The sequence below is a fragment of the Glycine soja genome, chromosome 20, assembly GCF_004193775.1.
Source record: "Glycine soja cultivar W05 chromosome 20, ASM419377v2, whole genome shotgun sequence".
Taxonomy (NCBI): domain Eukaryota; kingdom Viridiplantae; phylum Streptophyta; class Magnoliopsida; order Fabales; family Fabaceae; genus Glycine; species Glycine soja.
In genome coordinates this window covers 44207214-44279302 of record NC_041021.1, presented here as the reverse complement: position 1 = coordinate 44279302, position 72089 = coordinate 44207214, and the positions used below count along the sequence as shown (strand labels likewise).

Sequence of the window (72089 nt, the reverse complement as noted above, 5' to 3'; positions counted from 1 at the left end):
TTAAGATGTACCAAAGTAAATATTGTGATGTGTTAAATAATTACCCTAGTGTACTCGTAAGCTTTAGGAGTCTTTGTTTCTATGTTTGGGCCTCTTTCAGGCCTGTGTCCCTTTTGTACTGTTAGACAAAAAAAAGAGTGAACAAAGCAAAATCTGTATCCGCTTATAATAGCCCTGCCTGCCCGGTCTTGTTTGTCTTTTGTCTTTCATTGAGGTAGGTGATCAAGTCAACAAATATTTAACGATAAATAGTCATCTTCATTCTTAAATGTATAGAGCGTTAATAAATTCATCCTTAAAAGATAAAAATTCAAATTTTAGTCATCGAGAATAAAAAAAGTATAACAAATTCATTCATCTATTAACTTTCATCTATTAGTGTTAATGAAAGAGTCTACATAATACAAAAGAACGAAAATATTATAAAAATGATTGGCAATATGATTGTTGGATAGATTGAACTAAAATATCAATAAATTTTTATTTGACTAATTTGTTAGACCCCAAATTTTATTTTATTTATGGTTAAAATATAATTAATCTTCATTTTTTTTCTTTTTTTATCATTACAAGTATGATATTGCAATAAACACGGGGAAGTAAGTATAAGTTAGAACAAGCATAATAATAAACATAATATTGATTAATAAGCATAATGTTGGATCTCATTTTTTATAAGGATTAACTTAGTTTCTCATTTTTTATGAGTTAGACCAAAATTATAAGTGTTTATTAATCAATATTACTTATTATTATATTTTTTCTAACTTATATTTGCTTTTTTAGTTTTTTAAGTGTTTATTATAATGTTATATTTACAATGATAAAAAAGGAAGAAAAAGATGAAGATTAAATTATATTTTACTCTTAAATGAAATGAAATTTGGAGTCTAACGAATTAATTCAATGAAAACTTAGTAACATTTTGGTTCAATGAAAAATTACCAACATTTTGGTTTAATCTATTTAATAATTATGTCAATAATTATTTTTATAATATTTTTGTCTCTATATACCACGTAAACTATTTCATTAACCATACGGGACAAAAGTTAAAGAATAGATAAATTTATTGTACTTTTTTTCATTTTCAAAAATAAAAATTTGAATTTTATATTCCAAGTTTACAAATTGATTCATAGATAAAAATAATTATTTATTCAATATTTAATTAACGGAAACCACGAGAACATAAATTTTACTATTTGGATTGTCTACGGTTTTCTAAAACCGTATACGATCTTCACCATTAAAACTTTCATTCTATAATAAAAAATATATATATAAACATAAGTTACAGTTTTCTATAATGTGTACAATCTCCATCATAATTTTTATTCTATAATAAGTAAATATTATAAACTAAAATCGTTAGTACGAACAACTGGATGAAAAATGGTACTACCTCATGCAATTGGAAGACAATCCTGAACTCCTGATCCGAAAAAAATGCATTTTACCAAAAAAAAAAAAGTATTTATTTCAAAAGAATGTTTAAAAGTCCAAAACTATAGACTCTAACATGGGGACAAGCAGAAGTTTTACGGAAGTAAATAAATAGAGGTTTGATTTGACATGTGCTGTGTGCATTTAGATGAAATGAATTACCTCTTGTTTCAAATGGACCTGTGCATCTTCAATTCCTCATTCCTAACCAATCTTTATGGTAACCTCCCTTTTTAAAACATGGTTTTATCGGCCCCATAATTATTGATTTTCCAATTTTATCCCCCTCATCAATGCTATGGGGTCGTTTTTGTCGGTAAATAATATCTTTTATCTTCTTATTCCACATAATCGATGTTCTAAAAAAATCAAAGCATAAATTAATAAAAATAAATAAATAATCTATCCATTAATAAGATAAAAAAAGTTCCATATTATCTTCCTATGACAACTTTATATATAAATATATATATATATATATATGAGATAAACTAGTTGATTTTTATAATAAGAAAACATAGACACTGCAGTGTAAGTGATTTTACATAAACATTCAATAAAAATAATTATATGTTAAATTTTTCAATTTTTATAATAATTAACTTAAAAGTCAAACTAATGATAATTTTTGTATTAATTAACGGTATAATTTTTTTCTTAAATTATTAGCTTCGAGTAGAGTTCACAGTTTATATAGATAATGCAAATTACTGTATTTTTTCTTAAATTTGTTAACTTTTACATTAAATTTATGTTTGATAAAACTAATTAAAAAATTATCTAAAAGTTGGAAAGTTACCTGATAATTTAAAGATAAAAGTTGAAAAATTAGTTTATTAAATTTTAAGTATTCGATAAAATTAGTGGTTGAAATATATAAAAAATGTAAAATGACAAAAAAATAATAAAATCATGATTGATTTTTAAAAAAGTAATTAAAAAATTGAATAAATATATTGAAAATAAAAATATAAAAAATTAAAAGTTATAAACTAACATTTTTAAAAATATTATTTTAAGTAATATTTCAAAAAACACGAAAAATTACTAAAAAAAGTTATTTATCAAATTATGAAACAAGTTTTTCAACCAATAAAAAATTATAAATTAATTAAAATATGTTATCCAACATAAATAACCTAAAAAGTCATAATAATTTCTATTAGCTGACATGTAAAATATTTTACCCTAAAATACATAGAAATTAAAACTCTTATTAAAATAGTACTCTGTAGTCTTTGTCTTTGTGCCTATAAAATAAAATGTGCAATGAGGCCTAGAGGAAGTTTTGAGTGACATATTTTCTCCTCACACAGCAGGAACACAATGGATTCTTCTTCATCAGCAAGTGTTTGTCAGCATGCCAAGGTTGTTCCAAAACAATATGACATCTTCCATGCAGGAAGGTACCCTTCATCTCGCAGGACTCATTCCTCTTCCTCCTCTTGTTCATCACTTTCACCCTCCTCTTCCTCCTTTGAATCATTCTTTTTCCCTGAGGATCCACTTCTTAGTCCTGCATCCCCTCTTAGATTCTCAGGTGTTCCATTTTCTTGGGAATACTTGCCTGGAATTCCCAAGAAGCAGAATTCCAAAAAGAAGCTGCAGGAGTCCTCCTTGAAACTACTACCATTGCCTCCTCCAACTACCACACACTCTTCTAGAAAGCACACTCATGAAGAAACAAGGATTAGAAAGAAGAATTCAATACAAAGTGTTTTCCAAAGGGATCCTTTCTTTGCTGCACTGGTTGAATGCTCAAAGGATGATAGTGAAGAAACAAGTAGAAATTTGTGGAATGGAGCTAAGGTGCCAACGAGTGTTAGTGATCGTTTTGGGTTTATTAGCCTCTATGCTTCTTGCAAGAGAACTTGTGCTGTTTCTGAATCTTTAGTCTACCTTCCAAGCTCAAGAAGAAGCACCTGCGAACATGTTAGTCCCAGGTCCCTCTAAGCTTGTGATGATGATGCATGCCTAGCTGTCAATGTACTTGTGTTCATGTTGTTATAAGAAAAACCCAGAAAGAGGTATTTCTTTCCCTCTTTTCTTAAAATTTTTAAACCTTGATCTGTTTTTAGTTTCTAAAATATGGTATGTGAGGACAAAGTATGTCTTTGGAAACCCAAGTTATTGTAATATGTTAATACAAGTATAGGAAGTAGTGCTTGTCTCCTTTTGTTCAGAGATCACTGATGACTGATATTTTTCTAATATTTTTTTTATCATTTTGGTTTTTTGTTTTTTTGGCATCAAACACCTAAATCTCTAAATACAATATACGCTCTTTGCTGTATTTCATGTGACAACAACACATTATGAGTGAAACTTACATGATCCCATGCGGAAACAATGTACCGGGCCACAGTGTGGAAAGAGACTGCCAAATTATTGATTTGACTTTTTTTTTTTTTAATTTTCCAAGTCCTATATTGTATTTGCAAGTGTATGAATTGATTCCCTAATATTTTCAGTGATGTCTATAGTGGCTACTGATGTTGATAACAATTATCAAAGTTGTTGAGCTACCTTGGCTTTCTTTTAAACTATACCACGCTACACAAGTACGTAAACTCTGTAGTCTATCTGTGCAGATTAGAAATTTAGCATACCACAAACAAACATGTAAGGCTTGGGTTAGACCCAAGCTAAATCATATTATATTAAGGTGGCTGTAGAATTAGTTGACCTTTTCAAATAATTCTTTAAGGTTAATTAGTGTTAAACGAAATCATGACCACCCTCAGATGATATTTCTCCCCCAGAATATAAAATTTTTGGATATCTTAAGTTCGCAAATTGAGTGTACCCTTCTTTTGTCCTGCGGTGTAAGCTATAAACAAGAGTTATCTTTCATCTTCCTAAATATTTTCCTTTTTCTAGTAAGGTGAGATCTCATTTCAGGTCCTTAAAAGTTGGCATCATCTTAGGTGATTTGACTTCGAATTTCTAAGACATGGATCCTGAATTATGTGCCTTTCGATCATCACCACTATTCTGCAGAAACAAAACTGAAAAAAAAAATTTAAAAACTCCACAGATTTGTTTTAATTTGTACATATCAGAGTACAATCAATTAAAGTCCACATGCTCCGTTTGGTTGGTTCTGCATTTAGTGACATTTCCGTGTAGAACCAAAAGTGAGAAAATGTTCATCTATTTAGATCGTTAGAGTGGTACTTGTAACTTTTAACGTGCATTTAATACCCAAAATTACACGTGCGGGTCACATATAAGTACGTGGAGTAAAATGCATTTTTTTTTTCCAATAAACCAATCTACACCTAGCTAAGTGAAAGTCATTATTATTCATTAAGTGGAGTTCAACTATTGGTAGAAACATATTCATCTGATACATTACTCTACGTCACCTCCCTTTAGGGGGAAAAAATAAACACCGTATTTTAGAAAAATAAAATAAAATGAAAAAGAGACAAGTGAGGAAGCACCCAACTATCATGATTCAACTATCACCATAATTGTTTTAGACAATCTTAGAGCTCAAGTTATGCAAATGGGTCCATCCGGTTTTCCCCCACATGGTTTCTCAATATATTCAATGCATTTCTTATGACAGATCTACTAGCTAGTAACTACTATAAAATCCATGGATATTGGAAGAAAATAACCATTATCTTGATATTTGAAGTCTCTATATATGTTGGTGTAAATTAAAGGTGAAAGCCAAAAATCCCTTCCCTATATCTTTGTTCACTTTGGCTGTGCAGCATATGATGAAAGCTACGTGAGCATATATCTTTATGTCATGTTTTACGGTAGTGGATGTGCTCAAAGCAGAGACTATATAATGAGTAAGAGGCCCATCTGCCTTGTGATATAGCATTATTCTACTTAGTGGTATCTCTTGGTTATGATAACCGATGCCAAAAGAGCATTAAAAAAAGGGACCAAATTCAAGTCAATCGAGACTGCTATGGTAGGTTGATTTTTATTATTGGAAAAAGTGAGGTAAGCTATGGTGTCACTAATGTACTTAAACCAAAATAAAAACAAATCCTCCGTAATCATCAAGTACATATACACAACTGGAAATTGGGATAACTTAGTAGACAAAAGGTGACTAACAGATGATAATACTCATACAAGTACATGAGAGGGGGTTGGTGCTTTTTTACCGGCCAGAAATGTGACTAGTTCTTCAATCTGGATTACCCCTAGCTACCTTAATGTTCAATATGCATACCACATATATATATATTGAGAATAAAGTTTCAAGGTGTATACAGTTATATCCTCACGAATCACGACAACTAATGTGCCTCTGAGAAATCTCTAACGTGTCTCTTCCACATGAGTCATGATATATTACTATTAAAAAATGGCTTTTCGTTGTAACTATATAGTATTGTGCATTAAACGCTGCAGCCAATCCAACAGTTACAAATTTAAGTGGTGGAGTGGGCTGGCTGGAAAACAGGTAAATGGATAACTCAGTAATTCAGATAGTTAGTCATACCAACCACCATATTTGTTTCACACTGAGGTTACAGTAACACAAGTCTCTTATATAAAATATATAATTGAAATGAATTTATATATACATTTTAATCATATTCAATAAAAGTAATATTTCTTCTTTTTTCCATGAATATAGTTGGTTTTCATTCGCTAAGTTTACATGGGGAGAATATAATCTATTTAGAAAAAGAATCATATTTAATTTTTTTCTTAAATTTTCTTGAATTAATGACAGTCATATACAGGCTGCAAGTTTCTGATTTAATGGATTAGAAACATTGGTGATCTTTAATAGGAAAAAAAACCGAAAAATACATACTTAATTACCATATAGTAGATTTTTATTTTTTTTATGAAATCTGGAATATCGGAAAGGTAGAGATTAGTTTCTTGAGGCATTAAGACATATTCAAAGTATTGACCTCTTTGTTCTTTTAGTAAACACTATACTATTGTATAAGAGCTTTTGTTTTTGTAGATTGTTACATTTTTAATTTTTAGGGATTGCATTCTCCTAATTTTTGGAAATTCTCTAGTAATTGTAAGCAAGCTGTTTTGTTTGTGATTTTTAATCTTTCTTTAATAAGCTAGAGAGGATTAGTTGACATGTACCAAGTATAAATTTAGTAAATTAACTTTTATAATAGTTCAATTTAATTTATCAATCCAATTAACTGTTTAGTCATGCCTTTCAAAAAAACTGTTTAGTCATGTAACATTATCTTAATGATATATGACATGTATTAAATTTTAAACATTTTTAGATAAATAATTTACTATTATTAATTTATTTATATTTTGTATCAGATGTTAAATTAATGTAGTGGGATAAAGTATTAATTAGTTTTTAAATGAAATAAAATTTTATAAATGTAATTTATGTCGTAAGTAATTTTAATTTAATAGTTAAATTGATATAATTTAAAAATATTTTTTAAAAAAGACATAATAAAGGTGTAGCCTTGTCATATGTCATCTTAGATATATGAATACTAGACTGATAAAAAAAAAATACAAATACTAGACTGATAAAAAAAAAATACAAATACTAGACTGATAAAATAATTTACTAGATAATAAGTAGTGAGGGGTGAAGGGGGCTGACCTCCCAACCATGGTCAACTTGTTATACATCTAAGTTTTTATTGAAAATTCATTATCAACTTCCTTTAGTAGCACTCCACTCCCGAATTTCTCCGGTATAATTAAGTTTGGTTTTTTTAACTAAGACATGAAAGTCAAGTTTTATGAATATATATATAAACCTTATATTATTAATCATACAAGGTGTTAGTCCCAATGATTCTAACTCAAGATACTTTAAATAAATCAAAATTCGCGACCCAAAATTGAGTGTTGATTTCATGCTACTAAATATTAGAAAATAACAGTTCGATCACCATGGCACGAATTAACTAAGAAAAACAGATGGATCGGGATTCTCTACCATTTTAATAAATTGCAGAAAAAAGCAAGTCGATATTTAGTGAGAGGAAGAAACCCCGTTTTTTATTTTATATTTTTTAAAAAAATGAATTCGGTGATATTTTATTCAGCAACAGAGTGTAAATTCTGTACATCAGATAACACTAAAGAATCTATCTGTCGAGGTTAGTACTCCATCCAATACATTTCATAAAAACAAAAGGCCAGCTTGGCTAATTTGTCCGCAGAAACACTGAACTATATAAGCTAGATTATATAATTTTAAATATGTATTATTTTATTGTTCCGTTTAATTCTTTATCTCTCCAACTAACAGTAATAAAAAGTAAAAAATTGTATCTCAGATAACGAGTTGTATTTCTTGCTTGAAAATTATATTGTCTTCAGAAAAAAGTAATCCGTATAGTTTGTTTTTCTTGTGAAAAATACCCGTAAGTAGCATTATTCACGTACGCAACATAGAAGAAAGCCACAACAAGCTTCCAATAATAATAAATAACACTTTGAAAATATTGCATTTGTGTATGTTATCTCATAATTCATGCCGGTCGGGAACGTGGAAAAGAAATCACAAACTTATTCTGTCAGAACAACAATTTCTCCACTTTTTCTTCCAAGTTTATTTTTATTGAATAAATAATTATCCTTCGCTTCATGATAATGTTTTTCTTTTCTTCTTCTCCATAACCCTCTTCATCTGCCACAACTCTATCATTGCTCAAAATTCCAACTATGACATATTCTCATTATTCTGCAGTACTATTAGATGCGCCACAAAGAAACCATCAACCACATTAATCAACTGACGTGAGATTATTAATCAAAAGTCTCGGAATCCTATATACATAATTATGTTAAATATTTAAAAGAGAATTTTATCGTCTATAATAAACTTATTTAACTCAAACAGAATTGTCTTTAATTATAAAAAATATGTAAATATGTGTTGGATAAAAAATGGAGCAGGAAGATTACTATATGCTGCCCCAGTTCGTGCGCCTGATTACCTATAAATGCACAAAAGACGGTTCAAACATAATAATTAATGCGAAAGATTTCTTTTCTTTTTAATTTGGAAAAAGGAATAATGTTGCATTTCCAATAACAACTACATGATGATTTTTTTTCCATCTTATAATATGAAGTGAAGTTGCAAAAATATATAGTTTCCCACGCCGACAGATTTTCTAGAAATAAATATGAGCAATATAGAGCGCCTTTTTGCTTGATGTTAAAGAGTCCATAGGAATTGGGTCCTCATTCAGAGAGCACCTCAAAACGTGGATCTAATGCAAACATGCGTGCTGATAGAAAAGTTATAAGAATGACAGCTAGCCTGCTACACGTTAAATCCAAACATGTATATAAGAGAGATCTAGAACTAATATTTGAGTAAATTGCTAACTTGGAAATTTTAAGCATGTGTAACACTGCTTGAAATCCATGCAGTCAACCTAGCTATCCTATTAATACCTTACTCCAAAAGTAAAATTAATGTATGTCATTTAGGCCCATTGAATAAGAGTTGTCATAAACTAAAAATTAAAATAATTTTACCTTGTTTATGAATTAAAAATTATAATTAGACTAATTTTTAAAGTAATTATTATAAAAAAATTTAATAAATTTACATATATGATGATTCGTAGCTAAATAATAATGATATAAAGAATATAGTTTAAAGTTTTGTGGTATGTATTAAAGAATATAATTAATTTATTTAATTTTAAAAAAAATTATTAATAGGTTCTTTTATCTCTTCTTTTACTTTTCTTATATATTATTCTCACTAAGTATTGATTAAGGATAGTTTTAAAAAAATATTTAATTTAACATTGATTTTATAAAATGACATATTTTGAAATAATTTTTTCTCTAAAATGTCATATGATCTGAAATGGAAGGAGTATGTAACAGTAATATTAGTTTTTTGTACTACTGTGCAATAATAATAAGAATCCAAAAGGAGGGGAAAAGAGTTATGAAGGGCTTAATTGCATGTACTCGTGGATAAGATAAACAATTGTTGACATGAACCTAAATTGATACTATAAGAGAAGCCTGATCCAAGTATCCAACAACCAATACAAAGTTTCAAACCATGACTGGGAAATTTAATTAACAAACAAATTTGGCTCTAATAGAAGGAAAAAATATAGGGATTAAGTTTTGGATGTGCTATTGCAGCTGTGGTCCTCTGCCTTCTTCCACTATCCATGATCCTTCAACATCCCTAATGCGAATTATAACATATGCGAACATGGCAAGATCCCCAAGAAAATACATACAGACTATTCAAATAAGTTTCAAACGATTGGAAAAATGGAAGGTACAGTTTGTCAAATGCCAGTCACTAGGAAATTCAAATGTAGACCGATCTTTATATTAGACCATTTAACCCTCCCAAGTTAAAATTATAATAACAACTTATCTTCCCAATGTGACACAGTTTAACAAAATGATGTAAAAAAATTGAACACCACTTATTATATAGCTAGTACTATCATTATTTTTTCCTCAGAAACAATACGTTTGACTCTAAATTAAAAAATCAGAAGAAAGAATCATACATTATCACAAACACGCAAGAGGGAATCATAAATTATTGCATGAAAGAATGGCAGATATATAATAGTAATAAATTTGACGCAACTGGTTTCATCTCATCTCATGTATAAAAAAGAAGAAAGCTAGAAAAGAAAAGTATGCAATAGGCAAACAATCACACGTATATAACCATCACAATTTTAATGATAATTTGGAAATTTTTATAGCGATGACTTAAGTGTGACGCATACGTTAGGGTTGGAAGTCTTCCCATCAATCCCAATCTGTCTTAAATTAACTATTGAAAATTGACTCTAGACCAAATTTTAAATACTTCATGTATAGGCGATTTGAGGGCAGAATTAACAAAGTTTACTGGGATTGCGCTGTCATCTTCAGAAGTAAAGACCATGAAGAGACACCTCGTGTCCTACGACATTAGGCAGCATGCTGCACAAACACAAACGTTCTTGTTAAGGAATGTTTCTATATTCAATCTCATCTTCTTTCTTAGCTTAATAGCATTTTAATTCTTTGACTATTGTATTGTGGGATTTTTAATCCATCGAGTTCCAATTGTATCAATTAGATTCTTTCATTTACAAATCAGGTCTTTTTATTCTTTTTTGGTATAAGTAAATGATACAATTGGCATTCTTAACTTACTTAAAACACAACTAACCATAAAGAGTGCGTTTTGTTTTTCCATTTTGGATCCCTCGAAATGACGTTAAATGCAAAGTTGGAAATTTTTATTTCTCATAAAGAATTTAATATTTATTAACAGGAAGTAAAATAGTTTTATGGTGTTATTTAATCTTAAATTATTGTTTGAATTATTTTAAGATAATTATTTTAAAATAATTTACAAACTAAACTTACTATACATAATAGGTTATAATCGAATGGGTGTTTAATTTTTTTTTATATTATCAATGTATAATAATTTTTTTCTATGTTGTCTTAAAACATGCGTTGTCAATTAAATGCAACACGTATACAAACATAGCCTAAGTGTTCTTTCTTTTAGTAGACTTCTAATTTCAAACGTGAAATACCCTATGTTTGGACTGAATAAGATCCGCTCCCCATCTTTTTCCTTTTTATTTTTAATTTTAATTAATAATGATAGAAACATAAAAAGAAAAACTGAAAGAAAAAGGGAACAAAAAGGGAATTTGGATTAATTTTGCTACATCTTAAGATATGCAGTACGTCTATAATTTGTGAGTTCAAATTTGAGTCGTCACTTTAAATAACTTCACATAATCCCCCTCCTCCCCCATTTCCAATTCAGGGAATCGAATCAGTCTCCAAATTATATCTGTGAATAAGAGTATTTGCATGTTGGATAAACTAATCTTAGAGAAGAAGAAAAGTTATCCAATTCAATTGATTTGTTTATTTAATTCATTATGTAATTAATTTAGTTTAAAATTTTCGATTCCAATGTAATTAAAAACAGGATTAGACTATTTTCATTTTTTTAAAAGGAAAATATTAAATAAATAGTTTTTTTTTTTTGTGTGTGCATCGTGAAAAGAAAGACCAAAAACTAACAACATACTGGGGTTCCAAAAAAGAGTCATGCCTTGAGGCAACTAAGACACCATCAAGTGGTTCATCATCCCACTGTTTCAACCTGGTACAACATCTCCAAATAGTTGTGTAAATCTACACAACTTGATAATTATATTTATAAACCTTTTTCTCAAATAATTATTAAAATATTATCTTTGATTAAATATATTTTTATAAATAAATATAAATTATGTAATAATTTTGCAAATAATGAGAAAAAAATATAAACAAGAATGATATCATAAATTTATAAATAAAAATATATACATGTGTATCCATTAATTTTGTTTGTGGTTAATCTTTTGTCGTGTTTAATTTAGACAAAATAGAATTACATCAATTTTTATAATTTATTTAGTAAAAAAGTATTTACCTTTTTTAGGAAATTGAAACAAAAAATTATTTCTCTCATGCTAAGTTGAGCGGAGGGGGGAGCGTTTTTTCCTCAAACAAATAGTAAGAAATTGGTAATATTTTTATTGTAACTTTTCCTGTCCTAACACGGTAACATCGACAAATGCGACTACCTTTTCTTTTTATATAAGAAATTATGCGAAATTGTTTCCTCATTAGTGCACACACAAAGGTGTATATATGATGAATTAAAATCATCATAAATAAAATATGTTGATAATTTTGTAAGAAAAACTCTTCGTAAAGATCCAGTTTATTGGGATGAAAAGAATTGACGTACTGATCCTACAAAATAAACAATGGCTTCGCATTCTATTAGGAAGAAGGGATGCAAAAGCTTCAACAAAACGTTTTAACTGGCTTTTCCAATTCAAACAAAACACCTCATTAGTTTTGTGATCTTAAAAGGAGAACAAACTTAAAATTTCACGCACTCTAGAAAAATTCAATTTACTATAAATCGAAGATGCCACAGAAGGTATTTAACATATCTAGATGATGAATTTTCCACGGATCAAATAGGATATCTAATTTGCCCCCATGGTTTAAAACTGATAACACTTACCAGCATTATCTATTAGCAATGCAAGCTACGAAAATTTTACAAGTATTATTGATACTCAGAGTTGCAATTAGATGATCAAGTATAGATAACACTAGAGTGATACATCACATGATCTCTCATGATTCAGTTGGACAAATCCACTAGACAGAGCATAAAGAACTCTTCTTACTTCAATGTGTCTAGTGTCAATACAGCCCAACATTTCTCTTGTTAGCAGTTGACTATACTTGGACATCAAGGCCATGAAAACGTCAACATTCAAAGTACAAACAATACGCACAAGTTACTGTATGCAAGCTCGCCAACCTATAAATGTAAGAACCTCAACCAGCACATGTAAACGAAAGTAACACCAGAGAGAAGCTACAATGTACACCAGGTGCCAAGACGGAAGTCAAATGACAGAGGTGGGGAATGCCCCAAGCATCACATAGGACTATTCAACTAGACCACCGGTCATCACATGGCCACCTTTTAGTTCAAGACTTGGCAATTACTTGTTCAACTGCGTGGACGTCTCAATCATATGATATAATCAATTGAACAATTTAACATTCTGGAAGGGAGTGTGTCGATGCAAATGGGGAGAAGCTTGCAGCCGACTCACTATAACGGAGAGGATGTTGTTGATGACTGGATGAACCCATATAGCTTACTGAAGCATTGCTTGGACTTGGAATGTGTGGAGACATGTACCTTGAGTTAAGAGATGACAAAGATGGGTATCCCATGGAACATGGTGAATTCAAGTGAGAAGCTAGAGATCTTTGGGATGCATTCCTAAGATCTACGGTGCTTCGGCTGATGCTTAGGGAGGGGGATTGATGGTAGGAGGACCTAAGAGATGGCTGAACATAAGGTGTACTGGCTATGGAGTGGTTACGGGAAACAGATGGGGTCTGTGAAGCTGCCCGGGAAATTTGTATTGCTGAAGATGAAGCTAGTGATGATCTCGCAGAAGGTAAGGCAGAGGATGCCATAGATGCTGTCCGGGCAATTTGTATTGCTGAAGATGAAGCTAGAGATGATCTCGCAGAAGGTAAGGCAGAGGATGCCATAGATGCTGTCCGGGCAATTTGTATTGCTGAAGATGAAGCTAGTGATGATCTTGCAGAAGATAAGACAGAGGATGCCATAGATGCTGGGGTTGATGAGAGCAAGGGTGTGGACTCTGAAGGTGGTGGATCAGTTAAGCCGGTTCTAGCATCACGCTTGCAAACTGGACAAAAGGTTCTCCATGAAGTAAGCCACGAATCCACACAGGCAGCATGAAACTCTGCCAATAACTCATCAGGAAAAATGGCATTAATGTAATCTTGTAATATAATCATAATTTAATATGCACATAATGCAAATACAAGTAATACCAATGTAGGCAGAAGAGATTAATCTTGTTAAGCAACAAAACATCAATAGCATGTGATGTATTGCAAAATAAAAAACAAAGGAAAACAAGAAACAATATATATATATATATAAAGGCCTTGTCTAAACCTTCAGAAGGCTCAGACCAACACAAGAAGTCAAGCACATTTGTCTAAAGGCAAAAATACAAAGAGCAGAAGTTGGAGATGTAATTAGCATCCTATTTTCAAGTTTGATTTATGAATGAAGATCACTCTTTCATCTGGAGCATTACACCGTCCATTTACAGTTTTAGAATTCATAGAGCCACACACGGGATTCAGACAATTCTTGGACTTTCATTTTTTCCAAAACATTAATGACAGTTTTTTATATTATATCCCAGGTCAATCAACAATCATCTGAACCTTCCAACCAATTGGGCTGACTACTTAGACATTGAGATATGGGCTGCAAATTAGAAAAAAAAAAAAATCCCCCGTCAGGTCATATGATGAGAATTTTATACATTCATCCATGATCCATCAACAATCAATTTTCATATACCACTGGTAAGTCAAAGACCAAGATTCCACATAAATTAAGCAATTAGTTTAATTTGTGGTACGTAGTGACTTGTGAGGAATACGGAGACCAGATTAAACTGGTAATGAATCATCCCATTGTTCTGCTGTAAAAAACATTGGATGCCAGTTCTTTAGTATAGCTACTTCTCAATTGGCAAAATTAAAAGTTTTCAAGATTAAGATGGAATGAAAATTTTAACCATTCTCACAAATGTCTGTGTTATAGGTTGAAGATTAAGAAGCAATAGGATTGTATAAGAGGTTTACCGGTGGCTGCTTTTTTTTTTTTTTTGAGGGATTGTTAAAACACACTTCAACCCATCAGGTTTGTCAGTATGACACTCAAGCCCAAAAAAACTGTTAACATGCCTACATTGGCAAAGGAATATGGTCATGATACATTGATACTCTGTATAAGACTCAAGCAACAATCCTCCTCTCTTAAGCTAGCTTTTGGATGTGAGTTAGGCTTGTTCAATTCTAATAAAAACAATTAACTGCTTTCCAAACAGTTAAAATAAGACAGAAATTTCCTAACAACTAAATTAATACACAGAAACTTCGAAGAAAAAAAATGTAATAATATATTGATAGAGGCTTAATTAAAAGTTTGAGGGATTTGCGGAATTCCAAATGGTATTTCAAGGTGACAACTTATCAGTTAAAAATAGGAAAAGGGGTTTGCAAGAAAACACACCAGAAGAATCCAAGTCCAAATTGCCCTACCAGGATTAGCAAAGAAGTGGGTGGAATCAACTATCAAGTAATATGAGCAAGAGGAACTGTAAATTGAAAGTAGGTAGCACCTAGAAAGTAGAACTGCTCCCAGTTTTCCATTTTTGGAAATCTCATTAGAAGATTTTTTTTATTGTGGTTTTTATAATTTATTTGTTGCAACAAGTATGTGATTGCACTTTCCGTTTCCAAGGATTAATTGTGATGATCAACGTCAATGATACAATACAGTCAAATTCAAAGTGTCTGAGATTTTAAATCTCACATTTTTAAAGGAAAGGTATAGCAAAGGAAAACACCATAGTTCAAACAACTAAATACTTAACCATAGTTTGTAGAGGAACAGAAGGGTGGGAGAAGCTGGAACATCAGTGTAAGCTTCCAAGCAAAGAGATATCCTGCTTGAGGCCTCTGAGCAATGTAAATCATTTATTTCATAACCTATTATTTCCTCAAAACTAACATTCATTGTACACTTATCTCCAACGAACCCTAAAAGGATGGCAGGGAAAATATCAAAAACCTGCCTCACAATAAAGGACATCCTTATTTGCCAGGTAATGGTAAGTGGTAATTGATATTACACCAGAAGTTTACAACATGTGACGGCTATTGTATGTCTTAACACAGATGAACATTAGATCCAACAATGAACTGCACACAGTACCAGGGAATTCAAGCTGAACAATGCCCCCAGTACACAAGCATACACTGAAAATAGATCAAACCAACAAAATAATATACTGCATTTAAAAACAAAATGGCACGGGAACACTTACTGTGACAGCAGGGCAGAATCCTGAGCTTCTCACCAACACAATAGTCTTCAAGGCATATAGCACATGTTCTTGATGTACAGTTATCTTCCAAAACAGAAGTAAATACCAAACTCGGCATTGCTTTCACTAGGCGACTACTCATACCATGAAATTCACGAACAAGAGAAGCTCGAGGCCTTTCTCTTCTTATGCGATGCTTGCGGACGAAGAAACAAGTGGCCAGGACAGCAGACATAGCTAGCAGGGAAATAAATGAAATTGCCATGATAGACCATGCTGAGTTTTCAAAAGTTGGAATGAGCCATATTTCCACATTAGTCAACCCAGCATATTTCTTTAGTATTTCACCCGAAGCTTTAGATACAAATACAGCGTGTATTCTTATACCAGCAGAATTTCCTGCCACTGAAACTCAAAAGAATTGTTAATTAGAAATTCCCAAAATATGAAGTAGGTGTGTGGAAACATATACAATTATTATATTCAAGAAAACAAGAAAAGTATTCAAGGATAAGTTATCTATCTTTAATAGCCATTCTTTTACTATATAATTCATATGCTGGACAAGTGTCTACTTTTTGCTCATACATTTTGTATAGGTTGTCATCCTTTCCAAAAGTTTTACCTTGATAATATATTCCATCAACTACACATAAACCCCTAATACATCAAAAGTTTGTCCAAAGTCTCAGACTGTTGTTCAATCATTGCTGACATCCCAATTTCAATGGTCACAAAGAAAATTGCCACTAGGGAGAACAATGGACACAATTGTTTCTCCAGCATTCCATTTAACATAAGATAGCAACCAACAATCCCTAATACATGTCTTCCAAGTGACATCATATTAATTAATTTCTTTTACAGAAATCTCAATGGAATTATAATCTCTTTTAGGGTTACAAAAATCACAATTAATGTAAAATTAATAGTCAGCTCGATCTTTAAATGATGAATCTCTAATCTATACAAAACCATTTTGCCACAACCAGTGAGTGCACATTACAACTCACATTATCTTTAGCAGTTGGAGAAAACATAAGTTTAATGGCAATTGCATGTGAGAAGAGAATGATAAACAACAAAATGTAGCTACAAATAAGAATAGGTCATTACTCGCAACCAAGATGCCACCCTCTTCATTGTCATAGACAATTACAGCTTTGAAGCCAGCCTTTTGTGCTATTCTGACTTTTTCCTCAAAGCTACATCCCCCTCTAACCACCAAAGCAAAAGGTGAACTCGCATTGGGAAGTTGTTCAACTTTATTTGTCAATTCTGCACACGCATCCAGTGGTTCTGCCAAATATAAGACCCCATATTTTCCAGAACCTTTGACTGCTGGGGCTGAAACCAAAAGACATTCATTTAAAAAAAAAAAAAAGATTGATAAAATTAACATCCACACACCAACACATGCAAAACATCGAAATCAGAACAACATAACACCACACTTACATTCTTCTTCTCCACTATTTTTTCCCACAAATTTAGTGATACAAATTACAAAAATCTTGAATTCACTTTACAATGGCAAGCATATGCTTTAAGCACATGCCTCCTTAACTCAAACTTGCATACCACACATCAGCATCTACTGTTTGATATCCCCCCGCATCATTTCAAAACCTTTTTCCACTTTTTCCCCTCCTATCTACAGTAATCTCTCTCTCTCTCTACTGATGAGATTTTTTACTTTCTAACATGACAAAAAGTTTGAGCTGAACCAAATTCCAACTTGAACAAGATTGCCTTCATGGACAATACCTATGATCCTAGATCGAAAGGCTGAACTAGTTTCCCACTGAAAAGGCTCCAACAGAGCACTACCCATCACCCAAATTGAAATTTTCAACACTCATAAGGTCCAAAGACCAAAACCACATCCTCCTTTATTCAAAACAATTTATACACAAAGCACAGAAAACTCACCAAAATTAGCTTCAATATCATCAAAGGAGAGAGTGATATTATTCCCAATAAGCACCACCTTGGAAGCCGCCATAGCACACAGGCTCATCAGAGAGAAAAACAAGAGAAGATTTGAAGTACCCATCAGAGCAAAAGATTTGAAAAGCACAATTTTTTGGTTGAAAAACATCCAAAGCAGAAAGACAGAAGGAGAAATTGGGATTTCTCCAATTTAGGGTTTTGAAAACGCAACAAAAATAATAGAAACATCAGCTTCCATATCAAAAAGAAAAAAAAAATGAATCTTCTATTCTTCGATTCCTTGATGCTCTCAGCTCTGTATCAATTTCAAATTGATCGCTAATAATGTTTTGACAGCAAAATTGGAAATATAATATCAGAAGATAAAATAAATACTACTACAATCAATATTATACCCAAAAAAAAAAAATCTATTTCAGCGTGTTTTCAGAAGTTCCAAATCGTGCGTGGATAAGCAGGGATTTTTTCATAGGTCAGATAATACGGGTCTACCTCAAAGATCATAAATTAATTTCACCTGATATGAAATTCTTTCATTAAAGATTATTTTTATGTGAAGGCGGCGAGATTTTACACCATTCTTTCATTCCTTTAAAAATTAGATAAGCAAGTTTGATGTAAAATTGGTAAATATCAAATATAATAATTATAATGTGACTGAATAATTTGAAAATCATTATAAATTGAGCCAATTGTTGTTTGTTTTCTTTCTTGCGTCAGACAGAACAAACAATAAATGATATTACATTTATGAGTGATAATTTTCCTTAAACCGAAAAGATCTACACTACAATATATTAACAGAATTTCTTTTTACTTATACAAAATTTACTTTTAAAAAAATATACATGTATTATCTAAATCAATTATATATAAATATTTGCTGCTTGTTGCTATAAAAAAAATGCTGCTTGTAATTATCGCAATCTTATTACATTATATTATCAAGTTAAAAATTATCCTATGTATAAGGCCGTTGATAGTATAAGGCAATTAAGGTCATTGTCTTGAGTCTCTTAATTTTATTTTATTTGTTATTATTTAAGCTTTTATATGAATTCGTTCCTATTGTTCAAATTGCAATAAATAAAAATGTTCTATGATTGAAAAATTATTCAAAAGTTAACTACTTGTCTTAATTAACAATTAGAGGTGAAAAAACTAAATACCTAAATCATATATATGATTGAAATTTGAATTTGTAGTTTATTATAAAAAATTATACCATTAATTAGGAACATGATTATTAATGTTAGAGATAAGTTTTTTTTACAACATTAAGGGTTAGAAATATTGAGGAATGACTTATCAGTTCTTTTAATTAAAAATAATATTTATTCAACAGTCTCATCATTTCTTTATCTTTTTTTCATATTTTTGTAATACCTTAATTGATATCAGATTTAAAAAAAAAATATTTTGTTTATATTATGTAGTAATGGGAAAAAAATCAAATAAAAGGTAGGAACTTGGTTTTCAAAACTAAAATAAAAAATAAGTTAAAAAATTAATTCAATCTCAATATATAGTACTCTTGATAAATGTCTTACTATTCATAAAAAAAAAAAGCATATAACAATGAGTTTAATTGGTAAAAAAAAGTCATAAAAAAAACTAAAACAATAGTTTGAGAAATAATTTATATAATATTAAGTTTTTTAAAAAATTTGCCTAACACCCTAAAGTTCCTAAACACGGCAGGTTATTATTAATTATTAATTAATTAAAAGAAATGGTACTTATATCTCACCGCCAGAACAGCGGTAGTCCCTGGAGTCTCGATTACTCTATAGACCTGTCGAATCTCATATATTTATTTATTTTTAAATTAATCATAATAATAGTTTTTTAAGGGTATAATAATAATAATAATAATAGTTGAATACATAATAAAATGGAATATTCTAGGATCGGAAAACAATGTACTGGATGCAAATTATATTCGCGTACATTGCTCATCAATTTAAAATTTTTAATAAATTGTAATAAAAAACTTAATACAGTACATTAAATTGAAAATAATTATATGTTTGAAAAGCTCAATTTTTTTTATATTTTATTAATAAAAATCATTTAGGTTCTTCATTTTAAAAAAAATTAATTTTTATTCTTTAATTTTTAAATTTGAGTCAATATTAACATTATTAGTGTTTTATATTAACATACTTTACCATGATCATAATCCGCCAATGAGTTAAATGATTAAAACAAATATTTTTAAAAGATAAAATAAATTTTCACAATAAGAATAATGACAAAAAATATATATTTTAGCTTATTTTTATTTAAGATTCCATAATCAATTTTATTTTTATTTTGGACACCTAACCTTAAATCGGATTGCAAGCTACTATATAGAGGAAAAGGAATGCAGTGGTGAGAACAATAACAATAATCGTCCATTGTTGTGTCGGTCAGAAAATGAAAAGGATGAAAGAAAAAAAAACAGCAATAATGAATTAACTTTTGTTATAATTAGTTTTTTCTTACTTTTCTTATGCAAAAACTCCAAAAATCTAATTTTATACTCGTGTAATCAAAGATTAAAGACCATGATTTGAAATGACAAATGTTTAAAAGTTGGAAATTGATGAAATTTAAAGATTTTGTGAATCATAAATTTAACTGTTTTAACTTCTATTTCGTTTGGATAAATTACTAAATATGATTTTTGAATGTGAAGGTTCAATCTTTTTAATGTGCTTTATCTTTATTATTCGTGTATTCTCGTTTCCCATTCTTGTTATTTTTATTACAAATCTTTCCTTAAAGAAAAATAAATAACAATTTTTTTTTAATTTTTAATTTTTTGATAAATCCAACAAACAAAATCTTATTGTTCTCTTTCTTTTTGTTATGAATCCAACAAACAACAATGAGGTGTCTTGAGTCCCAAACTTAAAGCCAAAAGTCCAATTATATGTTATGATAGAAGATGAAAAAAAAAAAGACATCATCCCATTGCTTCTTGGCTAAAAATAGAACCCAATCTCTGCAAAATTTCAAGAAAGCAATGTAGTACATGAACCTAGAAGAGAATTAGGAGCATTGATCTCAATTTCAAACTTCTCAACCTAAAGACCCTCTTAGGAGAGAAAAATTACAGTTAAGAGTGGCAAATTTCGATCTTAATCATCTCAGTGATTATAAATATCTTAACTCAAATATCTCTTAAATTAGAAGACAAATAAGTACAAAATTATTCATCTGTCATGCTTAGTCTTGATTAGTTAGTTGTCTCTAAAAAAATAATTTGTCAAAAAAAATATCTGCACTCGAATATGAATTAGGTAACTTAGATTCACCTAAGACCACATATTGCATATGTCGGATAAAAATTATTTATATATTTTTAAACTTTAAAATAACCCTAAAACAAAGGACATACCAATAAAAATGAGAAATTATTCATAAGAAGCTTTATAGATGTTGTATTGGATAAGTCAAAAGTGACTTTAAGAGATTCTTTATTGAAAATATATAATAATAATAAATAAATAAACTCTCAAAAACACTTATAGTCTTGTATATAAAGAGGTACATGCACATGTCTCAATCTTGTAATAAAGGAATAGCATGTTTAACTTCTATTGAAAAAAAAAGAGGGAGAATATTTATCAACAAAGCCGCAAGTTGGGCACTTGAACATTTTAGAATTTAGAGTTGTGTCATGTCCTTGTGATTTTTGTGTGCTTGTGCATCAATCCTGCTTGGAAACTAAGACTACAACCAAAGATAAAATAATGATAAATCTTCTTATAAAATTATTTTAATGACAATATGTTTTTTATCAAATAAAACGCTCAAGTTTTTTTAATATATTTTTTTTTAATTTTGTATTATATTAAAAAATAATACAATGATACAACATTTCTTTTAAAATTAATTATAATCAAATATTTATTTTTAGAGTAAAATATGATTTTGGTTCTCCAAATATTCACTCATTTATTTTAATCCTCCAAAAATAATTTCATTGTATTTGGTTCCTCAAATTTTCAAAATTTCTCTTTTAACGTAAAAAATTGAATTGTTTTCATACAATACAAGCAAATTAGATTAGATAAATATAACATAAGGAAAATAAAAGTAACTGACAATTTGCAAATTTTAAAATACTTAAATCAATGACGACTGTGAAGATACATGTCCTGTTAAAAATGTAATACAAAATTATCTCAATTCCAATAATAAATACTTTATTTTATTAAATAAATAAATTTTATCTAGCTTAGTGATCCCCATTTTTTTTTTCTGAATTGTGTTATTTTTTTCTTGTTGTACTATTTTTTTTTCAAAACACAGGCATTTATTTCTTTAAAAAAAAAACAGGCATTTATAGTTCGACCGGTGTTCCTATAATCCTATACTAAGAGAAATTAATGATTGGACTTGGACAGGTATTTATGTTTTTTTCTACGTGCAGATCATGGGCTCATGTCCTCTTTGTTCTCATACTAACAGTAATAATGTTTGGTTATGTTTTTTAATTTTTTTAGTTTTGGAGTATGTATAATTTTAGTTTTTTTAATCGACAGATTATTTTATTTTTAAATTTTAATGGATTTTTCCTCTTCATTAATTTTATTTTATTTAAAATCCTCAAAATCTCATTTTTCTATCTATATATTTGGGATAGTTTCGAGATATAAAATGTTTTTAAAAGTAAAAAAAATGAAGTGAAATTTTGAAGTATTTTGTGGAATGTGGTATTAGGATTTGAAGAGGATATTTTTTTATATATATTTTTTTAAAAGTTTAGTAAAATTTAATATTTTGGTTAGTGAACTTTAACCAGAATCAGTTTGTGAAAATTTAAAATAAAAGATGAGAATTTGAGAGGTTTAGATAAAAAAAAAGTTGCTAGATAAATCAAATTTGCTTTAATTTTAAAATGAGAGATTTAATTAGCTTAAAAAATTTAAAGGATAAGTTACACATAATATAAACTAAAGCAGCCAGAGCCCAGCTGTATAATTTTTCATAAGAAAAAACTTTGAGCCGAAACCATGTCCAGAACAAGGTTTCTCTTTTTAAAAATAAAAAATAACCCTCTAAATTTATTATAGAAATTCACATCATGTATTTTATTTTTACATTATCTATATTTTATAATTTAGAAATTTTATTGTTTTTATTTTTAACCTGCTGAAGTGAAAAATTAGTAGAAAAACATAATTTGAAAACATAAAAGCATAATAGTCCCCGTGAGTTAATTAGGTAAGTTGTTGGAAATAAAATATGGATATGTAAGTTTTACTTTTTTGTTTACACTACACTTGGAATCAATGGATATGTAAGTTTTACTTTTTTGTTTACACTACACTTGGAATCAATTCTATCGAGTCAGATAAAATTAATATGAGCAACAAAGTTCTTCTTCCAAGTGTTTAACATGGTTGAATATGCAAGTTTGATTTCTCGCTTTAACCCTTTCTCATTGTTTTATACTTTTATATGATTCCTTCTTGTAAAGCTTTCATTAAAATAAAAAAAAAGCATCTAGCTTGTGAAGGATGCAAATGAGTCAATCTTTTATGTTATATTGACCTTGTTCAACTCTACGATGCAGCAACAAGCTAAGCACGACCTATCCATACTAAAAAATCAAATAAATACTAATTATATCTAGGATGGATGTAAATAATAATTAAGTTAACAATTTCATCATGTCATTTATTAAAGTAATAACTAAGCCTTTTTCATGCTAAGAAATAACTAGTGGAAAAAGGTGTAAATCAAAATGCAAGAGTTTGGACAGCACTCAAAATTATGGAGATACACAAACTCAATATTTACACATGCCAATAGGTATATATGGTAATTCTAAAGCCAGCTACTTTCTAGAATACTCCTGAGTCCTGATCACGTTCATTGATTATCAATTTGTATGTTAATTTAGTCTTTCTTGTCACCTGGTTTATACTCTTTGCTTTCAGCTTCAGAAACAGAACTGCTTGCATGATCAGTTTGAACTTGATTGGGTACACTCTGGTATTCATCACCTCCTTTACTGAATGTCTGAATAAGCATCAGTACTGCCACCACAAAAACAATGATGTACACCATTCTAATGTCAAAGGTTTGATGGATGAATCGCATTAAGTTAAGGGCCACTAAATGTTTTCTTTATTGTTCTTCCTTCCCTGTATCCTTCAAGAAATTTAGTGGTTTGAGTTCCTTGATCCTCCCCCTCAATGCTTTCTGAATCAACAACCTGAAAATTATTTAAGAAAAAGGCATTATTGGCTTCTCATACTGGGAAAAATTTAATCACGAGTGTACACAACAATCGGCAGACTAAGTTTATATGACGACCTTGATATGAACATTTCATGTTACCATGATAGTGGAACTTTGATAGCAAAATCAACAGCATGGAGGTCAACAACTAACCAAATGCATTTATTATCGGGTAAAAGGATGTATCTGAAAGTTCTACATGAAACAGTGACATTGATAATATATCACGTGCATTGAAAGTAATAAAATTTTAAAAGTAAATAAGTTAATGTTAAAAGTTGTTTTATAATATTTTTTAAAAAATAAAGTTATATTGATAATAAGTATGTAAAATATATCAATTCTGTTTTGCAATAAAATCAGCAAGTTTGATCCTCAGAAATATATTAGTTCAAGTTAAGAAATTTTGTCATTTGTTATTAAAAAATTTTCTTCTAAACATCCAAAATATTCTTACATCTTCATTTAATTTACGAATTCCAGACTTGACTAAATCAACATTTGTCTCCATTGAAACTCGCTTTCACAAGACGAAATGGTAATGGCTTTTTCCTGTTTAGATAGATGTTGGATATAGGAGGTTCCATCTCTCTTTCTCTTCATCAATAAAGTCCGTCATCATCTTAACCGTAAAAAAAATAAAAATACGAATTTAATAATTATATTCATAAATTTGTATTTATATAAATCTACAAAGATTATAAGTAATATGGTGAAATTGCATTATGTTCCTGTGAGAAGATAAAATGCAGCTACGGAATTGATGTCATTTCAGTATTTTCTAAATACAAACTGTTACTTTTTTTTTATAAGCAAAAAGAACTTCATTGCCTATAGGTACAAAAATAAGTAAAATACATAGAAGCATAAACAGAAAACCAACTAGAGTATATACTCCCGTCCCAGCAACAATATACCTATTATACATCCCTGCCAAAAGATACACTGAATCAACTTTGCAATCTACTCAAGAACCAGCAGCACAAACAATTCCATGGGGTTGTGCAAGTGTAGAGAAAGAAAAAGCTTTCGTTAATGACAAACCCATCTTGATCGAAATCTACTTGTATCTATATCTGTAAGAATTGTTAAACTCACTTCCATTTTTATTAGAGTCGCGCGCGCGTATATTATTCAAATTAATATACATGAACAAAATTGATGATAAAAAATTTTAAAAAGTAAAAATTTAAGAATTAAATCATATTTTTAGCAATATATTAATTTTATCATTAAATTATTTAATTAACTACTATAATAATTAATTTATATATTTTTCTTCTAAAAAATAAGTTATTTCCATAATTGAAAGTTATAAAATTAATCCTCGAAAGTATAAAAATCACTTAAATGATTTTACCCTCATAACAAAGTCTTCTTTATCTCCATACCCACAGTTAGGAAATTAAATCCTTATTAGTATGTTTATGAAACTCAGGCATCTACCAACTTGACCGGACTTTATTGGTAGTTAATTTATATTTTCAATAATTATGAAAAATGAGAATGTTAAAATATGGTCTATGTTTATCTTGTATAATAAAAAACGAAATTTCAACTAATCAAAGGTTTTACTTACCAGTATGGTTGTGTCCGACCTCAACGAAAAGAATTCATTTTGATGGCCACCATGACATAAAGTTGGTCTTTCAAGTCATAAAGAAACTTGAAGTATGCATGCCTCCATTTTCTGATTAAGAAAATGACACAACAAAATCCCAAAAAGCCCGTGGCAAATCCAGATTCTATTCCAATGTAAAGCCACGACAAAAATGCAAACTCATCTCCATCTTCATCTATTGGCTCTGTGTTGTTAGGTTTACCACCCTGGAAACATATTTTGGTAAGTGGAGGCCCACAAAGATCACGATTGCCTACATAGCTGAGTGCACTGAACCCCTGATGGTATTTTACCTGTCAAATTGTTGTATGACAAGCTTAAGTATTCCAAAAAGGACAAACTGGACAAGCCTTGAGGAATTTCACCCCAAAGTTGGTTTGTTGAAAAATCAAGGGACTCCAAGTTTCTCATGTTGTCAATCCCATTCGGTATTTTTCCTATTAATTTATTGTGGGACAAGTTCAAGGAGAACAATCCAATAATGCTAAACATTTGGGGAGGTATTGTTCCTGATAAATTGTTACTTGACATATCAATTAAGCTCATAAAGTGCAGGTTTTTTTGCATAATTTGATACCTGACCTTTCGTAACCAGCTCAAGACTATCTACTAAGGCATAGTAAGGATTATCCACAATACCAAGGGTATCTATTGTAGGAAACTCAAAACTAAGCTTGTTGAGCGAAGCATTGTTGAGAAAACTAAGGCTGTGATATTATGTAAGCAGGTGGGTATATGTCCTGAGATTGTGTTATTTGCAATATCCAAAATAATGAGGGAAGACATCTGACACATCTGTGTTGGGATGTTACTGCTAAATTTATTAGATCTTAAATGGAGAGCCTTTGCACCGTGCGGTATCCATTTTGGTATATTACCTGAAAAGTTGTTTTCGCCAACATTAAAGATCAACAGATAGTGACAATTTTTGCAGTGAGGGAGGAATCCCTCCATAGAGCTTATTCTCATGCAAATGTAGTAAGGTAAGATTAGACAACAAACCCATTGATGGGGTATCTTGCCTATCAGATTATTGCTTCCCAAGTTAATATGAACCAATGATTTTCAATTCTTCCAGCAATTTGTAAGCCCTCCAGATAAATGATTCAGAGATATGTCCAAGTACATCAAATTGTTTTTCCCATTCAACATCTCATGATCACACAAGAGAGGAGAGATGTTTCCTGATAATGAGTTGTTTGATATATAGGCAACGACCACGTTGGATGATAATCGAGGCAGACCACCTTTCAGACCATTTGATGACAGAAAAATGAAGGAATGTCTGGGATGGATGGCTTGAACTTGATTCAGGAAATCTCTATTTATATAGTTCTAAGTTTGCCATTCATACGTCCCTTATGATCGACAATAAAATATTGTGTTCAATAAGAAAATATAAGTAGCATTGCAACGAATTGGAAAAAGAAATTTCCTCGTGCCCAATGGTACCGTTGCTTTAAAAATTAAAATGTGTACCTTAATATCATTATACTAATACGAAGAATGGACTTACAATATGAAAGCAAAGCAAAAGAGAGACTTTGAAATGCTATAAAGGAACAGTAGATAATTCGTAAACGCTCACTTTACTGGCTTGAAATTTGGACGGCTGTTTGAAATTTTGAGTTATTTATTGAAAGTTGCGGTCTTCATTCTCTTTTAAGTGTACTTTAAAGTTTAGATAAAATGATAAATTAAATTATATGTCCGGCCTTGCCACAACGACTTTTTCTTTCTTTACTTTTTCCAATCTTAAACAAATATAAGGGGAAAAAATGTCCCGCTGCCTAAAGTACTAGTAGAGAAAGCCCATGCGATGCAACACGTGTTATTGATTGTGAACCAACAGTCACAACTTAATCTAATGTATAACGATTACAGATGTTTCTGTTATGTATACAATCACCTCACAAGAACTAATTTATACACAAACATGATAATGTTGGTGATGGACCAGGGCGCGGCGCTGCATTAAATTAAATTTTTCATAAAAGTTTTAAAGGGAAAGAAATAAGACAAATTTTTAAGGACTATTTTCATCTCTTAAAAGAAAATAATGTTCATTGAATCTTGTTTCTAATACATGCAATGCTACTTACAAAACTGTCCATAAACACCGATACAACTGATGCATCTACCTCCAACCAAAGAAACTTTTATTATGTCATTCAAATGCATGCACATAAAAAGTGGGGGCTTGTACTTCGATAGATTATGTCTCTAAATGTATTATGTTCCTGGAAAGATAAAATTCTTTCAGGCTACGGAATTGATGCCATTTCAATCTCAATACAAACGGTTACTTTTTCCTGACAGAAAGCTCAATTTATTCTCATCTTTTCTTCTTTGACAACTACACAAAGATATAAATATCATTAAACAAAAACTAGGCTATGATACCTATAATCATCCTTTCTTCTTTCACAATTACGCAAAAAAAAAAAAAACAAATAAATTATACTTTCCAGGGTTCAAATTTACATCCCAAAAGTGAGAAGGAACTGCATGAGGCTTTATCAAGTTGCGAGTGGCAGGGCAACCTCAAGCAAAGAATGCTGATGTACTCCCTATATCATCTTCGTCATGCAGCCAAATGGCTAAGCTTCCTCCATCCAAGGCACATGTGCTCTCAATCCATAACAAGGTGAGGAAGGAATAGACAATCAATCAAGGAAATCAACCTCATTGGAGTCACTGCAACTTAATACGCTTAGAATTGGCTTCTCTCAACCATTCAATGCATTCCTCTGCAGTTCCAGATGGATGGGCAAGTTGCCAAGCCATTGCTTTATCCAGCTGCAAGTGAAAATGAAAACCTCAAATTTCAATGCAGTGTGTACATCTGTGTGAGTGAAAATGCAGTAAGCCAAATGACTTACCGACTCCTTAACAAGAGGTCCTCCTTTAAGTTGTAGGGCATTCATAACATCTTTGCCATTGATCAATTGTTTTATGTCCCATACTTTCTCAAGGCCTGCTTTCCATGAAAATGTGTTAATTAAAAAAGAAATTTGAGGCGTAGCAAACTACAGAAGTATGACCAGAATACAGTACAACACATCTCCTGTCAAACACTCTTTTTTGTGCAACATGATAAACTATCATTTTATCTTCTTTTCCCTGTTATCCTTGTTTTTTTTATTTCATTTATAATATTGTAGCATTATCCATAAACTATACTTTCTACCACAACATAGTTCATTGGCATTACCATTGAAACAAATGTCACTAATTCAAACAGTTGCATGCCTGCATCATCTAAGAGCATTTTCAAATTACAGAATGTGAATTCTCAATCATTCTTCACCTTAACCAACTCATTTAAGCTCTCCTATTTTAGTTGACTTTTTGACATGACTGCACTGCAAGTGCAAAGCTTTCCTATAATAGAACAAAGCATCCAAAATTCCAAATCCAAAGGAAAAAGAAAAGTATCATAAACCAAATGAAACACAAATTCACATGCTCTGCAAAAACATGGTACGAATATGGCTGACATAACAAGTATTTGACTTCTTCAGAAGATATAAAGCACGGGAGAAAGGTACTAAAACTAAAAGTTAAAGACATAAAAATTGGCAAAAGAGCCACTAAGCTCACCTAGTTTGGTTATAGAATTCTCCACAGTATTAAACAGATCTCTTCGTTTGCTCAACTGTGAGGGTTCATCCTTAATGTCAATGGGATGTAGTATAGTGGATATCAACAGTGCAACATGCCAATAATCTTTAAGCTCTCTTAAGAGAAACCCTAAATAAATAAAATATAAAAACCTCAGCCAAAACAGATACAATTCATAATGCACAATAGCGTAGCAGTAACCTCCGATACAAACAGATATGGAAGAGCAGGCAAGAATCACAGTGCAATACTCCATCAAATTCAGTCCTCATAATTTAAGGAAATCCCATATATTCTGTTTCTTTCTTTTATTGACACAATTTAGTCAAGTGGTTTAAAAACAGGCCAAGTGTTACTTGTAGCTTGACTTGACTGAAGCAATAGTTTAACATAGGAAAAATGTGACTGCAAAATGAATTTAAGGAAATATGGCTTGCAGTTACTTTCAACTAGAAATTATAAAGCTAATAGTAGTAATATTGAAACTGCAACATGGAATCATGAAAAGCTACAGTCTGCAACACAATATGTCATAATAAAAAAGGTTATAACTGAAGATTAAGGTCAAAGGCCAAGCTATTGTGTACTGAAATTAAACTTCAAAATTAGAAGAAAGGAGAAGGCAAGGATTGAAATCTAGACCATTTGGTCATCGCTGATACCATGTCATGAACCAACAATAATTCCAAAAGGCTTAAGCTGTTAGGGGGAGATTCATAAATTGTTCTATATTAGATTTCTTACACAATCCAAAAAACCAGCATACTGTCGATGCAATGCCAAGGTAGCAAAGCAAGCTAACTGTACCTGTTAGTACCCGGACTCTAGAAGTGACAGGGACATCCACTAAGTCTCTCAGCCAATCATGATCAACAACTTGGACATCCTCACTAGATGCAAGACAAGGGATCAATGACAAAAATTTATATGACGCTTGGTGTAAATTAAGCACCTAGATTTTGACAAACAATTGCAAACATGTTAACCAACACAAAGTATCAACCAGAGAAAGTAATACTGAAAATAATTTATGTTATGTAAGTTATAATACATCCTTTGGACTTTACCAAGGCTACAAGGAAAGAAGACTAACCATTTCCGCATCCTTAGCTTTCCGCTTGAGAGATTCCCTGATAATATGATTAACAACAGGAATCTATAATTCCAAAGCACATATTAGGCTATTGAACCAACATGTCATTTGAAATAATAATTACATGAATAGACACAAGGTACAATGATCACATGTCCTATTGCACACACAGCACATATATTAGTCTCCATTCTCCATGGGGGGAATTGAGCCAAGAGTCCAAACAATTGTTAAAGTAGATGAGCTCAAACACTATAACTGAATTTTGGAACAAGGTTTGTGGCTAAGTTCAATTCAGGTCATCATTTTCAAATGTTTTTTTTTAAAAAAACTAGAAGTGCCTGCAAACAGCAATGCAAGCACCAAGACAAAATATTGTTTTATTTTGTAGTTTAGAGGAAGAAAGATAATTTTGTTTCATATTCATTCAGATTTTTAGAGATTGAGATTTATAGGTAGAGTTGGTTAGCGATTTTCTAATTGATCTGATTACACTTCAAATTCAAAAATAGACAAGGCAGGAAAAATAAAACAGAAAAGATAAGGATATGATCAATAAAAAAAAAATTAATTGTATCTATCCTAAGGGCTCAAGGATTAATTTATTTTAAAATATCCATACAAATAACTCCATAAAAAATCTAGAGTTGAAAATCTAATATAGACATTGTACTAGAAGCATCAATTACACAATTCAAATCACAGAGCTCAGAGTTAATGCACTTGAAGCTTAATATTGCCAAATCACAAATAGTACTAGTATATAGAAAAAGTATGTACCTTCTTAGCTTTCTTTTCTCTGTAAGTGACATTTCTAAGAGGGAGAAACAAAGCAGCACAAAGTGTTAACCTTTTTTGTTCAGCCTAAAATATACAAATTGTGTATCAGCATATAAGATAGATAGTCAAACAAACCTAAAGTGGTATGGAATAACCATGCACTCCCTTACTACGACAAGAATATATAGCAAGCAAAGATGAAAGTTTGACTGATTACTTACAGTAAAAGTTGACTCTCCAAGTAAATGGATAAGGTTCCATGCAGTATCCAAGTAAGAAACGCAAAGCCTGGAAAAAGTTTAAAAAATACCTGATTAGCATATGACAAACAAAATATCCATTTCTCCATGCAAGAGAATAGTCAAAAACAAAATAGGGAACTAAGCATGACTAAAAGGCTCTCAATAATACCAGATTGATATGCAGTATCCATATAATAGAGTATTGTAAATTGTCATAGTTCTGTTTGTACAGCTTTCTGTTAGTTAGTTAGATGCTGAGTAAGCAGTTAGTTAGGATTCAGTAGCTTGCATGCCAAGCCTCACAATATTATAAATAGATCTCTCTATGTGCAACTTCTCAGAATATAAATAATAATAATTCTCTTTCATAAATCTCTCTCACTCTGTTCTCTCTCTGCCGAACTCTATTAATATAATACATAATAAACCTAATGCCACACATACTTCATAGAAATACTTTTGTTAACTATTAGTGTAGTACTGCTAGTACTAGCCAAGCTCAATAAGATTTCTAACCTAACAAGATTCATGGCATGGCATCATTAAATTAAAATATTTTATATTCTAACAGCACAGGTGAAAGATCTTGAATTTGCATTCGGCCAACTCAACCCCAAAAACTAACTCATAAAAGTGAGGATTGTCCAAATCTTCATAAGCTCTATTTTAGATATATCTATAGTCAATGTGAGATCTCGGCACACACCCTCACACCCAGGATTGGACATCTAGAGTGCAAGGATTGTAAGACTGAATTTATTTATTGCATTGGGAAGGTAGTGGAGCAAAGTAGTTTTTTTTTTTTTGCACAATTGAGGTCTATGATAGGCTTTGATACCATCTTGAATTTAGGCCAAGTCTAGCTCAACCACAAAAGCTAGCTCATGTAGTGAGGATTACCCAAGCCTTCATAAGGTTTACTTTATCCACACACGCAGCCAATGTGGGATCTCAACAAAAGATTTCAATCTATTATCATTGCATTTCAGACTGTTTATATAAGGAGATTGTGGCTATTGAAACTTTAAAATATAAAAGAGGTTAACATTTGGGAATGGAAGAATTCAACAACCATTCAACTCTTATATATACACTTGCATGCATCTAAAAAGGTATACTGTTTCAATTTTCAAATATGAAATTCATTACAAATATCTATCATTGTTATTTGTCTATTAGGTGCTTTTTGCTTTTCTGGCAAAGTGGCAATAATATATAGCTAATTCTTACTTTGTACAAAAGATGCAAATGAGATTGTTATTAATAAATGAATTTGCAATCACTATGCACTTTCAACTTACAAAGAAACATTTTTTTGAACCTATCTACAAACTATACCTTTCACACCCATCTGAAATGGCGGGTTCAAATTCAGGAGGAAGACTGAATACAATCCAAAATAGTGTCAGATCACAAATATAAGTCATAGCTTTGACAGGCTGATTTCCGGATATCATCAGATCAATCTACAAACACAGACATAGACATAAGAGAATGAATGGCGAGATTTCAGTACTGACATAAAAAAACATGAGCACATCTTTATAATAAGAAGTTCCAATAGCATTCCAAAATTGAAAATAACATTCTAAGGTGACTACACTGAAGTAATGGAAGAGTTAGAACGCACCTCGGTTCCAATGCGCTCTCTGCTAATTTTAGCAGCTAGAGCATCTTTCACATCATCATATGCAGCAGCTACTTTCAGATCTTCATCTAGAGTAAATTCAAATCTAGCACCTAAAAATAATGAAAATGTATCTTCAATATAGCAGGAGAACAAGTTCAAACTTCAAAAGAAAGCATAGGACAAAATATTCACAAGATAAACTAAAATAAACTGATCACCAAAATTAGAATATACCAAATCTAATGGCTCGAAGAACTCGTAACGGATCATCAAGAAATGTGGCCTTTGGAGGTAAAGGTGTCACTATCTTTCCAGACTTAAGATCTGAGATGCCTGCAAAGTGCCAAAGAGATTATTAGATGGACAATGTAGCTCATAAAATACTTGTTTAGGAAAAAAGATCCAATCTAACCTCTCTTAGTGAAATCTTCAACTGAGTCAGTGTTGATATTGTAGAACAAGCTGTCATTCACAACTAAATCAATTTAAGAAACTATCTTGTAAAATAGGTATAAAAAGAGGTGAATATTAGAGGACACTCAAACCAACATATATGCAAAAAAGAAATTACCAGCATAATTCTTAATTGTATCATTCTACAAACATAAACTCTTTGAATATTAAATGGTTTCTTTTTTTAATTTCTCCCAGTCTTGTACTTCTTTCTTTGTCTTATCTAATGATACTTTCTATCAAAAAAGAAAAGCACAGAAAGATACCTGTTAATTGTCAAATCCCTCCTATATGCATCCTCTTCTGCTGTGCCAAATCTTTGCTGTTAGACATGAAGTTATTCTTTATTCTGTTATTTGACTAGGGTATGGAATGGGGGGAGACCAAATATTCCAAATGGCAAATACATGGTCATCTAAGCACAAAATTAGCTTAAATATCAACAGAAGTGCAAAATATAGGGGAATTTTAACTTAATAACAATCATGCATCTTCTTCTTAAGCATTTAACTAATTATGAGAAATACACGCATCTGATTCCAGTTTCCAACTTAGAAGAAACTAGAAGGAAAAAAAACATCTTATATGACCAAAATAAACCAAAAAAAAAAAAAAACTAATTAAAGAAATTTAGAGGAAAACAAAAAAAAAATATCATGCAAATTTGTAAGTACAATAGAATAAGTAAAACTTGTATGCAACCAAAAGACTGAGCAATTATATACCGTAGAAGGAATGCGGCTATTCTCAGTGTATTCTTCACTCCTTAGGTTAACAAAATCAATCCATATATCAAACAAACGCATCCTGGCTGTTTCCAAATGTTTGGACTGGTCAGGATTGCTGCAAAAAGAAAGAAAAATAATAAATAATGCTTTACAAAAAAGGTAAAAAATGCAACACATTAAAAAAAGGAATGCCTGCGATTACCAGATGCAAAGTTGAATGAAAAAGAATGATAACCAGTGCACTCTTGAGCCGCTCCGCTGTCCTGTTATAGCGGGCTATTGACTACTATGCATCTATGCCTATTACTATATGAGAATTAATGCCTAGCATAACAGTAGTAAGCATGGTTGTCAAACTTGCACATTTACTAGTTCATTAACACCAGTGACACAAATGTGTCAACTCGCTTGCTAACTTGCAATGCAGTCAAACTCAGCAATACTCATCAAATTCAAAATTGGAAGATTACACTCAACTTTCTCACTTAATAGTGCTAGGACTTGCTTTCTTATGTATGTATAGTATGAAATAGTTTTGGAAAAAAGAAAAAGAAGGGAAAACCATGCTGTGGTTTGCTCGCAATAATATCTAATATTTAAACACGGCACTACTTCCTTTCAATTAATGAGTCATCCGTGGTAATCTTTTGCAACGGATATCAAAGCCTGTAATTTCTAATTAGAGTTTATTAATTAGGTGAATTTGACAATCACAACGTAGTTAAGCAACTAGACCTGCATAGAGAGAAAGAGAAACGGAAAATACCTCTCGATAACACAAACTCCCTGTGCATCTTCGCCAATGGACAACAAGTACTCCCTAACCTTATCCACAAACTCAGTTCCCATCATATTGTCGAGAGCGATATCAATGTCATAGCACTCTTTTCCCAGAAGCTGCAGAACAGAACAGAACCAATGACAAAAAGAGAGAAGAAAAAGAATTAGGGCTAGGCATTATTGTTGAAGGAGTGTGACCTTGTCGCGGACCCAGCCACCGGCGACTCGGAGCTGAGTTTGGAGGTGGAAGTGGCGAAGAGTGGCGAGAAGCCTGTCGAAGATTCTTCTCTCGATGTCGGAGAGGTCGATTTTATCGCGAATATGGAGCGTGGACATTGGTGCGCAGCCGCAACTTCGAAACGACGGCGTCGCGATTCGTAGGAGGGTTTTGGCGGGACGGTGAGTGTGGAGAAGAGGAAGAACAAAGGTTGGTGTCTGTGATGATGAAAAATCCCTCACACTATTCAAATTGGGTCTGGGATGCACCACAAGAAGCCTTGTGGCAATATTCAAAGCCACTTTCATTTCATGGGCTTTCTTATATTTAAATATTCAGACTGTGAAATCACTTCACATTTGCTTGGCAGTGTTTATATAAAGGAAATGGACTGTAGAAAAGGGAAGGGTGTATTTGTTTTGCCTTATCTAATGATACTTTCTAGTTGCATCACTTCACATTTGATTGGGTTCTTAAACGCATAAAACCAACCCGTATGTTTAGTTGGACGTTTTAATCGCAATCCAAACACATTACCTGTTTAGCTTCAAAATAACACCAGAAATCACATCAATAACATGCAATATAACACACTAGTTGCATCATAACTGAAACACTTGTTACACCATAGTTAATTCGTATCATGGAAAAAAGGTTCCGAGTTATAAAATTACATTTTCCTGCCTGTTATTGTTCTTCTGGTTCAATCCGCTGATTCAATTTTGAATGAAGAGTGATGTTTTGCATGAATTGACATATCAAGTTGACATATGCACGTGTTTTTCTCAAAAATCATACATCAACAAAAACACTTCAACTATAGTGTAACCTATGTGGAGATAGCATCAACCACTTTCTACCAGAAAAGGGGGGCAATAAAAAATAAAATATCACATGAGCTAAGCCTTTCTTGGTCAAATGTACATTAGCTCAGAGAAACGAGCAATCTCTATACAGGTTGCAAACCTAAATTCAATCCGTCAATCTCTATCATGCAGAACTACAAGTTTAGCAAAAAACTCAACCTAGCTTCCCGCATTTCTTCCACCTTTTCTGCTAACAGCCTCACATAATCGGCATGGCAACGTGTCAAGGCTCACAGCTCGAGTTTTTCCATAGTTACCAAGTACACCACACCTTCTCCATGCATGGTATTCTGCATAGGCTACTGGATCATTAGCTACAGCCTTCACGTGCGAAGCCAACTCTTCCAATGAGTTGAATTTTCTACCATCTATTATTGAATGTGGAGGGACAAAATCCATGACATTTGGTGCACCAAAATAGATAGGAACTGCACCAGAGTCTAAGGCATAGAATAACTTCTCTGTCACGTAGCTCTCAGTAAAAGTGTTCTCAATTGCAAGAACAAACTTGTAGTGAGACATGGCGCAATGTAAATGATCCCACCATTTTGGTGTAACATTGGCGTCATTGGCACATTCAGGATAAAGAGAAAGAGCCATGTCTAGACCACCAACATTATTTAGGCACTTGCCAAATGAATGATGTGGCAGTAAGCTGAGAAGTTTCTTGGCAAGTTCATTCCTTCGAGGAAGACACCGAGATGAAGACCAATAAACAAGTATATCCTACAAAAGATAAATTGGGTTAGGTTGCTATGAGTTCCTCTTCCATCATCTGCCATTTAATATTCTCTTGATAAATTACTTACTCTGTTTTTTTTATTGGAGACATGGTAGTTTCGACCATTGTGAAAGAGCGCACCAGCATAGGTTGACTGCACGTCATCCTCAGCATGATAACTAATATATATGTCCTCTCGACCTGATCTCTTTCGGCCAGCTTCAAGATCCATATATACACGAAGAGGTTCTCCCACGCGCCTCTGAAATATAAAATAAATCATAACAAAATGGACCAAATGCAATATCACAGTATATGTTATCAGACAAAAAATCCATAAAGTCTAAACATGCATTCTACAATACACAAGAAGCATTTGAGAAAGAAAGGTAGACAAGAAAAACGACTTCAGTACAAAACGAAAGAGATGGTACCATGGTGGGAGTTTGAAGTGCTTAAATAAGAAGGGCTTATTAAAACTCTTCTACAGAAATGCCCTTGATAATTGTATCAAGCTAATAAACTCAGTACTGATGGTTGATACTACAAGCAAGTTATTGACCACATTTTAAACACCTAAAGGCTCAAACCGATACAGGATTTGAGCAATAGGTAGTGCAGATATACAACCAAAAAAATTATGTCTGGTTTCATATTTATTAGGTTTTCTTTATATTTTTGTATGTTAATTGAATCCCATGAAATAAAAGTACTTTGAAAACAACTTTAGCTGCTGACTTTCTTTAATCTGATTCCTGACAACAGAAAAATAAAATTAAAACCACCAGCACACAGTTAATAAAATTGAAGAAAAATGGATGGACCCAACAACCACCCAAATGGCAATAAAGCCAATAACATCATAAAAAAGGAGGATATCATCACCAATAGAATTTTTTGTCAGCAGTTGGTGAAACTGTAAAAGAAATCAAGAAGAAAATCATGTTGCTGTGATGCCCTTAATGGTATTAGGGCAGATGTATAGAAATATAAAGGAACAAAAAAATGAAAAGTGTAGCCCTTTTTTCTTAAGAAACCTCTCAAATGAAAAGGGACTACTTTGCTATTATTTGCTGCTTTTATCTCTATCCAGCCTTCCTAATAAAATGCACTCCAACAAAAACCAAACAAATTACAGAACTTTCTATAATAGCTACACTAAATCATGATGAAGAAATGATATCTCCAGATCCTACCCCAGCAAATATTCCATGTCAATTGCCAATGAAGTCATTGTACCAAATATCTATATTATATGCTACTACTACTACTACTGGCTTATTGAAGTCCAATAAAAAGCACACAAACATAGGTTTTTATTCTTTACAAATTCTCAAATTCAAGATCCTTAACCTAATTTTCACTCAAATACATCTCATGCTTCCAGACAACACTGCCTGGAAAAACTCACAACAGAATGCTTAGGGCCTCTTTGATTTAAAGTTGGGTAGAATAGATTATGATAGAATTAATTTAAAATCACAGAGCATAATTAGGATGTGTCCAAATTAGGCTGTGCATGATTTGGCATTCAACCACGTTGCATGTCAAAGGTTGCTCTCACAGAAATCACATTGAACGTGCTTTGGAATGCGAGATTTGTGTAAACCAAACACGCACTTAATCTCGGTCATAGATTTGCTTTTGAAAGTGAGATAATTAATACTCTAATGCCAAAACAAACAGGGGCTTAGTAAAATAATCTGCTTTCAAGCTATGAAGGTGTGACTAAGATGAAATCTTCCAAATTGTAAGTTAGACCAAAGATTACAACAATGGAAGAAAAAAGTCCATGCATAGTTATTGGTATATGCTAAAAAGGATAATTATCCTTATAACTGCCAGGTGCCATCAGCTTCCCATGACTACCACTCCTAGTACACCAAAACTACCACCAATGTATTATACTTCACATCATATCTAGTTGCAGTTGAAATATAATCACTTCCTCCTATTCATAAGAATGAACCATTGTTCATCATATCTTCTCATAACTAAATAAAATATCAGATCAATTTAGTTCTTAAAGTGACACCCAATGCAAGTTTTGCAAAGCTAGCAAGTTCAGCAGTCATATCCGTGAACATATCCTTCTCAGCTAGTACGGTAACATACCAAATGTCCTAGATCTACTCCAACATCAAGTCTTCAACAGCAATCTAAGATCACTAGCGCTCAAACAAATTACAAACAGACAAACCTTAGGAAATTCTCACTATCTATTGATCCAGCCGTGAAAAACTGAAATAATAAATGAGAACCAAACTTCAAAAGAGATAACTACAAAGCAAGGATCATAAATCGAACCCTGAGTAACAGTAGAGTAACACCATTCATGTCCTTAGTACATTTAAATTTCTACGAAGACTCACCATCATTTCCAATCAAAAATGTGATTTTGCAAAGAAAACTAGCACCCCCATTTACATTCCCACCAAATCCAATGAACCATTAGAATCAGAAACGCACCTGAAGCGGAGGCGTGGAAGATTCAAAGAACAACGCATCAGGCTTGTCAGCGAGAACGGGCGATTTGGTCCACAAGCAGCTCAACCCACATGAGCAGGAGTACAAGTTATCCAAGTTATCGGGAATCCAAGTCCACCCTTTGACCAAAACGCTAACATGGTTGAGTTTCAAGCCCCCGCAATCGCTAACTTCCTGCAAAGACGCGACCTTTGAGTGGTTAAGGGGCACCCCATTTGGTTTTTGTTTGAAGCGAGCGCAGCCCACTTGGGAATCCCATTTCCTGAAGGCCGCGACCAGATCGGAGAAGGGTTCCGCCGTGGGCGGCGTGGTTGTGGGGCGGGTGATGGGAGGGAAAGAGGAGGAGGAAGCGGAGGGGAAGTGGAGGAAACCGGAGAAGAAGAGGAGGAAGAAGGTGAAGGTGAGCATGATTGTGATGGTGAAGGTGTTTATGGGTTTGGAAGGCACTGGCATCGTTGAGGGGAAGAAGATGGGGGTTCTAACCCTCTCTTCGACTCAGAGAGGACATGGACATGGAAATGGAATGGACTCGGTTGCAGTACATCATCACTTGTACGGCTCTTCAAATCCCAACCAAACCAAACCGTTTCCAGACGTCAATACCAAAAAAATTCAAAAATGATTTAATCGAAAACAAAACAAAAATTCTAAAAAATCACTTTTTTTAATTTGATTTGATTTTTATCTTACTATAAAAAAAATCGAATCAAATCATATATTATATTATATAAATTTTATCATGATAATTAATTATAAGTGTTAAATAATTTATTAATTTTTCTTTATTTTCTAATCAATGTATATATTTTACATTCATATATTAAAAATGACATATTAATATTATTATAAAAGTATTAAATATCAAATGATAGATAAATTATTATTATGTTACAAAAATAATTTATAATATCATTTTATGTTAATGTTGTCATTTAATCAAATCAAACCAAACAATAAAATATTATTAATTGAATTTAATTTGAATTCAAAATTATATTTAAATCAAACTAAACGAACAACATCTTTAATTTATGCTTAACTTAGAGGATTTTTATGTCTTAAAAGGAAATCAAACAGCACCACGCTAACAATCTAATGACTTGTTCTTCTTTTTTCTCTTTAGTCTTACGTTTCTTTGAATCGAATCGGTATAATTACTACTACTTTTCAAACGGGTGCCGGTCATTTTCACTTGCGTTAGGGTGGTTGGTTGGTTCCTTTGAATTTGACATCGAAATGGGTAAAGTGAATTAATCCAGGTTTACATCCATGGTTTGTAAATTGATACTATAATACTATAATGATGATGATATTGAAACATTATTTTTAAATTCGCAAAACTATTTTCAATTTATTTATTTATTTTATTTTCTTTGTGTTGTCAATTATTAGAGATGGTATAATAGGTCAATCTGCACACCGACTGGTTGTTGATCTATAAAAAAATGATTGCCCCGTTATATCATGCATACGAAAAGTAAGTTCAAGCATGTTTCCTTTATGCTCAAGTATTTATTATTAAGTTATAAATACTTAATCATTTTGAATAAATTAAGTGAATAATAACATGTATAAAATATGAAAATAAATATCAATTTTTTTATTTTTTGGTTAATTAAAATAGACAAGACAAAAAAGGTTGATGATTGAAAATCTCAACCCAACAAAAAAAAGGGGCTAAAACAAGTTGTCCCGATGAGTCAAACTTATTTTGTCAACCTTATCAATTATTTTTGTTGTCTCTAACACACATGTGCATCGTTTTTTACACTTATACAAAAGCTTAAACATAAAAGAATGTAGAAGCGTGAACAAACCTTCAAATAAGTTTGATGATACAAGTAATTTAGTCTATTTGCGTTGTGAATTCTCAATTTAATCTTTAAGCATAACAACTCATTAAATTAGTCTTACACATGTAAATGTTATCATCATCATTTTGTTGTTTTCAATGGTTTTACATACAAGTGACCTTCTTACGCATTCCAAACAACCACAGCCTCAACCAATTGAGACTTATAAAACATGTATAAACACCAAACACAAAACTCATATATTAGTGTACATTAGTCCCCTACAACTCAAATCACATTAATTTGAGACTTGCCGAAGATGGTGTACTGTGGAAAGGGATTTGCCGAAGATGGAAGTGTAGTGGGAGGAAGTGATTACATTGATAGTAGAATGGGCAAATTAGATCTTGGCGATGATGTAGAAGGTGTTGAGTATGGAGTGACATGTGCAGAAACAAAGGGGTGCATAGGGAATGATTGACATTAAAGGAAAGTGCTTTGTGGGAGCATAGAAGGTGTGCTCCTGAGATTAAGACGTTAAGAAAGTCTAGCTTCGTGTCTTCGTTGATCAGATACAACCTTACTTTTAACACTTTCAAAAAGTAATTTCCAAAAATGTTAATTCCATAATTTGGTTTCCAAAAATGGGTAATTTTGAGGGGGGGAAAGCAAAAATATAAAAGGAGGTTACATTTAGCAATTACATAAACCTAACCTTAGCCCGGAAACATGGGCATACAAAAAACAAAAACAGCCCAGATAAAACACTAAACTTAAAACTGGTAACAAGTCACGAAAAGTACTGCACAGTGGTTTGCTAACATTTTTGTTGTTGTTGGAAAATTTATATTAATAACATGTTATTTTTGTATGATCAAAAACTTTTTTAGTCTCTCTATACATACATGATCAAATTATTTTATATATTAACCCTTTATATGTAATTTTTTTTAACAATTCAACTATTAAATTAAAAACTTTTATTGAATAGATTAAGTTTTCTTTTTGTTTGTACTGAATATAGACTTAGTCTACAAAACTTTACAAAATCCTAAAACTATTTATACTTCATTAAATAAATTTAAATTAATATATAGTATATTTTATGATATAAATAACATTGATTATAAAATTACATAACTAGAAATCTCCCTAAAAATTTATATATAAGATTGTCAGTATAATATCAAATTATATCGATTAATTAGGTTATAAAAATTAAACAATATAAAATTTTATTGACTGGATTAATTCTATTAAGAAGTACTCCTAAAATAACTTAAACTAGAATAATTTTTATTTTAAAAACTTGAAACTATAAATTTAAGTTGTATAACTAAAAAATAATTGAAAGCTAATTAACTATCACATAACCATTTAAATGATGTTTATTTATATTTATAATAATCTGTATCCATCAATATTCTTATTTTTCACGATAAATTTGTAACGGACTAACTCTCTCTATTCATATTTTCTATTTTTAGACGCGTTAAGCTTTCCTTGGACCGTTCCTCGCTCAAATGACCAAAAATACTGTATTTTTATTTTTCTGATAATGGTAGCCAAATTTTGTGATTAAATCTTTGTTAGAGACTGTGAAGCACGGTGTTTATATTTTTATTTTAATATGATTTATTTTATATTTAAAGATCTCAATTAATATTTAAATTCTAGATTATTTAATTAAAAGATAAATTGTTATCATTTATATTAAATAATGTTCTTGGTATAAAAATACTGTGTACCGCTAGCTTTCAATGCTTCATTCATGTTTGTGTTATCGTTTCAGAACCTCCAACATAAGCAAAAAAATATAAATGATATGCTTCTCTCAACGAAGGTTGAATGTTCAATTGTTCATTTACTAGTTCTAAAAGGTAATCCAAACAAGTATTTAATTGTCAAAAAACAAGTTTTTAATTGTCAAATCCAATGAATTGTAAATTTTTATTTTTATTGTTAGGTACAGAGAGGAAAATATTGTGATTTTTATTTTTTTTTTACCTTTTTAAGAAATAAAATAATAATGGTTAATTAACTTATCGTTGGACCGAAACATGTTCTGGGTACCAGCTAGTGTTACACTTAAGTGAATTAACTTTCGTAAATGCATAAATAGATATAAAAGTGAGTTTAATATCTATTTACTGAAAGTATAAAATAATTTTATAGTCATTTAATCATAACATATCGTTTGAATGATTTTAAAATAATTATTTTAAAAATAAATAAATTTATAATAAATAATGAATTATAATTGAATAAGTATGTAAAAAAGTTTGCACTAATATAATCATTTTTCTCTCAAATAAAAGTACAATGTTTGCGGATCATATTTAATAATCGAGTAAAATCTTAAGTTAAGATTCTTAACTTATTTGAGTGGATTGTATCATATCATATAAGATTTAAGAATTTTAAAAAAATTCTACCATTTTTGTAAAAAAAAAAATCTTTTTACTTTAATATTGTTATTATTTAAGAACTTCAAATAAGTTTCACGTAATTATTTTAAAAATATTTTGTAATCATAAGAACCAGTACTTGTATAAAATCCATTTTTATAATTGGAAGTCAAATCAACCTCTTTTGGTAATGATCCTGAATAAAAATCGATTCTTAAAGTTAAGAACGTCACAAGAATGCAGTAAAAAAACATCACAATAACTTGCATTGGAGATACTCATTAAAAGTTTAAATTTCAAATTTAACCAATCAAATTTTTTTAACGAAATTAATCAATCAAATTTGAGAATGTTACTATATTATTTTTAAAAAAAATTATCATCAATTAATTCTTTTAACGATTTTAAAATCCTTGTATTCGTTGTCTTTATATACTGATTAAAGCAGTCAAAGGAATTTTTTAAGAGATTAGTTTAGTGAAACGTATATTTTTAAGAACTGATATAATAATAAAACGCTTAGAGAATTAACATGATGACCTTTTATATCTTTGAAGAATTATTTTTTTTTAAAAAAGAAACTAACATAATAACAATTTGTAACTTTAAAAGACGAACTTAAGAGTTTACCTTTTAATAATATAATCAAGTTCATTAATCATTATTCTAGACCATTCTATCTTAACCATAAGTGTTTGAGTTTACATTTCTTAAATTGCAACTCCTTTAGAAAATTTAAAAGGATTTATTTTTACAGGATTTGAAAGGAAATTTTAGCCATGCATACTGATCATATCTAACTCCACTTAAATTAATAGCATTAGTAGTCTAAAAAAGACAATTACAAATTTGTGGTTAATAATCATAAGATATTTGGTGAAGACTAAATATTAAAAAAATATAACTACTTATTTTTTTTAAAAAAAACTCCGAAAATTAGTAAAAATGGATACATTTTTTTTTAAAAAAAAATAAACTCAATCAAACGTATATACTTAAATAAATCGATTTATTGGAAAAGGGGAAGCGGAAGGAAGTTGAGCAGCAAAGATCGGAATCGGATTCTATTGGGTAGTTCCTTTTAATTTGGTAGGCCCATTCACAATATTTATATAAAGTGTGATACTACACTTTGGTGTTGCTAGGTGTACCCAATATTTTATTAAAATACCAAAATTGTCTCTACACTTTTTTCACATTTGATATGAGTGTGTGTGAGAATGGTCCGTAAATCGTACGGATCAACTTGATCCATAAGTCTTTTACAAAACAATACAGATCAACTTGATTCATAGAAGTCTTACGGATCAAGTTGATCCGTAAAAAGCTTACGAATAACTTGATCCGTAAGGGATCAATTTAAATGACTTATGAATCAATGATATTTTCATCATTTCATCTTAAGTGCTGGGTGCATAAATAATAATGCTAGGTGCACCTAACAACACCCCTACACTTTACAATCTACTAGGATGGGTCCGGTGGGTCCGGTTGAGAAAGTGAAAACTCAAGAAGTTTCCAAGACGAATAGCTACTTTCTTTCATGGGTAATAATTTACGCACTTGTTTAATTAACTGAGGTCGAGATTTTTCTATTAGTCTTTGAAAAAAAATTATGTAGTTTGTTAATTGAGCCATCCACAAACCTAACTTTATTCTTAGTCTGCAAGGTCATTTTCATGGCATGACACTACAAGCAATAATTGTCGCTTGTAAATGGCAGAAACAATACTAGCTAGTTTAGTTCCAACTAGTCAACCAATTATGTAATTAACAAATTGAGGTAAGCTAACAAAGAAAACTAGCTAATTGTTGTTTGCATATATGCTTTCAGCAAAGTTGATTAACTTAATTTGACAGAAAGAGTTAGTTTTCACAAAATTATGAATCAAAGTTCAAATTTCTTATAGAGGTATGATCGTGACTGAAATCAAACATCTATATTTAATTTGATTGTCTCTTCAATAATATTGCCTTAATTCAATCAAAGATAATTCTGCGAAACTAAAAGATTTAGTTTAATTAACCAATTTGCTCTTAATATAAGATCTCTTTTAGTAATACTCATCGTTTTTGAAAGAGAAAAGTTTATTAATTTTTTCAAGGGCCTATAACTTATCATTTTTTTTTGTTTGGGTAAAAAATTTGAGTTTTTTTTTTCATTACATCTTATTTACACTTTTATCAGGGATTTGAATTGGAAATCCTGCCACGGAACTTATAACTGAAAGGAAACATTTGCAGATTATTAAGCAAAATAATTAATAAGAGTTATTATATTTTTACATCCAAAAATTTTAAACACTCAATCAATAACTTTTTTTATTTCCATCTCTCTTTCTATTCCGTCTAAAAGGAAAGAAAATAGAGAAAAAATAAAATACAACTAATGAAGTGCTTTTTTTCCTATTTGCTTGGAGAGAAAATGGAAGGAAAAATTTTGTAATTTTTTTTCCTTTCATTCTTTTTCCAATTCAAATTTTAAACTTTTTTCTTTCATATTTTACTTCCATCCAACTAAAACAGACAATGCATCAATAAAATCAATTACTTATTTTTCATCTTTTCCTTTTTCTCTGAAGATGTAGACAACTTAAGGGTGTTCAATAAATATTTTTCTATTATTAATAAATTTAATATACATAACATGTTTAGGCAAGTTTAACTCAAGTGATCTCAGCAACACAATGACTGAAGTCCTTGAACGAACATCAATTACTATGTTCGAGTAAAATGCATGTTGGTCAAAGATTCGTCAAGTTCATCCATCACTTGCCGTGACATGAAAGTTGAAAGCTTTAATCTTGCTTCATAATCAACTATTTTTTTTTTTTATTCTCACCAATCATCACACCTAATTTAGCAACTTGATCGCTACTGCTAAACAAAATTAACGTGGTAGCTAGTGGTTGCTGGTCTTTTGCAACGTACGTCCCCCGACAAAGAAAACATGGTAATGATTCTCACTCACTCCAAGTTTGTAATCAAAGTAATTTCAAGCGAGACAGCTAGAAAATGCTATAACCACGACTCAACGAGATTTTGGAAAATAAGTATATTTGCAGAATAAGTTAGAATGTTTGCCTCCACAATCTCTTTTTAGAAGCTTACCGATAATTGGTTATCAAGATAGAGCTTAACTTTTGGACATAAATCAAGAACAATTCTTCAATTGCATTGGGTTATTTTATTACTAAGATTTTTGTTTAGCCATAATTCCATAAAATAATTAGAACTAAACGTAACCATATTGATAGAGAATAATTATGGGAGAGGGAAGGGGAATAAAAGAATATATGGCAGAAATATTTGATAGCAAGTTGTACACAACTTCTTAGCCGTAAAATATTAGCAATTATTTATAAAATTTAGCGACCATAAAAAGAAAAGATTCTAAGACAAACACAAGTGATACTTTCACTGTGATGAAGATAATAGAGAATGTTATTATTATAGTACTAGTAATAGTAATCACTGGAGAAGAAGACAATAGAAAGTAAGTGGGGGTGGGGGGAATAGGGGAAGTAGTCTATAGTCTGGTCCAATTCATCCCACATATGTTATTATTAGATTAAGATCCATGCATGCTAACTTCAATCACTACATTCCCCTGACCTGATGAGCACCCACATTAATATACCAACTAGTATTATAAATTAAGACAGGGCTGGGTCCTGCTTCAACAGGGTTATGTACAGCCACATCAAACTCTACAATTAAAAATGACTGTTATTAGTCATTCATGCCACAAAAAACCATGGCAATTGTACCATTTGTTGGGATCTAAGATTAAAAGCCTTATACAAACGGCTTCGAACAAAAAAAAAGAAAAAGCCCTCTCCTTTTTTCTTCCATATTAAAGACTGGGCCAAAATAGAAAGATGATCAACACGGTCAACTGATTAGTGGAACCCTCCTCCGGCTGTGGTTGCTGCTTTGGCCAAATCCGGTGGTGGAGATGGCTGCAGGATTATGGATAAAATGCCACTGGCGGCTGCCGCCACCGCACCCACCACCAATGCTGGCAAGTTACCACCTCCAAATAGAGCATCTCATGGTCCACTTATCACAGACACCACCATCTATATATACACAAACATGTACTCACAGTTAAGTCAATACTTAACATGTATAAAAGGAAGTAATTAAGTGGAACAATATGAAGTGAGTTTAATTCTAACTTGTGGTATGACAATTGCAAGATTGAGTACTCCCAGAGATAAACCTGAAAAATTTAACATAACACGTAACAAAAGGTTAAGCATTTTTGTTAAAGATGATGACCAATTATGAATTGATCATGACCTTAATTTAGTGAAATTGCTTACCTTGGCCTGCCCCTGAGGTACTGGAGAATATTGATGCTAGAGCAAAGGGTATGCTGTAAGTAATCTGTACACATGCACAAACAAAAATTGTTAGGTTGGTACTGTGTCTTTCACGGCATAAAGCTCTTTGACTTTTTTTTCTTTTCTTTTGCTTGCTTTTGTTTTGTAAACACCACTTTTTTCTTTGAATAGAAATAAATGGATTAATGAAGAGAAGTAAAGAAGTTTCCTTGTGCAAATTACACAAAGAGCATCACGGAAAAGCTACGCTGCTGTTTGCAAATTACAATGCAAAAGTTAAATGCATTAAATACAATCACGGTATATAAACTGGGACCTCAAACTTTGGATAACTAAAAGGAATGATTATTCTTTTATTTTATTTTATGAGATATTTTATTAATACAATATTTTTATAATATATTTTACTATAACGTTATTTGTTTCTACATCTTTTCATCACATATTTATCTCTCTTTTCTTTCTATTTGTCCCAATTCTTTATAGATAAAAAATTAACTCGGGATAGGGCCTCCCTATGCACTTTATTCCACAATGAATCTATTTATGCCACGAGTGGAATACTATTCAGTATTTTGTAATTAAATTGACAGTTCATAATCACAAGGAAATATCACAATCAAAAAATATACTTGAAAACAATTTTGATCTTGTCTTTTCCAGTTCATCCAAAAGCAACGGTCCAAATAAAATTTGTCCAACTGAGAAACAAAGTTTGCGAGAAAAATTCATAGCCCCGTTTTGTATTTACCGCCACAAAAAATATTTTCATTAAAATCTTCAGAGATGGTAAATTCACATGACTCTTTCATGCATGCCGAGATTCCAATTAATTCCCTTCCAAAAAATAAAAACAACTAGAAGTAGGTAAAAGTATTTTAACTTTTCCTCGTAATCTTTGCAGTAATACGGAAATTATCTGTACTTTATTCTCCCGGTCCACCAATATATGCTTCAATTACTAATAAAATATGTATTATAATAACATACATATTAAGTTTATGAAAAAATATAAATATGTAATTAAAACCTGACTGAGATTAATCTTCTAATTGATTATCTAAAGAAATGAAACTTGTGAAAATATCACGAATATTATTAGAAAAGAATAATCTAAAATCTTAATTATGGTGGTAACAAATTAAAAAAATATATTACCGCAGTTCACATTGGTAGATTTAAAAGTCAATGATAATGGACAAATAGTATTTTATAGTTAAAAAAAAGTAGTAGCCGTAGGGAAAAAAAGGTTTTAAAATTTGAAAGAAAAGACGGTTACCGCGAGTGGGATTCCGAGGACGGAGAAGAGAGCCAACGCGGCGGCTTTGACGGCGGCGGGAGGAGGCAGCGGTTCCTGGTGGGAGTTGGGGAGTAGGGTGTGTTGGGCCAACTTGGTAACCAAAACGGTGATGGCCAAACAAAGAGCGAGCAAGAAGTTAACAATCCCCCACAGCCTCTTGACGCCCCCAACCCCACGCGCCAGAACTTCCACTCCCAACGACGTCGCAGCGAGCACAAGGGAGTTCAACATGAACACCCCTTCCCCAACGCAATCCAGTTCAGACACGTCACCAGCAGAAGGATCCACATGCACCGAATAACTGCCCCAAGCACCGCATGCCCCCGTGGGACCCATCATCCTCGTCCACGGAAGTCATCACCGTTTTCTCCTTCACGTAGCTCAATGCAATTGTGGAGAGAGTGAGAAGAAGCGCCATGGAGAGGAAGAAACAGCTCTTCAAATTTGCGCAGTAGACATCACAGGCTTTTGTTTTGGTGAAGGGGAAGATGTTATGGAGGCCGCTGTAGGAGCCTGCTGCGTAGCCTAGGACGTTTCCCACGGCCATGAAGAAGGAGAAGAAGGCGTTGGCGTTGCGCGTTTTGCAGGAGGGCGCGGCAGGGTCCCTGGAGCATGTTGTTGGCCACGTCCAGGATCCAGAAGCCGACGACGAAGATGGCGATGGCGCGGGGGCGGGTTTTTTTGGCCAGGGAGTCGCCGAACATGTTCTAATAAGTGGAATAAGCATTACATGTGTATTATGTATATATAATTAAGTGTGCATTTTTTACAGAAGAATCTCACCCTTCCCACGCCGCAACCACGACTGAATTGGTTTCTCTGGGCATTGTTAGTTTCTTTGGCATCAGATTCTCAGCAGTGGGCGCAGAGCATTCCATGTGAACTTGAATTAATTCTCGTTTAATTTTTATTTTTTTATATTATGATATTGGTATAAAGTAATTCTTATTAAAAGTAGTGGCTAATTTTAGTTGAAAATCATGAGCGCACACAAGATTAAAATTCTCCTTTCAATAAGATTTATTTTAAGCCATCAATCAAGATTTAAATCTTTGATCACTTGATTAAAAAACATAAATCGTTATCAGTTACGTCAACTATTTTTGTTTAATTTATTTGGAAGTAAGTAGTTGCAAGGCATCTTCATCAACTCCATATATATGCATCGATCACTTATTTGATTAGGGTTGTATATCATTAAAAGTTTCCTATGGTTGCAAAATATTAAAGGAGTTTTTTTTATGAAAATTGACTACCAGAGCGGATCATTAGTATTTAACTTATTGCTTAAATTGGAGTCTAAATGCATGACTATCACCCGCAATGGATTCATTCAAAACATGCATGCAAATCACACATGTTAGTAATTAAGAATGGTCATGTTAAAACTAATAGCTTGTTACACAAACAATCCTGATATTTTATGTGCACAAAATCAAATAAGAGATAAATTTTTCATATATAAGTATTTTAAAATATAAAAATATATTGAACAAAAGATAGACATAATTACATTAAGTGATTAACGTAGTTTTAATAAATTCTAAAATGATGTATCAATCCATTTAAAAAAACAACATAAAACAATATAAAAAAAAGAATTTACTTAACAATTATATAAAGTTTTTTTTTATTTTATTTTTTGAATCCCTCTCAATCCTACTACGTCTTAGGGTATCACCCATCTAACCTAACACTACTAGAAAAGGTTGATTTTACGACGCGTATTCTAAGACGGTTATTAATAACCGTCTTAAAATGTAAGACGGTGACATTTTTGTAATTAGAAGTAATATTTTTTGTTTTTACGTCGTGCATTCTAAGACGGTCGTACAAAACCGTCTTAGAAGGCTAGTTCATGGCATTTTTGTAAATATGAAAAACTTGAACAAACACGGGTTTGGGTGAAGGACCGTCTTTGTTTAAGTTACCCTAATTATCTGCGCGCGCGTTCAAATCGAGCTGGTTCATCTTCTCTGCCATTGTCGTTTCGGTTCCTCAAAAGCATTTCGCATGTGAGGGATATGAGTTCTAAAGTGAAAGCATAGCATAACGGAGTGAGTAGTAGATCCAATCGTGTGCAGCAATGCCTCACCGTAACAACCCTGCGCCTCTCCCCCTTGTCGTCACCCTAAACTGCCCTCGGCCTCCGCCTCATCCACGTCGACACCTCGCACGCTGAGGAGATCGCGGACACTGCCATGGCGCTCTTCCTCGGCCTCTTCCGCCGCACGCACCTCCTCTTTGCCTTCGATTGGCTCGGCTCTGTCCAGCCGCGGCATGCGCCGCTGCAGCGGCCTCGTTCTCGGCATCGTCGGAATCTCCTATTCCGCTAGGTCCTTGGCCACTCGCAGCTTGGCCTTCAAAATGAGCATGCTGTATTTCGATGCTCGTGCGGTACCTTTTTCTTGTTCTTCTTCGATCTATACTTTCCATTATGTAGTGAAAATGATTAGCATGTGTAGTAACAGTATTGCAACCGTATTGAAGTATAACAAGAAACCAGACAAAAAAGTAGAATTACTATAATAGAGATGCTATTTGGTATGAAATCACTTATACGAAAAAATACTATTTCTTAATTTTGAGGAGATACAGGTCCAGCTTTTGTTAAGGGGGTTGGGGGATCGAGCCTTCATATTTCTTCAAATAGCACCATGTCTGAGGAATATTTGAAATACTTTAAGTCTTTAAATGGCACTAATATTTCTATTTTTCCAAGCTTGTATCAGCAATTTAATGAGACCATTTAAGCCAGGGTTATTGATTTCTAGTTCTACCCAGGGTTTTGCATAATTTATCTGTTTTTCTCCGCCCACAATGGCTAAAGCTAAAAAGGGACCAAAGTTTGCTGCTATGAAGAAGATTGATTCTTCCAAAGCAATCAAAAGGTGTGTATTTTTCTTCTTGATTTCAATTCCTAAAATTTGGTTCTTTTATTATGCTTTTGGTTTTGCTCTAATTTCATTCCTCGAAATCCTGTTGAATTCAGCTACAAAGAAGAGGTTTTGAACCTAGAAAAGAAGAATCTTATGAAGGAAAAGTTACCCAGTAATGTGTAAGCTTCCATCGTCTCATTAAAAATTCAACCTTATGTATTTGTTGTTTTACTTTAATTGAATGTTGAGGTTCATATTAATGTTAGATATTATGATGATGATAGTTTTGTGGTTCCCGTCAATGTATGTCATTTGAAGATATCAAAGAGCAAAAAAAATAAACAAATAAATACAAAAAAACCCAAAAAAAAATGAAATCTACGATGGTTCTTGAACTAACCGTCTTAGTATGTAGAGAGTATCTAAGGCGGTTGTTATTAGAACCGACTTAGAATCTCGTTGGAATCTACGACGGTCGTTACCTAAACCGTCGTAGAAAGTTGATTAAGGTCAAGACTTACTAAGACGGTTTCAGGCATAACTGTCTTAAATTTTGAAGACTTTTTAAGACGGTTATAAAATAACCGTTGTAGAAAATTTACTTTACGATAATGGTTTTCACAACAATCGTAGTATTTTTTTTGTATTTTACGATGCTCGCTTATATGACGGTTCAAAACCGTTGTAAAAAACCTAATTTAACCGACTTAGTATATCCCTTTTCTAGTAGTGTAAGTTCCAGATGACACTAGTGTCATATCATGATCACTTTTTATGTCCCACAATTCCTCAAATAAGATTATCTTCTAAAGAATATATATGATTAAAGATCTTTTGATCGACTTTTATCAACTGAGCTAACACATTGACAAAACTCACTTTATATTTTATGTTCTTCTTAAGTAATAATATATTAACATAAGTAAGAATACTTTTCTAAAAAAATAATGGAGTAAACATCATAATATATATTTAATGTATTTTATGAAACAATATTATGCATTGCACATTTATAATATATAACTACCCTTTATGTATTATGTGTACTTATTTCTTTTTATTTATAAAAATATATTTTACACATTTTCCCCCTATAATTGCAGGTAAAAGTATAAGTGAAGTGAGTTATTTATAAATTATTTAATACTGCTATTAACTTTTTTTCACAACAATACTGGTAATAAACAAACAAGTTCAAACTTAACTTTAAGTTGGATTATATACATGAGTTAAATACATGTTTTATAAGCTTGATATTAAAAGCTCTAAAATAACATGTGTGTGCATATATATAATGATAAAAGAGCATTAATTTTATATAAAAATATATACTTAATTATAAATCTTAAAATATTACTATATTATTTTTATTTAAATATCAATTCATTCTCTTTCTCTCCTTACTTTATCTCATCCTCAAATATAATAGAAAATCCCATTAATAAACTTTAAAAAAATACATTTGATAAATAAAAATAATTAAATTATAAATGAACTGATGAACTAATAAACTAAATTCAAACTTTATAATTTTCTAACTAGCAAAAATAAGTTTTATATTTGATTCATTTAAATAAATATACCAAACTTCAACACTATTTTTTTTTATTAAGTTTACTCGACTTGAACTTATTCTCATCTACAAGTTTTTTTTATAAAAAAACTACTCTATAAAAATTAAAAAGGCTCAGTACATAGGAATATTCAATTAGATAAAAATAAATGATACTTTTAAATTTATTTTCTCTCAGTGTTAATGGAAGAAACATCTATCACGCTATCTATAAATAACATGTTCTTTACAAATATATTTGCTTATAAAGCTCTTTCCTCCTCATCTGCTTTACAGTCATTACTCATTACCTTCTCTATATTCTTAGGTCAGTTTGTTATATGAATTGTTTCATATATACACACACACAAGATTGAGAGAAGAGAAAACATATAGACGAACAATTATTGTATGATGATGTAATCTGTACATATACATCTAAGGAAAAACGGAGACCCCCTTTGACCCCGTCCCATAATCATCTACAACAATCTCAAAAAGACTATGGCTCACATCACTCTTTGCCAATGAAATCAACAAACATTTCTCACGGCTCACAAGAAACATAGGGGAGCACCCAAGTTCAAGAGGAAGGCAACAGATTCATGTAACTTTAGCATTCCCATCCCTTCAGCTTAAAGATCAAGATATGCCACACAACTAAGAACTTCCAATGGTATCCACCCTATCAATGACATCCAAGGCCTTCATTCGGTCAATATCAAAGTCAATGACAGGAACAGAAGGTACCCTCCTTGTAGAGAATATATCATTTTTACTTTCACTGATTGGGGAATGACTACTACTCTTGCTTAGCCTATGGTGTTTACTCAACCTGGTCTTGGCAGAGTCAAATTCTTGGCTCTTGCTAATGCCAGGTGTTAGTTTCCTCTTGCTGACATCACGAAGCATTTGCTGATCTTCAACCGTTAACATGGGGGAAGAGCAGGCTTTCTGTGTAAATAACTGCCCTGTCTTTTGGGTAGGAGAACATATGGGCGATTTGACTGGGGACCTTATTCCTCCATTACCAACTCTTACTTGGCTCACTAGATGATGAAGCCAGATGACCAGTTCAAGTATATAAGCTTCTGTTTTGTCTTTATCAGCATGGTGTAGTGTTTCAATTCTCAACAAGTCGGTCTGGCCGGCAGGTTTTCGGTTGACCTCAGACCTATACAAACTTGCATTAGAAAACTAGGTAGAACATAGAAGCATACAGGAAGAAAATCTAGCATTCTGTCCTCACCCTGTGTTAGCCCATTCTCCAACCCATCCAAAGCCATGATGAGCTCTGAATTAATCCAAGTGAAAAAGAAAATGTTAAATTTGAGAGCAGAACATATAGAGGTTAATGGTAATTGAATAATAGAAGAGAACATAAAAAAGCTAATGCCTAATAGTAACATGGCTAAAGCAACTCTAAATGTGAAATGGTGTCCGCAGACAAAGCAACCTGAAATGCTCTTTACGAATTATTGACCATAATGAAAAGCAAATTTAAACAAAATTGTTGTACCAAATGCAACACTAGGAAATCTAGGAATTTCTGAGTAGGGGGTTAGCAAATATACTTCGTTGTGTTGGCTGCAATAGGAACAAGCCACTGCAATATTTTCTCCATTTCAGCTTTGATTTGTGGGACGGTAAGCTGCAACAATGTTTCCTTCATTTCAGATTTGGATTTAAAAATTTGGTCACAATCAATATTAGTATAACTCCTTTGGCAGAAAAAAGTTCAATAAAAATCATTAATAGATGGAACAGGACAAATCATTAGCAAGCATTTAATGAATATAAAATAAAACCTTTGTTGCCATGTATAGTTTCTAAATAATATGTAGACATGAATGTTGTTTTTAACAACTCATAATCATAACATAAAAATTCTTGGGTAAACATTAAATTTTAGAAACAAAAGAATGAAGTGTATGGGCAAAATTCTTGTAAACAAATTATTAAGTGGAATATATCAAGAGAATATCATAAGAAAGCTATATGTTAATTTAATAATTCCATATAGTTTCAAAAGCATAGACAAGAATGTAAGTTTGAAGTCAATTAAAATTTTTTCATGCATCTGTCTTACATAAAAGGGGAAAATTGATAATATAAATTCAAATCTATTTACTAGAATACATATATGAGAAAATGTTGCATTTTATATTCTTACTACTATTTATGATCTTACTTGGAAGAAAGTGCAACCTTGAACAGATAAAAATTCAAATTAGATTTAATCTTTCTAAATAAAATATTCAAGGGAAACGTTAATTAATAACTATTCGAGTATTTAAGGCATAAATACCCAGCTAATAAAATGTATGATGGAAATAGGATATTCACCTCTTCTTTAACCTGAAATGACTGTAACCTTGAGCGCAATGCTGATTTTACATTAGGTGGAAGCCCCTGATATAAGGCATCCCTTGTATTAGGAGGCACAGAACTTGATCGAGACACCTAGTCAAATTAAAATGTCAACTAAGGGCTACCTTCCCAACTGTCTTTCTATCATTTTTTAGATTCAATAACAGTGCAGTTGTGACCATTTGTGTCTACCACCAAATTGAGAATGAAAAAGAAAATATATATCAAACTATTATATAGTTTTTCTCCTTTTGCAATTGTCACCATTTTTCTAAATGAGAAGTAATATTAGCTATCCAATAAAATATATGCAAAAATTAAAAAGAGAGCCACAATCTTTCCATGTTGCGTGTTCTTTTATCTTGATCAGTCCTAATAATGTCGGAAACACAGTATTCAGAATGTCCAAAACAAAATTAAGTCAGCCAAAAGTAGAAGATACACTTGTACTACATTGTCACTGCAGAACACAAGTTTTATAATGGACTAAAGCTTAATAAGTACAAAGCCACAGCAGATAAAAAGGAAGAGGTCAAAATAAAGACAGCAACTACAATTATGACAATATGAAGCAGAAGAGAAGAGAAAACTAGGAAACTGTTTAATTTCAAGAAAATACTGTAAAATGACAATGAACCAATGATACCACCATATCCCCAACATTGCCATGATTAGGAAGTTGAGTCTAAGGTGAATTTATTTTTCGAACAACACACTATTAAGTTGGCTTGTGTAAATGCTTTTACTTCCCTGCTTTTCTTTCCCGTTCTCCAATTTTTATTATAACAATTGGACATACCGGCATGGAGGAAATAAGAAACAATATTACATGACAAACAGAGACTAACATAATTTGAACATCCAAGACAATAATAAATATTGTAGATTTATTCAAGTAAAATCCTTAACTCACAAGAGTATCAATTTGAGTGATAATGTTCGCATAATGCAAAGCAAGACCAGCAGACCCCAACTTCTTATGGTTGCCTTGAGAATCTTTCGCTGGCTTATCAGTATCTGCAATGTTGTAGAGGAAAATAAGCGTAAAAGACACGTTTTATTTGGTATCTTATCAACAGCAAAAGATGCTCTACATTTTGTCAGTAAAAAGAAGAGAGGGAATTAAATTGAATGGGATTAAAACACAAAAGAGGTCAGGGCCAGGTGAAAAGATCAGAAAATTCATTAACAAAGTTCAAGCATAGAGTAAATTAAAAATAAAATTATGAGAAGCAATTCTTATTTCATCAAATTTATGCACACAACTTTGCAATTATAACTATACCAATGAATGGGCCCTATTGCCCTTTGCTGAATACCATATCCAGAATTTTATGTCATAATGATATCAAAGAGTTTGTTTCATCAATAAAAAAAACTCATTCTATAAACAGGCTCCAGCATGTTTGACAAATACAGGACTGGGAAATAACTAGTTATGTCCACCCAATCTCATTATCAATACTCAGAAAAAAATAAAATAAAAACAAAGTATATACAGTATACACCATTAGCTAAACATAATTAATAATCCTTGCAATTCTTGAAAGCATACCAGAACTACCAAATGCTTGATGTATCTCCAAGTATAGAAAATGGATTATATCTACTAGCTTTTCCATCACCTGCAGATACAACAATCAGATTTTATACTTGTATGATAAAAAAAATGCTCAAGCAAAAGAGGTTGCAAAGAATTCAAAAAAATAAATGTTATTATGGGGAAAAAGAGGGAAAGGAATGTAGGTAAACTGAAACATCAACAAAAAGACACTAAAAATAATTCAAGGATTTCAGAAATAACACTTTTCTGATGCCAAATCACCAACAGTACAAAACTAAAATAAAAATTCCTGTGTTTATAACTTCTATTACAATAAACATGTTTCTACACTAAAAAATCTATAGAAACAATACTGTGTTCTTACCTCTTCCAAAATCTTGGACCATAGTGATTTTTTCTTCAAATTTCTTACATGCTTCTTTTGACTCTTCAATTCAGCTCTTAAAATTGCTAAGCTGTCTCCTACACATTTTATAAACATTGATAACCTAAGAATATGAATACTCTTCGTGATAACAAAGACTAACATAATTATAAAATAGTTTTCCTGAATTGTAAATACTTGGTCAGATTTTTGGGCATCTAGACAAAGATTTATGTTCCAGAGGTAGTAGGGCTTGCAACATATTGAACTTATAAAGGTAAATAGAAAACTGATCAATCGTATAAAATTCTAATAACACCATGCATTTCAAATTTGTTGTCCACCTTGAAAAATAAAAAATTATACAATGGGAGGAAAATATCCAGCTAATTCTTCAACAAATGCTTGATCATTTATCCCTCTAAACCAAAGAGCTTGTTCCAGTACCAAATGATGAACTTTGGAGTTTATAGGGTTTGGAAGGAGCAAGCAGTATAAAAACATAGAGATGTTGAGAAGTTTGGAGTAGAATGCTTATATTTTATAGAGTTCTTCGTTATCCTTACTACTATCATGGAGAAATAGTTCTTTTGTGATTTTTCTTTGGTATATCCAAACTATACAAGACATGTATGACAAGATAACTACTAGTGTGAAAACTCCTGGAGGCAAAACTAAAGACTTTCCTCTAAGGATAGCTTTACATTAGAGTTCAGCCTTGTGTGTTTAATCTAGTATTGGATGTGCATACCAAGGACATGCAAAAGATTATCCCATAATGCATTTTTTTGCTGATGATATAATTTTGATTGAAGAATCAAGGGAGGATGTTAATTCTAAACTTGAACTTTGGAGACACATTGGAATCAAAGGGTTTTCAATTGAGTAGGAGTAAGGTAGAGTGCATGTATTGCAATTTTATCAAGAACTAGAGGAATGTGACTTGGGGGTAAATGTCATAAAGTTTTTAAGTTTTAAGTATTTAAGATCAACATTACAAATGAATGAATGATAGGAAAATTAAAATGGAGAAAAGCATCAAACATTACTCATGACAGCAAGGTACCTACGAAGCTCAAATGAAAATTTTATCATATGGTTATATGACCAGCAATACTCTTTTTGTTGTTGGAAGACCAGCTATACTCTAAGCCAGTTAATGTTAAGCTTTAAAGGGACGACAAAGAAAATAGTGGAAGTAGCAAAAATGAATATGTTAAGATGAATGTGTGACCACACAAAGGATAAAATACAAAATAGTTGTATTTAAGCATATATTGGTGTGGCACCTATCAAGGAAAAAATTACAGAAAATTGGTTAAGATAATTTGACTACATGCAAAGAAGGCAACTAGAGGCAGCAATGAGGAGAGTAAATTGCATAGTTTTAGACCTATGAAAAAGCATAGAGGGAGATCAAGAACAACATTGGAGGAAATTACTAAACAAGATTTCATGGTAAATAATACCTAGAGTTTGGTTTTTAACCAAGTCCAATGACATCATGTAATCCATATAATTGACCTTACCTAGTGAGATAAGGCTATTGTTGGTGTGATTTTTCTTTGGTAATGTGCACATTGCTTCAAGAGAATCCAACTCTCAGATAGGAAGGATTTAAGGGATTTATAGCACTGATGATAATATTTGTTTTTGCTGTGTGTGTGTGTGTGTGTGTTTGTCACTCTAAAGGAGGAACTTGTCGCTTGTCACAGTTTATAACCACTGCAAACTTGGTGAATCAATATATATTTTGGGTGAAAATTACCATCGATAAGACATTAGCTCTAAACAAGAAAATGGAATTTGTTGTAGCTCATATAGTATTATCATTATTTCCTTGTGTTTATTTTTGTACAGATTTAATTAGTTTGTTTCCTCGTTACATGTAATTAGGACTGATTTCCTTATTTATAGTAATCGGGCCAGATTTGCTGCCCATAATTCTAGGATAGCATTTATTATCAAAGCTTGTATATATTGTAATCCTCATTGTACAGTTTTCAATTATCAGATATAATATTCATTTTTCCTCATATTTTAAGTAAATACAGGCCAACATGTACCTCTTTGTGTAGCATTTGAATTGTCCTCTTCTTGAAGCTTGCGCCGATAATCTTGATCAAATCTGTCTAAGGCATGCAATTCATGGTATAATTCCTGCACGCAAAGAAAAAAGTCAAACTAAATGAAATCAGGTCTTGATAAAATCAGCTGTACAGCTAAAGAAATAAGAACCATCTTTCCATCAGGATGTCTATTGTTGCTCATATTTTGCAGAATAAAGGGAGATGAGTTAGAATCAGTTCATGCCTCATTTTTCAGTTTATAAAATAAATAAAGCAAATTTTGAAAACTTCTGTGCACTTTAAGTTTTAATAATTCTGTCTTTTCTTTGTTGTTTTCTGTTTTGTTTTTTAGTTGATGAAGATTCCTAACCCTCCTTTCGTAATTTCTCTCATGGTCTTATAAACTTCTTTTCTAATCAAAAGAATATAATAATAAAATCATCTTCCAGAAGATTGCTAGCTGTTATTATTGACTCTAATGCTTTATTACATGCATCTAACTAAAATAAATATAATTGGAAAAGCATGTAAATAATTGAAAAATATTAATTTGACAAGTTGTTTAACCACAAATGAATAATTGATATCCAATGAATAGTACAGATGTTGTTCTAGGTTTTCATATACACAAACTTGTAGTGTGTGATTGTGTTCATTGAATTCAAAGTTGAAAAGTAATATAAAAAGCTGATAAATGCCACATCTATGTAGCTTGAGGTGTGTATATATATATATATAATTGGATAAAATTGCAAAAAGCTTAGATTTGTAAGGATAATTTCTTATCCCACAAAAGAGTAATATAAAAACTCATTCCTAATCCCAAAAATTAAGTTACCTATAATTATAAGACAATGCAAACACTTTTTACTGATACAAAAGATGGTATTTATACCAAACTACTTAACCACTAAAATTATCCATATCTGGTTCATGATTAACTTTTGATAATCATTTCATAATAAAACATGAATGATTGCACATTGAATATAATTTGGATATCAAGCTTGACTTAAATTCTATACAAATCTCAAAAATATGTTGGATATCAAGATTAAAATTTCATGGAAATATACCAGACAGAAAATTGGGCCCGTTTGTTTAAGCTTATTTAAAAAAATATAAAATAAATAGCTTTTTCTTAAGATTGTCTAAAGTGTTTTTTTATAATAAAAAAAAAAAACAGTTTTCTGCTTTTTTTAGAAGCAAATTCTATCTGGTTCTCAAAAAATCACTTTTTTAAACAACACTTTTTTCGGAATCACTTTTTTGAAGTTTAAACAAACTGGTCCATAAACAATCTCAGAAATGAAAAGTTCAATCCAATTATACACCAAGAGAGACAGTGGATTAGTGAATCTTTTAAACAAGTTACATGCAACACATGTCCACAGAAAAAAACACAACTAAATTAAACTAAATACCATTCAACTAGTGAGGAATTGATACAGCTTTATTTTCACCATATAATTGCAGTTGTGTTTTTAGTGATGTTTCCAATAAGGTAATGAGGGTGATCAGAGAATTTCAAACTAGACCCGAACACAATTTCGCCTCAGTTTCAAGCAAACCGTAAGTTAAACACATTCCGTAGTATTATATAATACTCAAATACACACTTCAACAAAGAAGATATAAGTGTTATTTATGAGTTCAGCACACAAATCTGAGGAAGATGACAGGCATATGCACTGTTCCTTTTAACAGGCTTACTCACAGCTGTATATTGAACAAAGGTCATTAGTTGTTGCATCACCATCTCTGCCTCCTCTTTCAATTGTTTTTGTGGTGTAAGCTCTGTACCTAACCTAAACATCAACAAAGAAAAAAAATAAATAACTAACACGTTAGATGTTACAAGAAAATATAAGGTAAGATTAAATCAATTTAACTAGATTAGATCTAAAAAAATACAAAGATTAATAAGTTCAACTACAATTACTTCTCAAAATAGCGATCCAGGTTGTGCCATTGAGGATCTTTACAACGATTTCCAAAACGCACAACTTCACCAGAAAATATTTTCAACTCTTCTCTGTGAAAGAAGTATAAGAAATGGCATAAGATAGTGAAAACTTTAAGCACATTAGTAGCTGAAGAAAATAAGCTCCAAATCAAAGGGAGAATGCTACTAAGTTGATCATGAAAATATCGATGATAACCTACCTCTTGTCAGCTGCAGCAATTCTTAGGAGTTCATCCATATCTCTGGATATCAAATTTTGCACTCCTTCAGATGGTAGAACCACCTCTTTTAAATGTCTGATGTTCTCTTTCGAAAGAGATTGCATCAAATTGGCGCCCTTAACAATTGTGTTTGCAACTTCAAAGGCCAAAATTGAAATTTTATTTCCTTTTGTTGTCACGCCCGATGTAAAACCACTACTGAGATTCAAATTTGTCATACTACTGCCTAGTGTGTCCAAAACTTCTACTGCCTTGCCAAGCCCAGCTGTACCAGCTCGGCCCAAAAGTGAACTCACTTCTGATACCTGTAATACACCAAAAGATAAGACAAAAAGGCAATCTAATCGCTTTTTTTTTTTTGGTTACATAGGAAGCCTTAAAGACCTGGAAATAGGGAAGGGGAAGGTAACAGGAAGTGTAAAGAATAGAGATCTAATCTAATCTATAACATCAAGAACAAGTTCTTCTATAAGACCAATGCTTGGCACCGTGTGAGGTATTAGCTCATTAAAAAAAGGAATCTAATTTATATAATAAAAAACACAACATACGTAAACATTTCTCAATAAAATCATATATATCTTTTGGTGGAAACTCTACCCAATTTTATTGAACGGTTGACTAATATAGAGACAATGACCACCACTTATCTAGACAAATAACCACACAATATAGATTAGTATGGAAAAAAGAAGGGAAAGAATTAAACTAATACTTTCCAATAGTAAATTTGTATTACAGGAAGAATTCTTTCCTAACTAATAAAAGAACATAAAAGAACGTTGAACTATTGCATGAGGTTGAGGACCAAGTGAGCAACCTTAGGAGGTAAGAGCGGTAAGACATGAGTTACTTTTTTGTAGTGTCTTTCTGTTTTTGAGTCATTGTGTCGATTTGGTGGAATCTAAGACATCCATCTTAGGTCTAAGCTAACCGTCACAACTAACCACTAACTGTGACAACTTAACCTCGATTCACTTTACTAATGCTGACAATTAGTACTTGCTGCTCAACATAGTCTCTGGCTCACACATGCTGGCAAGGAGACACATGAGATGTTCTTTGGAAATAATGTTCTAGTCTAATAAGCAATTTCTATGAAGGCCAATGATGTAGGTCTCACAAGGTTTTTACTAAATAGACTAGGCTTCACAAGTTGAATGATCAGGTGACCCGCACAATGAAGTAAGGGCACAGAAGGAATAGTGATTCATGATGAAGGTTGGGTACACACAGTTTGTTATCAACAAAAAAGAGACTCCTAGATCAGGAGATCCGAACCAACTCGAAAGAATAAATTTCTGAAATTTATTGCTTGATATTGATTGCAGATTTAAATTATGTATACTTATGCTAATAAGTAGCTATATTATAGGAAGCAATTGCCTTAAAAAAAAAGCAATAAGACGAAAATGGAATCAGTCCTAAAATGGTCACCATATATTTAGTCCTACAAACATCACTCCAAATGTCTAATTCTGGGCATGAAGGTGGTGTTTTAAAATATCTCACGTTGGTTAGGAAATAGGAATATGAGTTGAAACATGGGACTGGACCTAACTCAATCCTACAAAACCAGCTTGTAAGGTGAGAGTTACCCCCCACTTATATACTTTAATTTGGTCATATCTCTAATTAGTGTAGGACTAGACCACCACCCTCAAGGTTGCATTTCAGGCAACCCCCAAAAAGGACATAACTAGGCAGGCTAAAGGGTGTCCACAATTAAGGCAGATTTTCCAACAATATGCCCAAAATTTTCCTTATAGGACTTAGGACTTGGACAACACTCATCCCTTGAGCTAGTTTTGGTTTAAGTTAGGCCCTGATCAATTCTAAATTCTAATATTGTCCTTGTCTGTTTTCTATTTGATCTTGTAAGTCAAACTCAGATAAAATCATATCAAGGCACCTATTGATTAGTGTGTTTTCATACAAGGGTCATTAAGTCATGTTTGGGGCCTTGAACAGCAGAACTGAACAAGATTAATACAAACATGTACAGCTCTTTCTCCATATATTTGCAAACAATGGCCCTACATTATGAGGCAGCTACATCTCAAAGGAATAATTCGTTTGATGTCTAGGATAAATATTAGTGAACCCCTTCCTTTTGGAGCAATTACTCTAGGTACAGTTTAGAGCTTTTGGCAGAATAAAGATAAAAAATCAAAATGTTCTCACTGTATGCAAATTTGCAGCTCTCTAGTGAAGTGCTATCCATGAGTTTTGACCTAATAGCTTAAGCTTTTGGGAGAGATAGTCTTGATATTGTAACAAAACCTCTATAGCCAAGAACTGTCGAGTTTGGTCCTCAATGCCCCCATTCTTCTAAATAAATTTGAATTGGTGTGTTAAAGATGCAAAAAAACAATTCCTAGGTGCCTACAGAATTGCTTAAGCTTGATCTTTGTCAGAGTGAAGTACATACATTTTTAAGGGTTTCCCTTTGCAACTAAATATGCTTTGAGCTTTTGTTTATGGCTTCACTTGGGTGCTTTACCCTTGGCTTTTTCAAGAGAGTTTCCATTTCTAAATATGCAGACAGTTTTGTTGCATTCTAGATTATTATCCTGTAATATGCTTTCCTTTTTTGAATAGTATCTTGTCCCCTCCCCCCCAATCTCCCCAACTGTGCCTTCCCTCTTTTCTCTCTAATAAATTAATTTTCTATTAATAAAACTACTTGGTTTCCCTTAATATTTACACATTCAGCCAAAAGCATCATTGCAGCATATTGATTATAAGCTTTTCCAAATTCAAAACATTCTAATCCAAACACACAAGAAATAAAAAAATCAAACGGGAGAAAGGTAACTCAACTTAACAACAGCTTGCTTGGACCTAGATTTATGTGATAAAGCCCTGGACAGGCGAGGAATCCCATCATTGATATCATCCACACTCGATCCATACGAAACATTTTCCCTTCCGGTAAAAGAAAATGATTCCCGTTGAGGCTTATCCAAGTCACCATCATCATCATCATCAGGAAGCACATTTGCATTGCTATCTGCACTTCTGCGAAGTCCAATAGACTGATAAGCCATTCCAGGTTCGTTATTAGCATGACCATTAGCATGCCCCGAGCTTCGACTAAGTGCATTATCTACAGCTACACCATCTACAGTCGCTTTCCATGACCTCGAGCAAATACCACCCATATTATGTCGAATTGCTTGTGACTATATAGTTTTTACTCTCTGTACACAATGTCCATACAACACACCCTATAACTCCAAGAAAACCTCAATTCACAGGAATGGTGTAGTCAAGGCACAAATTTTGATCATACCAATTTTGATCACCCTTACTGCTCCACTCCATCAACTCTGTTCAAGTCACCAAATCTTAATTAAAAAAAATATATTAAAAAACCATAAAATCTGAAATAACAAAAACAAAACAAAGCATCCAGTGGAAAATTAGAGAAACCTAATTAACTAAACGGGTTTTTTCAAAAAAGAAAAAAATAGCCCCCCACCCCATGAATCAAAGTTATTCTACAAAAACCCAACAGAGTAGTGGATCCAATAGAGGTAATTGATAGGGTAGAGAGGTACCAGAAGCAGAGATCTGTGAGAAGTTGCATGTGTGCCATTCTGAGAGAAAAAAGAAGCAAAAGGGATGCAAGAGAAAAGATGAAAATGGCTATGGATGGCCAAAGGGATCGGAGAGAAGTTCAGTGAGTGTTCTCTTTCACACTTGGAAGTGGAATAGGAGCTGCTGCCACACGCAACAAAAAGTTCACAGAGGGAGAATCAGTGAATAAAATCAGTTATTCTTCTTCTCTCTCCACTCTTGTGAGTGTGTGTTGTTCCATTTTCATTTTTCAGCGATGGTCAAAACGCAGAGTTCACAACACACGCATCGCAACCCCACTCCCACTAACGTTGTGTTGTGTTGTGGTGTTTGACCGTGGGTGAAAATGTTCTCTAAACTACAAATCAAAAAGTTTTTTTTTTTTGGTGAATACACTGGCTCTGTTTTTTCCATCAATATACATCACTTTCTAATTTAATTAATTTCCAATTTATATTATTTAGACTTTGTGTTTTGATTCACAGTACTACTAGGAATGGACGTAGTCAAAGAGATCAGTTACAAACTCGAATCAATGTGAATATTCTTTTTTTTTTTTTAATTTAAAATATTATAAAATATAAATATTATATTATATAATTTTTAATTGGTTTTAAAATTATTTATTTGTTAAATTAAATTTTATAATTTTGTTTTTTTAAAGAAAATGATATTATTAAATATAATTATTTTTATTTTATTATTTAATTTACTTAACATATTTTTTAGGTGAATATTTTTATTTAAAATCTGAAATTTCTAATATAATTATTTTTAATAAAATTATATTACTAAATATAATTAGTTTGTTTATGTCATTAGATTTAATTAAAAATGATAAGCTTTTTTGTTTAACAATTTATTTATAGAAGAACATTATATTGCATTATCAATAAAATACTTAAACAATTATACTTAAGATGAAGATATGTTAAGACTATTATCTGATCTCGTTCATATTCTTGCCACATTGATCCATGTGGCAGTAAATCAAATGAGATGAGTTCTAATAGACGTGCAAAATGTGTTATAAAGTGAATAGCATCAACACATATTTCATGGGATCAAAATTGACAGATTTACAGGCACCTATGACGTGAGAATATGGTAAGTGTGTAACCTGGTATTCACCACAACCACACTTTTGAGATTGTAACGTTACTCTTAACCTTCCAGGTGGTCTGAGTGGTTGAAGTGGGGATTTAGTCTTTATTATAATAAAAGTGTGATTGGGTCTGTCGAATTCATTTACAATGTGTTTATTAGATTTTTGTTGATCCATCAGAGACGACTCAGAATACTGTGAGTCAGTCGAGGTTGATCATTGCTGTCAACCTCTAATAGCAAAGAGTTATGCGGTCTTGAAATACGTCTCCTTAACCAACGATGACACCGACAAATGTCTTGTGTTTTTTAACATGAAATTAACAGATTTTAGACAAATTGGTAGTCATATGTTTTCAACATTTCCCCCTCATCGAAGCATTGTACCCAATTTTGTTTGGATAATGGATTAAGTCATTCAATTCCACTTCGCTTATTCACACTAATATTCCCAAGATGTAACTAAAAAAAAATCAACAACACATAAATTTAACTACAAAATTACATATAACATAACTAAAAAATTGTATTCTAATTTTATCCAATTTTTTTTATTTTTCTTTATCTATATATTTTTCTTTAAAAAAATAAAAAACAAAATTATAAAATTTAATTTAATAAATAAGTAATTTTAAAATCAATTAAAAAAATTATATAATATAATATTTATATTTTATAATATTTTAAATTTGAAAAAAAAAAAGGAGAAAGAGTATTCAGGTTCATTTGAGTGAGTTTGTAGTTCATTTATCTCCTTGGCCATATTCTTTATTTGTAAAGTGGTGTGGATCAAAACACAACGTCCAAAATAGTATAGATTAAAAATTTAATTATAAAGTGGTGTACATTGAAAAAAAAAACAGAAAAAAAAATGTATTCAAGCAAAAAAAATCCAATGAAAACGCATGGATGGATGGGTTGGCTTTGTCTTTTTGAGGGCCTTCCTCTCCTAATGACAACAATCACCTTTGTAATAAAAACAATTTGTTGTCATTGGTGAATTTTTTTTATTTCATTAGAACATTTGGAAAAGACAACATTGTCCACTTGCAAAAACAAATTATGGTAGAAGTGTCACAAATTTAAATCAAAATCTTTAAAAAAAAAAAACATGTTACTAAATGTTAGCATGTGTTTGGATACGTCGATTTTTTTTAACTGTCACATTGAAGCAATCCTTTGTTGCTTTTAATTTTTCATGGTCACACCATAATTTTGACTATTAGAACCGATTAAGAAGGATATTTAAACACGTACTTAGTCTTTGGCTTGTAATGTCAAGGTTATGAAGTGATATAGGACTATATTTAATAAATTATTCATATTTTTTTAAAAATATTTTCAAACAATAATAAAATGTTTTTAAACAATTTTAGAATTTAATAATCAAGCATTATCAATATAATGATAGGTTTATATTGTCAATCAATTAAAAATTATTATTAATATAACTTTTAATATATTTATTATAAAAATTAATAAACTTATCATATATAATAATTATTGATTAGATGTCTATGCTAATTTACGTTTTCAGTGTATAGTCTATTATTTCATAATTTTATGTTAATTTTAGTGCACATAATATTATTATGCACCTAGTTAAGATATACTCATAATTCATTACATGAAGTACATGTTTGTGTAAGCGTTTCCAATGAAATTGGCATCATTCGGATACGCAAAACGTAAAAGATCTAAGTTTGTTATTTCTGCATTTTATGTATTGAAAACAATGAAAATTGGTGGCAACATGGAAACAAACATACTCGATAACTGATTTTGAAACAATAGTATATTCTTGTAATAGTTAAAAATAAATTTACTCCATTAATTAAAAAAGATCAAATTCTATTAGAAAATAAGAAATAAAAATATACTGAAATCATACGAAATTTACATTAAAAATTTATATTAATACGTAATTTTTACGAGAGAAAAAAAATTATACATAGTGTAAAAGTTATCCAATCGAATTGAATTAAATGGCACTGCTCATTAGAAGTGATTTTGAAAAATGAAAACAATATTTTCTCCATTCTCATTGCACATCCAAAACACGCATATTTGAAATTTGGTGCAACTTATTTTGGTACAATCTCTAATTCTTGATTTAGTGCGTGTATTCAATTGTGTTAAACGTGTATTCAATTGATTTCACGTGAAAAATAAAATAAGGAAATGGAAGACGACACTCCAAACACACGGTTAAACTTTCAGTTGTGTTACGCACGTTACGTTTTCTCTTAGAGCACTTTAACTAGTATTCCAACGTACTAAAACAACAATTGTTCTGATACTCTTTTCAGGGAAAACTTTGTGAAATTTCTAGGAAATTTCTTATGGATTGATGAAAAAACAAAACAAAAAAGGAAAGAGAAAACTATTTGTGAATTATTTGCCTTGAACATGGAGTATTATCTGAGGTGATCCATCCACCATGTGAAGTTGCCCTTGTCAGTTTGTTAAATCTCAAATCGTTTCAGATTTTTCTTTGTTAAGGTAAGCTGGGTTTACATAGCATCTTTAGTCTACTGATGGATGCTAATATTTGTTTATACATTTTTTTGTCCATATCCAGCCATTGACAGACACCCAACAAGTAGATGATTATCACTCATTTAGAAGTTTCAGAACTTGTCTGAACTTGTTATTGTAGTGACTTATTTGCCAAGAATAATTACTTTTTATTAGCTTCTAGCAAAGTTTTTTTAAAAATAAAATGGCCATTTTTCTATTAAAAAATAGTTTTCCAAAAGGGTTTGGTGGTTCTTTAAATTGTTAAAAACTATTTGAACCTCACTGGGAAATCCTTCATATCATATTACCTAAATTGTCAACCTATAAAATTGCGGTTGGTCAATTTGTATGAAATGCAAACAAGGGCTGATTGATTACCTTTCACCTACGTAATCATCCCCGAAAGGAAATCTAGCCTAGTTACAAATGAAACACCTTACGGTCATGCATCACATCTTCAACATAAAAAACTATGGATATTCAACTTTAGTAGGATATGCTGTTATTAGCTCTATGCACTAAAGCCTATCTATATTGATTATTGACAGCCAAGGTTTTAAATTATAGTTTTGTCGTGATCGATGATATTGTAGGAAATTGTGGTCAATGTAGCTGCAATTACAGGTGTGTTGTAGTTGTGGAAACTCCAAAAACCTTGACGTTCCAATCAAAACAATATGTTGTTTTATAAAACCTTGCAGAGAGCAAAATAAGAGAGGGTAGGAAGCAGCAAAAATGGTAATATGAGGATGACAGACTTGAAATATTGCAGTCATTAAGCCCTTCTGTTCAATCAACAGAATTCTAGTAGTATAATGGCAAGAATACTTATATTTATTAGCTTTTAGCCCATTTTGCAATTATACATTGTTATATGGAAAGAACAAGGCAAAAAGTACATTGAAAGTAGAGATATAGAAGAATGAAGTTTATTGATAGAATATATGTAATTAATGAAAATCTTTTATATTTGATAAATATCTTACATATTACGTTAGGCAATATTGAGCTATAAATTAGTCAAAAATCCTCTTATACTCTAGTCTAACTTGTAGCCTTGACATCAGCTTGTATCAATGTATATTATGTAGACAAAGGAATGAGAAATCACACAAAACAGATTTCCTTTATGGTATCAGCCTAGGTTTCCTCTCCTTTCCTCCACCTAGCCACCATTCTCACCACCTCTCTTTACTTTCTTCCACTCCCTTCCTCCCTGTTCGCCGCCCTCAATGGCTGCCCAACCCAAGTTTCACCTGGCTTTAGCAATCACCAACGTGAAATCCCTCCTACCAGTCACATTAGACAATGATTCAAGCCAATACATTTCTTGAGCAGCCCTCTTCAAAGTTCAAGCACGAGTCCAAAACGTGCTTGATCACGTCGTCCCTCTTACGGATGAGAAGGCTAAGAAGGCGGCAGATGATGCAAAAGCAGTCAATCCCAATCTTTGGCATCATCTTGTTGCGGTCGTGTTACAATGGATGTATGCCACCGTATCACAAGACATTCTTAATTAAATACTTGGATAGATGACTCGACCGAGTAGTGTTGGAAAAGAATTGCTGCTATTTTCCAAGACAACAAACACTTGAGGGATGTCCACCTTGAAAATAATTTGATTGAATATAATAAAACTAGAAACTCACATGTTTGTCATTCTTGTTCTCTTGGTAAACATGTTGAATTGCCATTTGTTGATTCTCACAACTCTACTTATATGCCATTTGATATTTTGCATAGTGATTTATGGACATCTCCCCATTTTAAGTTTTGCAGGTCACAAATATTATGTGCTCTATTTGGATGATTATTCAAAATTTTTATGAACTTTTCCTATTTCCAAAAAATCTCAAGTTTATTCCATTTTTATTACCTTTAGAGCCTATATCAAAACTCAATTCGAACGAGAGTTAAAAAATATCCAATGTGACAATGGTAGAGAAAATGACAATGGTCCTTTTTTGAGTCTTTGTGAAGCTAATGGAATTTCTTTTTGTTTTTCATGTCCTCATACTTCATCTCAAAATGGAAAAGCCAAAAGAAAAGTCTGTTCTATTAATAACTTATTTGCACATTGTTAACTCATGCTTCGCTACCTCCCTCATTCTGGCACATGCATTACAAATGGCAACATATCTCCTTAAGATTTTACCAAGTAAAACTCTCGCCTATCAATTTCCTTTGAAAATTCTATAACAAAAAGACCCATCATACTCTCACTTAAAAGTTTTTGGTTGTTTATGTTATCCTCTTTTTCCTTCCACTATGATAAATAAGCTCCAACCTCGTTCCACACCTTGTGTCTTTCTAGGTTACCCATTAAATCATTAAGGCTACAAATGCTATGATTTATCCTCAAATAAAATCATCATTAGTCGTCATGTATTATTTGATGAAAATCAATTCTCATTCTCAAAGTTGCATACTCCAACTTCCTCCACTTATGATTTCCAAAATGGTTGACTTTCACCTCACGTGATCCATCATCTTCACAATCAAACCACTCCTAAAACAAATGTGTCAGCCCAAACAAGTCAACCATCACCTCAGCTGGCCCAATCAACTCGCCCATCTCCTAAACCGACCCAATCAGCTCAAACTTCTCCACAATCAGCCTAGTCATCACCCTTAAGCCCCACATCTTCTTCCACAGTGGGCCACTCATCTTTTGGCCTAAACACAATATT

At 31.7% G+C, this 72089-nt stretch overlaps 6 protein-coding genes, 1 long non-coding RNA gene and 1 pseudogene across 9 annotated transcripts; 2 read left to right on the top strand and 6 right to left on the bottom strand.

Moving 5' to 3' along the window:
* Positions 1-2708: 2708 nt before the first annotated feature.
* Positions 2709-3739, top strand: LOC114402687. The gene has a single exon (XM_028365339.1). It carries the CDS (start codon positions 2773-2775, stop codon positions 3397-3399), a length of 627 nt encoding a protein of 208 aa, XP_028221140.1. The 5' UTR covers positions 2709-2772; the 3' UTR covers positions 3400-3739.
* Positions 3740-12454: 8715 nt separating this feature from the next.
* On the bottom strand, positions 12455-18423 carry LOC114403875 (receptor homology region, transmembrane domain- and RING domain-containing protein 2-like). Its single transcript, XM_028367082.1, has 4 exons — positions 17853-18423; positions 17037-17267; positions 15921-16325; positions 12455-13751 (listed from the first exon to the last, which is right to left on the bottom strand). Exons 1-4 carry the CDS (start codon positions 18019-18021, stop codon positions 13024-13026), a joined length of 1533 nt encoding a protein of 510 aa, XP_028222883.1. The 5' UTR covers positions 18022-18423; the 3' UTR covers positions 12455-13023.
* A 7292-nt stretch (positions 18424-25715) lies between these two features.
* LOC114402148 (receptor-like protein EIX2) lies at positions 25716-26602 on the bottom strand. Its single transcript, XM_028364663.1, has 3 exons — positions 26589-26602; positions 26315-26444; positions 25716-26030 (listed from the first exon to the last, which is right to left on the bottom strand). The coding sequence occupies exons 1-3, from the start codon at positions 26600-26602 to the stop codon at positions 25716-25718; spliced, it is 459 nt and encodes a 152-aa protein (XP_028220464.1).
* A 1321-nt stretch (positions 26603-27923) lies between these two features.
* LOC114403055 (putative CCA tRNA nucleotidyltransferase 2) lies at positions 27924-35774 on the bottom strand. Its single transcript, XM_028365773.1, has 15 exons — positions 35266-35774; positions 35054-35184; positions 34285-34402; positions 33826-33881; positions 33519-33568; positions 33341-33439; positions 33107-33216; positions 32815-32942; positions 31456-31522; positions 31235-31318; positions 30455-30517; positions 30169-30313; positions 29341-29490; positions 28620-28714; positions 27924-28536 (listed from the first exon to the last, which is right to left on the bottom strand). Exons 1-15 carry the CDS (start codon positions 35590-35592, stop codon positions 28432-28434), a joined length of 1728 nt encoding a protein of 575 aa, XP_028221574.1. The 5' UTR covers positions 35593-35774; the 3' UTR covers positions 27924-28431.
* A 209-nt stretch (positions 35775-35983) lies between these two features.
* On the bottom strand, positions 35984-39947 carry LOC114403056 (alpha-(1,4)-fucosyltransferase-like). Its single transcript, XM_028365774.1, has 3 exons — positions 39341-39947; positions 36960-37133; positions 35984-36876 (listed from the first exon to the last, which is right to left on the bottom strand). The coding sequence occupies exons 1-3, from the start codon at positions 39809-39811 to the stop codon at positions 36310-36312; spliced, it is 1212 nt and encodes a 403-aa protein (XP_028221575.1). The 5' UTR covers positions 39812-39947; the 3' UTR covers positions 35984-36309.
* Positions 39948-46960: 7013 nt separating this feature from the next.
* LOC114402998 lies at positions 46961-49974 on the bottom strand (annotated as a pseudogene).
* A 2013-nt stretch (positions 49975-51987) lies between these two features.
* Positions 51988-52459, top strand: LOC114403033. Its single transcript, XR_003664572.1, has 2 exons — positions 51988-52099; positions 52201-52459. It is a non-coding gene; the product is annotated as an uncharacterized LOC114403033 (long non-coding RNA).
* Positions 52460-53972: 1513 nt separating this feature from the next.
* Positions 53973-66108, bottom strand: LOC114403208. Of its 3 annotated transcripts, none has more exons than XM_028366015.1 (13): positions 65757-66108; positions 65016-65543; positions 62173-62498; positions 61949-62041; positions 61724-61814; positions 60004-60097; positions 57938-58035; positions 57565-57634; positions 56923-57026; positions 55986-56102; positions 55214-55305; positions 54889-54933; positions 53973-54813 (listed from the first exon to the last, which is right to left on the bottom strand). In XM_028366015.1, the coding sequence occupies exons 2-13, from the start codon at positions 65355-65357 to the stop codon at positions 54300-54302; spliced, it is 1986 nt and encodes a 661-aa protein (XP_028221816.1). In that variant the 5' UTR covers positions 65358-65543; positions 65757-66108; the 3' UTR covers positions 53973-54299. The 3 variants fall into 3 exon arrangements, with proteins under 3 accessions (XP_028221816.1, XP_028221814.1, XP_028221817.1); XM_028366013.1 differs by having other exon boundaries at positions 65016-65525; XM_028366016.1 differs by having other exon boundaries at positions 55214-55290; positions 65016-65525; positions 65757-66107.
* Between the last annotated feature and the right edge of the window lie 5981 nt (positions 66109-72089).

What these genes read in the sequence shown, in the direction of transcription:
- LOC114403056 (XM_028365774.1), bottom strand. Translation starts at nt 39,811, where the DNA reads ATGCCAGTGCCTTCCAAACCCATAAACACCTTCACCATCACAATCATG. An exon ending in CTTCCACGCCTCCGCTTCAG is followed by an intron (nt 37,134 to 39,340) that starts GTGCGTTTCTGA and finishes TTTATATTTCAG; the next exon opens with AGGCGCGTGGGAGAACCTCT. An exon ending in TCTCCAATAAAAAAAACAGA is followed by an intron (nt 36,877 to 36,959) that starts GTAAGTAATTTA and finishes TATCTTTTGTAG; the next exon opens with GATATACTTGTTTATTGGTC.
- LOC114402687 (XM_028365339.1), top strand. Translation starts at nt 2,773, where the DNA reads ATGGATTCTTCTTCATCAGCAAGTGTTTGTCAGCATGCCAAGGTTGTT.
- LOC114402148 (XM_028364663.1), bottom strand. An exon ending in AGCTGGTTACGAAAGGTCAG is followed by an intron (nt 26,031 to 26,314) that starts GTATCAAATTAT and finishes ACAATTTGACAG; the next exon opens with GTAAAATACCATCAGGGGTT.
- LOC114403208 (XM_028366015.1), bottom strand. Translation starts at nt 65,357, where the DNA reads ATGGGTGGTATTTGCTCGAGGTCATGGAAAGCGACTGTAGATGGTGTA. An exon ending in CTGGATCGCTATTTTGAGAA is followed by an intron (nt 61,815 to 61,948) that starts GTAATTGTAGTT and finishes GTTGATGTTTAG; the next exon opens with GTTAGGTACAGAGCTTACAC. An exon ending in ATTGCAGCCAACACAACGAA is followed by an intron (nt 54,934 to 55,213) that starts GTATATTTGCTA and finishes GGATTAATTCAG; the next exon opens with AGCTCATCATGGCTTTGGAT.
- LOC114403875 (XM_028367082.1), bottom strand. Translation starts at nt 18,021, where the DNA reads ATGTTTTTCAACCAAAAAATTGTGCTTTTCAAATCTTTTGCTCTGATG. An exon ending in GGGTGGCATCTTGGTTGCGA is followed by an intron (nt 16,326 to 17,036) that starts GTAATGACCTAT and finishes TTTGAGTTTCAG; the next exon opens with TGGCAGGAAATTCTGCTGGT. An exon ending in GATTCTGCCCTGCTGTCACA is followed by an intron (nt 13,752 to 15,920) that starts GTAAGTGTTCCC and finishes AGTTATTGGCAG; the next exon opens with AGTTTCATGCTGCCTGTGTG.
- LOC114403055 (XM_028365773.1), bottom strand. Translation starts at nt 35,592, where the DNA reads ATGAAAGTGGCTTTGAATATTGCCACAAGGCTTCTTGTGGTGCATCCC. An exon ending in TCTTCGAGCCATTAGATTTG is followed by an intron (nt 33,217 to 33,340) that starts GTATATTCTAAT and finishes CATTATTTTTAG; the next exon opens with GTGCTAGATTTGAATTTACT. An exon ending in GAGAGCGCATTGGAACCGAG is followed by an intron (nt 32,943 to 33,106) that starts GTGCGTTCTAAC and finishes CTGTGTTTGTAG; the next exon opens with ATTGATCTGATGATATCCGG.